General features: G+C 34.6%; 5 protein-coding genes, 2 long non-coding RNA genes and 1 pseudogene across 8 annotated transcripts; 4 read left to right on the top strand and 4 right to left on the bottom strand.

Moving 5' to 3' along the window:
- Nucleotides 1-7882: 7882 nt before the first annotated feature.
- LOC130472040 (uncharacterized) lies at nucleotides 7883-8857 on the bottom strand. Its single transcript, XM_056842452.1, has one exon. The coding sequence runs from the start codon at nucleotides 8855-8857 to the stop codon at nucleotides 7883-7885; it is 975 nt and encodes a 324-aa protein (XP_056698430.1).
- Nucleotides 8858-9404: 547 nt separating this feature from the next.
- LOC110791900 (uncharacterized) lies at nucleotides 9405-12720 on the top strand. Its single transcript, XR_008919903.1, has 2 exons — nucleotides 9405-9617; nucleotides 9806-12720. It is a non-coding gene; the product is annotated as an uncharacterized lncRNA (long non-coding RNA).
- A 17516-nt stretch (nucleotides 12721-30236) lies between these two features.
- On the top strand, nucleotides 30237-33462 carry LOC110791902 (protein MITOFERRINLIKE 1, chloroplastic). The gene has a single exon (XM_021996671.2). It carries the CDS (start codon nucleotides 32071-32073, stop codon nucleotides 33238-33240), a length of 1170 nt encoding a protein of 389 aa, XP_021852363.1. The 5' UTR covers nucleotides 30237-32070; the 3' UTR covers nucleotides 33241-33462.
- Nucleotides 33463-33565: 103 nt separating this feature from the next.
- Nucleotides 33566-38970, bottom strand: LOC110791903 (uncharacterized). The gene is made up of 8 exons (XM_056842451.1): nucleotides 38794-38970; nucleotides 38371-38444; nucleotides 37483-37572; nucleotides 35558-35992; nucleotides 35189-35407; nucleotides 34984-35108; nucleotides 34605-34802; nucleotides 33566-33988 (listed from the first exon to the last, which is right to left on the bottom strand). The coding sequence occupies exons 1-8, from the start codon at nucleotides 38968-38970 to the stop codon at nucleotides 33978-33980; spliced, it is 1329 nt and encodes a 442-aa protein (XP_056698429.1). The 3' UTR covers nucleotides 33566-33977.
- On the top strand, nucleotides 36656-37477 carry LOC110791904 (probable NAD(P)H dehydrogenase subunit CRR3, chloroplastic). The gene is made up of 2 exons (XM_021996673.2): nucleotides 36656-36939; nucleotides 37123-37477. The coding sequence occupies exons 1-2, from the start codon at nucleotides 36728-36730 to the stop codon at nucleotides 37385-37387; spliced, it is 477 nt and encodes a 158-aa protein (XP_021852365.1). The 5' UTR covers nucleotides 36656-36727; the 3' UTR covers nucleotides 37388-37477.
- A 45-nt stretch (nucleotides 38971-39015) lies between the features above and the next one.
- Nucleotides 39016-44501, top strand: LOC110784935 (uncharacterized; annotated as a pseudogene).
- Nucleotides 44502-54607: 10106 nt separating this feature from the next.
- LOC110791895 (L-type lectin-domain containing receptor kinase S.6) lies at nucleotides 54608-57310 on the bottom strand. The gene has a single exon (XM_021996665.2). It carries the CDS (start codon nucleotides 56743-56745, stop codon nucleotides 54760-54762), a length of 1986 nt encoding a protein of 661 aa, XP_021852357.1. The 5' UTR covers nucleotides 56746-57310; the 3' UTR covers nucleotides 54608-54759.
- A 12907-nt stretch (nucleotides 57311-70217) lies between these two features.
- Nucleotides 70218-71918, bottom strand: LOC130459179 (uncharacterized). Of its 2 annotated transcripts, XR_008918380.1 has the most exons (3): nucleotides 71654-71899; nucleotides 71020-71150; nucleotides 70218-70604 (listed from the first exon to the last, which is right to left on the bottom strand). It is a non-coding gene; the product is annotated as an uncharacterized lncRNA (long non-coding RNA). The 2 variants fall into 2 exon arrangements; XR_008918379.1 differs by having other exon boundaries at nucleotides 70218-71150; nucleotides 71654-71918.
- Nucleotides 71919-72089: the final 171 nt, after the last annotated feature.

The raw sequence follows: 72089 nt of genomic DNA, 5'->3' as shown, positions 1-72089 counted from the left end.
AGGCATCCAGGAGCTGGAATATACGTTTTGATGAAGCAGTCAGTGACTTTGGTTTCATCAAGAACGCAGACGAATCTTGTGTATACAAGAAGGTCAGTGGGAGAAAAATTGCTTTCCTAGTATTATATGTTGACGACATATTACTTATCGGAAATGACATTCCTATGTTGAACTCTGTCAAGATTTGGCTTGGGAAATGTTTTTCGATGAAGGATCTAGGAGAAGCACAGTACATATTGGGCATCAAGATTTACAAAGATAGATCTAAAAAGATGATTGGACTTAGTCAAAGCACTTATATCAATAAAGTACTTGATAGGTTCAAGATGGCAGACTCCAAGCGAGGCTACCTACCCAAGTCTCATGGAATGACTCTAAGCAAGACTCAGTGCCCAAAAACACTTGATGAGCGTAGACGAATGAATGGGATTCCGTATGCATCATTGATTGGTTCAATAATGTATGCTATGATATGTACACGCCCGGATGTTGCGTACGCACTCAGTGCTACGAGCAGATACCAGTCAGACCCAGGAGAGGCACATTGGACTGCTGCCAAGAATATTCTGAAGTACCTGAAAAGGCACAAAGATGACTTCCTGGTCTATGGTGGAGATGATGAATTAATTGTTAAAGGATATACGGACGCAAGTTTCCAAACCGACAAAGATGATTTCAGATCACAGTCTGGGTTTGTCTTCTGCCTCAACGGAGGTGCAGTAAGCTGGAAAAGTGCTAAGCAAAGCAACATTGCGGATTCTACAACTGAAGCGGATTACATTGCTGCACATGGAGCAGCAACGGAAGCTATATGGCTAAGGAAGTTCATAGGTGAACTTGGTGTAGTCCCCTCCATTAAAGGACCAATAGCCCTTTATTGTGATAATAACGGAGCTATTGCACAGGCAAAGGAGCCTAGACACCACCAAAGAGTCAAGCATGTACTTCGTAGATTTCACCTTCTACGAGAGTTTGTTGAAAGAAAAGAAGTCGAGATAAGCAAGATTGGAACTGATGACAACATATCAGATCCATTGACTAAACCTCTGCCGCAGGCGAAGCACAACTCGCACACTGCAGCTATGGGAATCAAGCATATTGGAGAATGGCTTTGATGTCCTTATTTAATGTTTTAAAGTTTTAGAGTTTAATTCTTTGTAAAACATTATTGGTTAATCATTCACAATAAATGAATAGAATTCATTTTCCATTTATTTTGTGGTTTATTAAATGATGAGTCCCTTCAATTTGACGATATATTCAAGATAGACTGTCAGGACCAGTCCTGTGACTAAGAAATGTCTATCAAGTGAACTTGAATGTCAAAGGTTGAAAATGGTCCCTGGTCGGAGTTTTCTATAAAATTGGACGCATAGAAAACGTTAGACGACTGGAATGCAAGATGACTAATAGTTCTGTTTCTTGAACTATGTAGACATGGCAATGTCATAATCATTTGCATAGATACTTACTTTGGGAAGACTAGTATCGGACAGACCTATGAAACTTTACTGTAAGATATGAAAATCTGTCATAAGTAAATTCATTAAAATTATTAGACACTAAATCCTCAATACCTGAGTGATTTGAGATTACTTGTTTGAGAACTGGTTGCTTTGACGTTGACCAACCGTCGCACCGTAAAAGGAGGCTATAAAGGCAACGCTCAGGTAATCACCTATCAAACGAAGTCTAATCTCAAGATCACAAGATTAGGATTGTCCTCCCATAAATCGGGATGAGATGCTTAAACGTTGTACAAGGCCACTCGGAGAGCTAGAAACTGTGAAATGCATGGCCGTGCTCGGATGAATCATAAGCTATGATTATCTGTTTATTTGATCAGTTGAACTCTGAAACCGAGAAACACCTCTGGACATAATAAGGATGACAACTCTTACCTTATGTTCAAGAGCAAGCATCAAGCGACAAAGGAATTAGGTAATGCACACTTGTCCCTAAGGACAAGTGGGAGACTGAAGGAAATAATGCCCTTGGTCCAAGTATGCATATAATATTAAGTCTAATAAATGCGGTTCAGTATTAATTAACAAGTTAATAATTCAGTGAGATCAAGTGAGCTGAATGCCTAGCTAGAGGCCGCTTCAGTTCAAGTGGAATTAATGATATTAATCCACAGCTTACTCTTGACTGAACCCGTAGGGTCACAAATAGTACGTAAACGGATCAAGTATTTAATGGCATTAAATACTCCATCTATGGATATTCGGAATCGACGGATCTTGGTTTCAGTGGGAGCTGAGATCGTCACAAGCAAGAAATGAATACTCCGGAAACGATGATATTGCCGGAAACGGAAATATGGATCGTATCGGAAATATAAATATTATCCAAGTCGTAGATGTTGCCGGAAACGGAAACATGGTACGTATCGGAAAATATTATTGGAAATGGAAATATTACCGGAATCGGAAATATTGCCGGAAACGGAAATATTGTCAGAATCGGAAATATTACCGGAATCGGAAAATAATTCCGGAAACGGAAATATTAAATATTTGTTCGAAACGGAAATTAATTCCGGAATCAGAAATATTAAATATTGTTCGTATCGGAAATGAATTCCGGAACCGGGAATTTAATCGGAAGCGCATCGTACGAATTAGCATCGGACGAGGCTTGCTAGACGAAGGCCCAACACGAAGCCAGGCCCGCGCCCAGCAAGCTGAGCGCCCAACATGGAGCTGCCACAGCCTCGCCAGGCCCAGCGCAAGGCCAGGCCCAGCAAGGCCTTTGGCGCGCGCAAGCTGAGCGTGCTATTGGGCTGCGAGCAGCGACTACTCGTGTGGGCCGCAAGGCCTGCACGGGTGTTGCGATGCTCGTGGCCATACGATGCTCATGTTCGTAACGAATCCTAATCCTATCGGAATTCGTGTATTGATTAAATCCTAATCCTAATAGATTAAATTTATTATTTAGAATTCAAGTTGGATTCTAATTAATAAATCCAAATCCTAGTAGGATTATAATTCCTTTTCCATACCTCTATAAATAGGTGCCTAGGGTCATAATTTATAGACACAATTGAAGTATTCAAAGGTAAGATTTTCAAGAAAAATCAGCCACTCTCTTGCCCCTATTTAGCCGAAATCTATACTACCTTAAGGGCGATTCTAGTTGGTCAAGCTTAAGGCGGATGTGCTGTGGACTATCTACGGAGGGACGACACTTGGAGTCCTAAAGACTTGTTCTTGTTCGGTTCGGGCGCAGCTAGGGAGGGCACGCAACAAAGTGTATGCATCTGAATTATGCTAAATGATTATGTGTGAATAATATGTTTCCTGGCTTTATGGTTTTTCCTCATGATTTATGTTTTGTCATATGTATGATAACCTAACACCTAGTGGGCGAGCGATTGGGTTTGGGATAGGTGTACTACTAGCGAAAGTGCCGAGTGGACAACATTCGAAGCGTATGCACCCCCCGGGTGGCTATGGGTATCCTTATTCCCAACTCCCGAGATGAAACATGCCAAGGGAGCCAAGATTCGTTATGCGGTTCTGTCAGTTCACATTAATATGCTGATTTTCAGGTCGTCCCAACTTGATAGGGAAATAAACGCGGGGTAGGATCGTTTCTCCCTTCAGTTATTTTGATTACCTACGAGCACGAGTATTTCATTAACATCCCCATCGGAGTCGCCACTGTGAGGGGGTCGAAAAAGCACGAGGCTAATGCGTGACCTCGTTCCTCGTGGGCGTGACGTTGTCAGATCAAGTGTAATTGGATTTCCTGTGAGTTTACACCCAATCGACTAGTAATATAGGAGTCGCCATTCAGTTTTTAACGACAATGAGAAAAACTGACAAAACCCGGTTATCGTGACATAAAGGGAGTGCAATTATGTTCGACCGCGACGGCCATAGGTTCCCTTGTGATCCCTGGTGTGGGGATCGCTCAACGTACACCCGCAGGGCAGAGGTTGAGAGTTCGGGGGACTGTAGCTACCGAGAGGAGTGCTCATCGATAATACTCCAGAGGCAGGTTATCCTTACTAGCTCAGCATAAATAATTGAAGGGACATACGTTAAACTATTAAACTATTCTGAATTGATTTTAGCAATATGCAACACATAACACTAAATCGATCGTGATTATCTTATTTAGATTGATTTAAGGTACCTAGCATGATAATTCAATTGTCCAAGGTATTATCTTATTAGGCGTGATAGATCAATTAAGTTAATAGTTTGACAATTTTATAAAAGGGTGATGAAAACGATTAAATCATATGAGGGACACATTACAACGCACCCTTGAGAGGTGCGTTGTGGTTCTCAGAAAACTAACCACTTGGCTTTGCTATTTCTCCTTTTATTTAACGAATCTCGGGTTTCTAAGCAATGTTCAAGTATTTAGGCTTAATTCATCAAGCTACAAGGGGCAGGACGCGTTCTGTTCGACTTTTGGGTCGATTGCGACAGAACGCCGGATCAATTTCGCAGCGTGAGGCTTAGGCTTAAGGCTAGAGTCAATACTCAGGTTATGGAATTGTGTGTTGTTTTCACGTCGGTTTTAGGCTGTATTTATAGGAAAAGAGTGTGTGGAAAGATAGATTTTAAGATACGAATCCAAAAAGAATCCGGAAATAAAACGGCCCCAGGCATTTTCAGCGCCCAGGGCTGGGCGCCGAAGATTTCGGTGCCCAGATCCAGGCGTTGAAAATGGGATCAGGGCCGAGTTCTTTGTCAGATTTGGACTCTTAGAACACGGAGCTTTTGAGATTTATCCGAGTCTTTTAGTGCGTATTAACTTATGACGGAATGCGTCTGGGCCCGTTACGAACTCTAGGTTGGTTAGGAATTTAATTAATACGTAACTCTTATTTTTTAATTATACCAGGAATGCAAATTCTATCTCTTTTAGGATTTATGTTGGAGTGCAACACCTAATTCTGACAGGTTTCTATCTTTTATGATTTTGCCACTTTTAACAATTACCTTTTACGGCGGTTACTATTCTTAGCAGGTTTCTATAAATAGCAGTTTTGGCTGAAATGAAAGGGTGATTGAGATTCGTTATTTTATAGGAGATGCGTTGCCAAGTGGAGATTTATGTTCTCATCATCGAACCTTCCCTTTCGGGAATGGGGACAAAAGTAGGCGTCTACAACTTCACAATAATGCATAGATTTAACCAATAATATCTTGAGTTTGAGGTACAATACAAATTAGCTATTAGTATGCATTAATTCAAATGAGGTATCAGTCTAATGGTAAAGACGGAGGGAATGTGCACGATAACTTTCAGGTTTATTTCTCCTCCTCCAATTGTAATTTGTATTGCCTTTGTGCTCATCACACACTCAAAAGAAAAATTATTAATTCCGTTGCTCGATATTCTTATTTACTGTTTTAAATATTACTACCTATTAATTTAATGTAACTTTTACCAGTTATGCACAAGATATCTCCAATACTGTAAGTTTGTAACTTTTCAACACTCCCTATAATAATGCTTAGTATAACCTTACTTTCTTACAAGAATTCACATTTTCCTTACTACTAGCCCGTTCATTGAACGGGCCATAAAACTAGTTTGACAAAAAAATCATCCCCACCAATGACTAAAAAGAAAAATTCACCACTCTTCTATTGCATTATTCTAAAACAAACATCATGAGTGACATGTGTCACCTCCCACTGAAAATTTTTCCCGCCAAAGTTTTCTTATTTTTTATTCACTTAACTCAATCTTATGACACTATACAAACTATACTAGACAAGGGGTAAGTAAAGGCAACTCTTGGGGATCAAGCGTTTTTCATACTAGCAAGCCACGTGTAGCTACTAGCACACTTCACTTTAAACAACAATCAATGGTTGAGTTGTTTGCACAACTTGTCACTAATTGCACAAACGGAGTAATCAATATAAAGGGTATGACTAGATAAGAGGGAGTCCACCTAGTATAGCTATAGCAAGTCAAGGTCTATGGAGCATTGCGCACTAATACAAATCATTCATATTCGATGGTTACGGTGTGGTTCAAGAACTAGCGATGTGTTTCTGATTTCATACATAGGTTCCCGATGCTTACAGTGACAACTAAATAAATAGAAATGAGACTCAACACCCACTATAATCACTCTCCTATGGTCAACACGAAGAACGAGCGCTTTTTCGTGCCAGGTGAGCGTTTCCAGTGTCAACAACTCTGTGCTCAATGTCTATCTAGGAGAACAACTATAGCACATGCTCGAATCACAACTTTTTCTTAGGGGTTGGAACAAGGAAACAAAACAAGAAAGACCAACCTAAGTCCATCTAGCATGCTTATACACCCATCTCAAGCAATGACATAATCCTACAACAACTAGAAAAATCCAACAAACACCAAAGTTAATACAAAGGAGAGAGCTAGAAAGAGAACTCATGTAATAATTCTACTAGGGGTCACTCGACCCCTAGGCCTAAGAGAACTACTCACACATAGTATAACTTAAACCTAGTACATCCAAGCAAACCATACATGAAAACAATTAACGAGCCAGGTTTCGGATCCATTTGATTTGGGTTGGAATGGATTGGGTTGCTGCAAAATAGTTTGATATCGGGTTTTGAATTATAACTTGGTCAATATTTTCCAGTAGGATCGAGTTGAATATAATCGGATTGGGTTTAAGGTTCCATCTCACGGATTATTAACGGTTCGGATTCTAAACGATCGAACTAACCTAACGGGTTCAGCTGTTCAAGTTAAGAATTGACATCTCTCATAGTATAGGATGAGAATTGATTTTTATATCTAACATGAAATTATGGGTGATGCGTGAAAAATAATTAAAAAAATCTACGTATTTTTCTATATTTATTTTCTAAATTAATTTAACTTTGCAATTAAAGTTAAAATATGTAAATCATGCATCGCATGGGTCCTACACTAGTTTTACCTTAAAAAAATGGATAAAGTAATACAAGTGTGTAAAAAGGTAGGTGGATGTAAAAAGAAAATAAATAAAGAAAGAGAGAGAGAGAAATTGAGTGGAAAGTTGTAAATGTTATGGGGTAGAAAGGATAAGACATTAAATTTTAATGTCCAAAAATAGTACTCTGTATTAAGTATAATGTAAGATCATGTACATTGTGGCTTTTGGAGTGACACTCCAAGTTGCCACTACAACAAAGTAGGGCTATATCAACACCACCTTAGCAACAATTTTATTAATGTTGCTATAAGTATGCTTATAGCTACTGTTTTCACTTTGTAAATAAAGTTGGATTTTAACTTTAGAAAAGCGTTGCTGTAAAATGTATAGCAACATTTTTTAAATTATTCAATTGAATAAAGGATTTAGCAACACTTTAATGTATAGTAGTACTAATTAAATTGATATAAAATAAATAAAAAAAGAACTAATGTCGCTTACTGAAACTAAAAATAAATTAAAGGAAATGTTCATGGAAACGGGTTTGAGACATTTCCAATAAAATAAAGGGTACTTTGGCAGTTTTAACCTTTTTTTAACGCAACGAAGGAATTATTATATTAAGCTAAAACATAAGATAGTAATCCAAACTTTACAAAAGGTACGAGCAAGACCACAAAAACTTGCAGCTCGTACAGATTAAACCAAAAGCTACTGTAACATCTATTCCTTAACCCAAAAACTGATCCCCCCCTAAATACACTAAGCCCAATATTATATTCATCTAGATAAGGAAAGGGGATACTTAAATTACCGAAACTACTCTTTGTCGCTTGAGAGTTGGCCTTTCTTTGCATCTGAAGCTGTCTTTGCACTCACCAAATGAGTAGTCACTTTGGTAGGTATAGTTCCAAACATAATTTCTGTTGTGACCGTTGTGGAGGGCTGTTCTTCTGGTGGGGGTGGAATCTCCAAGTTGATTACTTGTTCCCGTCATTGAGATGCTGAAGAAGACTCCCCCATCTGCTTTAAACTATCCTTGGCCTGCTTAAGCTGAGTCTGATACACTACATCCGTGAATGGTGGTGGATCAAGGAACACTTTATGTCCCAATGCCATTGAAATTGCATACTGCCCCATACAATGAGCTAGCTTGTTGAATAATCTTGGAAGATGGGTGATCGAGAAAGAACTGAATCTTGTCATCAGGCAAGCTACGTCTTTGATAACCGGTGCCAATTCATGATGATAATAATCTTCCATTGATGTCAACAATTTTATCAACAGCTCCGCATCCGTTTCCACTTCAAGTTTTTGCACTCCATACTCGACTGCCATTTGAAGGCCTTCCCTCAACGCATAAAGTTCTGCTGCAAGTGGTGTAATGGCATTGTATTTACTCGCAAAACCAATATACCAATTTCCTGTCTCGCTTCGAAACACACCACCACCACCTGCTTCATCTTTCTCTTTCCAGCTACCATCTATGTTCAATTTTAAAAAGCCTGGTGCTGGTGGTTTCCACGCTGGAGCCTTCTGCAACCAGTTTCCTGCTCCCTTTCCCTGCATCATTAAAATATTTTCCCTATAATCTACATAAAAAGCATTATAGACAGAAAAAGGTTTGATCATTTTCAACTCAAACACTGCTCTATTTCGTGCCTTCCAAATATGCCACACAGCCACAATGAAAACCATTCTCCAACTCCTGCTTAAACTAAGATTATAAGCCATCCATTGTTGCCAATTCAAATTAAAGAAAGAATTCAAGCAAACTTCTTTGGCTACTGTAATACGTTGGAAAATGAAATTCCAAAGAATGCTTGAATCACCACAATCACGAAATAAGTGTAGATGAGTTTCAGGAATATAGGAGCAACGACTACAATATCTAGAAATTGACTCCATGTACATCGATAAAGTATTTGCAACTGGCAAAATTTCATGAACACAATTCCATAATAACATTCTATATTTAAAAGGGGCCGTGATTTTCCAAAGGGCTTTCCATGAAACGAAGTTGTAATTCCCAGAAACTTCAAAAAAGGAATTGCAGATAAGAGAATAAGCAGATTTTATAGAAAAATTACCATCATCTAACTTGGACCAAGTAAAGAAATCGTTGCAGTGAGACACTTTGGCCAATGGAGTTGCTAAAATATCAGATTGAATAGACTCTGGTATAATGTGAGCCACTCTCTGGAAATTCCACTGTCCTTGTTTTATTATATCCCTAACAAACAAATGACCCACCGACTCCGGAATATCCTTTTTAATTAACTTATACAATGGTTTGTCACCGACCCAATGATGATACCATAGCGAAGTGGACTCCCCATTTCCGATTCCTATCTTTATCCCTTTTTCCAAAAGGTCCCGTCCTTTTAAAATGTCCCTCCAAACTGGGGAGTTAGAAGGTTTGGCAATGAAATCGAAAAAGGACCCATTTTTTACATATTTATCTTTAAAAATGCGTACCCATAGTTTTTCCGGTGAGGTTAGCAATTTCCAGCCCAATTTTGCCATAAAGGCAATATTCCATTCCTTTAACTTCTTTATTCCCAGACCCCCCAATCCCATTACATATTTGGCTCGTATTTCTTGGAATGGCAGTTTTAACCTAGGTTTAAAATACATTCAAAAAACAAACCTAGGTTTACAAAACTCATATCGACTTCGAATATTCATCGTCTTCTTCGTCTACTTGCCGTTCTTCGGCGGAACTTTGGTAAACCTCCTCCTCCTTTCTAATTTCTCCATCATCTATTTGCTGGAATTTTGAAAATTGAGCACTTTCTATATTCATCTATTTTCTATAATCGAGCTTCGAATTCGTTTGATTGAAACTATCGTTGATTTGGTTTAGCGGGTTAACAATTAATTGATATATTAAATTGAATGGGAACCTTCATCCAGGTCCAAAAAACTGATATTGATATCTTCGATTGTTCATCGTCTGTTCGTCAACTTGTCGTACTTCAGCGGAACTTTGGTAAGACTCCTCTCCTTTGTTATTTATTAATTTTAATTTCATCATCTTATATTTGTTGGAATTTCAAAATTCGGGCACCTTCTATTCATCTATTTTCTTATAATTGAGTTTCAGATTTGTTTGGTTAGAATTATAGGTGATTTGGTTTAGCCGCTTAACAACTAATTGATATATTGAATTGAATGGGCACCTTCATCTATTAAATGTAGTTGAGTTTTAAGGTCGGTGGAGAACAATAATGGTAGAAGTCGGTTGAAGGGGTAGTCGACTGTGGGGGGGGGGGGGGGGAGCGTAGGTGGAGGCTAGTAGTGGTGGAAGACGGTTGAAGGGTGTTTGGTTGGTGGTGTAATGGAGGGGGCAGAGGAGGTAGGGGTCAGCAACTGTGTACTTCAAAATAAGAGTTATACTTTTATTGTAATTTAAAGGCTCTTTTCCTTTTGAGGTCATTGGAGGCTTATATTATACAATGATATTTCGTTCTCTACAGTTTTGTTACTTCATCAAAACAATGTTTCACAAGAAATAACTTCATATAAGATCAAGGCTGCTGGTATGGAATAATACATTCTTCAATTGATATATGATATATCAACTCTAAATATTCCTATTTAGTGCATTTGCATGCCACTCTTTATCCTCGGTTATTTATCTAAGACAGTAACGAGGGATAACTATTAAGATCAATGAATTGCCAATTGGTTACGAGGTTGCATCACAAATATAACTCTGGTCATAGCCTAAAAAGTTGAAGTAATGATGTAAGCTTCACCAACCAGTTGGGTAAGGAGAGAGGATAGATCAGCAGCTCAGATCATTTGCAGGTTCTAACAATCACTTAAGAGAGGCTATTTTTGAATTACCTGCTATTACTTTAAGGGAGTCACAAGTTACTAGAAGTATCTTACAACTGATTGTGCTCAAACAATAACTGCGACTATTTATTGCTAGAACATTTATTATCTTTTCAAGAGTGAATCCCTTTACAACTATGTCCCTAACCTAGGGAGAAACCTAAAGGATAAACCCTCCATTACCATATGATTTACAACCAATCTGCTGAAGTTTATAATATAAGCATGTGTTCAATGTAAGCATAAGCTTCTTGCATGTTTTCTTAAATCCACTAGATTGTTTTTTCAAGTTGCTCATTTGTCTTTGCCACTTTTCAGAAACATAGTTTATCAAAGATGTGTAACAGACAAATTGAAGACGTAAATACACGACTAGTAGGAAAAGAAACCCAAATTACTGCTCATTGCTCTGCTGACAGACTTTAGTGTTGGCTCCAACTTTTTCTTATATAAGGTCAGAAGCAGTTTCAGTTTGCAAAGTGTGGGAAACACAGGTGTTTTCTGGTTGTCAGGTAGTGTGGTTGCAACTCGGTTTCTTTCTGGTGTTTTATTCTGGTCTGGTGTTTTTTTGTTGGTGTGTCTTATGGTGTATTCTAGTTTGTTATGTGTTTTTTCTTTTCTTATTTGTTCAGGTGTTTTTGGCCTCTGTCTTTAAGAATCTAGGCAGTTTCTTTGACTGGTGTTTCTGGTTTGCAGGAGTGCCTCAGATCTGGTTGGTTAATGTGTGGTTTGCTTTTGGTCTGGCGTGTTTTGTCGTTGGTTTGCATTGTTCTTTCATTTCTGGTGTGCAGGAGTGTCTCAGCTTTGGTGTGTAGGGTGGTTTATTATTACTGAAAGTGTTTAGTCTCTTTATGAGGGTCTGCATTTATTTTCTATTTTTTCCTCTAACCTTGCAACTTATGCAGTTATGCTTATCACTTGCCCAAATGAACAAATGATTGGTACGGTTAGTGTATGTGTATTCTTTAGCTTCCTTTGACTTGCCAAGATTATTTTATTACATGATTGAAATTGTTTAATGAGAGATCTACACATAAACTATAGTATCACGGTGTTGGCAAATGCTTCCAGAAGAATATTAGGGATTATATTATTTCCTGGTAAGTGGATGTTTACGTGTCTTTTAAGATAAAATATTTGAACTTAATTGTGTTGTAGAAATTAATATTTAATTTATAGAGAGACTCGAATGATCTCTATTTATATATCGATGAGAGTAATCATAATTACATATACAATCTATCAATAATTTTTTTACAAAGTGTTTGAATATTTCTTCATTTTATAAATTACCCTAGCTTGACTGCAAAAATGATTGCAACAGTTTTGGTGTCTACGTTTTCAAGTGATGCATAAATAATTGTTGGACACCAATCTCGGTCATGGTTACATATAGGTATGCTTTATAAAGCTTCTTTACTTATTTTGTTATATGTAGATTTAGAATTACGATGTTTGATGCTTATGAAATTGTGGTGTTTGATGATTTTGAACTTTTGGTGTTTGATTATTGTGGAATTTCGGTGTTTGATGATTGTGAAGTTATGAATGAATTAGGCAGTAACTCCATAAAAGAGAATACCTTGAATTTCGAAGACAATTCTAGAGAAGGAGAAGTTTTTGGAGAGACATGGAATGAGCTACAACTTCAATGTTCTGGGATATTTTTTGTTCAAAATGATTCCGCTTGTTTATATATAGCGGAAACAGGAATCGGTAAACGGGAATAAAAAAACCTAAAACTGAGTTCATTTTGGCCTGTTCTGCTGAGTTGTTTGTTCTGGTTGTCAGTCTGCAATAGTAGTTCTATTTCCGCAAGCGTGGCCTCTGGTTACTGGTGTGTTCAAGCAGTATTGCATACTTTTTTTTGACTTAGTGGTTTTCAGCTGTTGGTTTGCAGGATTGTAGCAAGTTTTTGTTCAGATAGGGAGGGGAGGTTATTTACTATGTGACTTGTACTGCTTTCAAATATTAAAGATTACCTATTACTTCCTTGTTCTAGTGTCTATCATGTTAGATTATGATACATATGAACAACATAAATCATGCGGAAAAACCTTAATGCCAGAAATCATAATAATTGCACATAATCATATAATTAGTCTAGGATGCATACACTTTGCAGATTGCCCTCCCTAGCTGCGCCCGAACCGAACAAGAACAAGTCCTTAGGACTCCAAGTGTCGTCCCTCCGTAGAAAGTCCACAGCACGTCCGGATCCGCCTTAAGATTGACCAACTAGAATCGCCCTTAAGGTACTATTATTTTCGGCTAAATAGAAAAGAGTTTTGACTGATTTTTCTGCTTAAAAATCCTAGCTTTGAATACTTGAAATCTCGTGTATAAATTTGTGACCCTAGGCACATATTTATAGAGTATGGAAAAGGATTTAGAATCCTATTAGAATACCAATTAGTTTAATCAGAATCCCTTTAGGACTCTATTAAATAAATTCTATCTACTAGGATTAGGATTTAATCATAGAACGAATTCCAATAGCTTTAAGATTCGTATCGCACACAACCGCACACGAGCACGAGCACCGCACAACCCGCGCAAGCCTCGCGGCCCACGCGAGCTGCACATCTTGCAGCCCTTTTGCTCGCAGCCCACATAGCTCGCGCGCGCGCCATGCCTTGATGGGCCTGGCCTTGCGCTGGGCCTAGGGAGGCTTTGGCGTGTGTGTTGGTGCGCATGGCTTGCTGGGCGCGGGCCTGGCTTCGTGCTGGGCCTTCGTCTAGCAAGTCTCGTCCGATGCTAATTCGTACGATGCGCTTCCGATTAAATTCCCGAATCCGGAATTCATTTCCGATACGAACAATATTTAACATTTTCGATTCCGGAATTAATTTCCGTTTCGAACAAATATTTAATATTTCCGTTTCCGGAATTATTATCCGATTCCGATAATATTTCTGATTCTGACAATATTTCCGTTTCCGGCAATATTTCCGATTCCGGCAATATTTCCATTTCCGATAATATTTTCCGATACGTACAATGTTTCCGTTTCCGGCAACATTTACGACTTGGATAATATTTATATTTTCGATACGATCCATATTTCCGTTTCCGGCAATATCATCGTTTCCGGAGTATTTATTTACTTGCCTTTGACGATCTCAGCTCCCACTGAAACCAAGATCCGTCGATTCCGAGTATCCATAGATGGAGTATTTAATGCCATTAAATACTTGATCCATTTACGTACTATTTGTGTGACCCTACGGGTTCAGTCAAGAGTAAGCTGTGGATTAATATCATTAATTCCACTTGAACTGAAGCGGCCTCTAGCTAGGCATTCAACTCACTTGATCTCACTGAATTATTAACTTGTTAATTAATAATGAACCGCATTTATTAGACTTAATATTAAATGCATACTTGGACCAAGAGCATTATTTCCTTCAGTCTCCCACTTGTCCTTAGGGACAAATGTGCATTTCCTAATTCCTTTGTCGCTCGATGCTTGCTTTTGAACATAATGAAAGAGTTGTCATCCTTATTATGTCCAGAGGTGTTTCTCGGTTTCAGAGTTCAACTGATCAAATAAACAGATAATCATAGCTTATGATTCATCTGAGCACGGCCATGCATATTACAGTGTCTAGCTCTCCGAGTGGCCTTGTACTACTTTTAGCATCTCATCCCGATTTATGGGAGGACAATCCCAATCTTGCGATCTTGAGATTAGACTTTGTTTGATAGGTTATTACCTGAGCGTTGCCTTTATAGCCCCTTTTACGGTGCGACGGTTGACAACATCAAAGTAAGCAGTTCTCAAACAAGTAATCTCACATCACTCAGGTATTGAGGATTAGTGTCTAATAATTTTAATGAAATTTACTCATGACAGATTTTCATCTCTTACAGTAAAGTTTCATAGGTCTGTCCGATACTAGTCTTCCCAAAGTAAGTATCTATGCAAATGATTACGACATTGCCATGTCCACATAGTTCAAGAAATAGTCATCTTGCATTCTAGTCGTCTAACGTTTTCTATGCGTCCATCTTTATAGAAAATTCCAACGAGGGGCCTTTTTCAACTTTTGACATTCAAGTTCACTTGATAGACATTTCTTAGTCACAGGACTGGTCCTGACAGTCTATCTTGAATATATCGTCTAATTTGAAGGGACTCATCATTTAATACTAAACCAAGATTAAATGGAATATGAAAATAAATTTCATATATGATAAATGTTCAACCCCAATGTTTTACAACCATGGGCCTCAAACCCATCTTTAAAACAGTTCATGGAATTCAAAGCTATGCTTGATTTCCAGTGCTATAACGCGAGTGTTGCTTCTCACTTGTTGCATAGGTTTAGTTATTATGCTTTGTCAATCTTAATATCCTTTTCATCGAATGTTCTTCGAGATATAATGATAAGATATTTTGAGTATGTTTATTTTGTGATCTAGTCTTTCTTGCTACATTAGTGGTTCTACGCATTTTGCAATGAAGGACCATTAAGTCAACACACATGTGATCTTCCCAAGTTCAATGAAAAACTCATTAATATAAAAAACTCTGTTTTATTGCTTCTTAGGCAATAAGTACTTTTACTTCAACTATTTATGTTGCTAGTGATGCTTTGTTTGGATTTACTTATCCAAGCAGTTCACAGATATGTGGAAGACTTTCCAGCTGTATCTAATTAGAACATAGAAATTAATATTTAATTTCCCACGCAACAACTCATGGTCTCCGATCCATGTTGCCATTTCAAAACATGATGATCTATAGCTCGTCCTTGCCATTGGTTAACTCCAAAGGGATCTAGCTTGATCCTTTACCAGTGTTTATGCGTGTAGCATCAATATTTAGCATATCTTTATTTCCTTGAATCAAGAACTATTCCTATGTACCTTTTCAAGTACCATAAGTATTCTTGATCTCAATCTAGTTGATCTTCACTTAGATCAATAGAGATTGGTATATGTTCGTCATGCCTAAAGTCATACGATACGTTTTTGGCGATCCTCATATTATATTATACATGATAAATTCTTTTGCAGAATAATTCCCAATTGAATTCTATTCATGTAACTTTAGCTCATTCTAGTTTCAGTAGATACTAAATCCAGCTAAATTCTTTGACATATAATATAGGTTAAGAATCTCACTTAGATCTTTTGATGTTTAACTTAGTAAATGCTTATACATAGTTCAAACATTCATTACTTAGATTTATTCATATGGATCGAATATCTCCAATGGAGTCTTTCGTGTTTGATTTAGTAAATGCCATTACTTAATCCAAAACAATATCATAAGATCTTTGTAAATAGATATTAATACCCAGTATGTACTAAGTTTCGCCTTGGTCCATCATTGATGAATAACTTCAAATCTAAGTTATTAGCATTTGAATGTTATTTCACAATAGAGAGATATGTGTGTGATACACATAGGACCAATTAAGTTTTTATGTACTCCCACTAAACTTCTTATACATCTATAAGAATCATGTACATTTTATGAAACTAAAATACTTATTAGCTTCACTAAAATACAGTTTTAATTCCCAATTTGCTTGCTTAAATCTGTACTTAGATCTCATAAGCTAGCTTTCCTTTTCAAGTATTTATTTGGATACACAAATCTTATGACATACCATGTACATAGTTTCTTCCAACATTTGATTGAGGAATTCGTTTTTGTCATCCAATTGCCATATGTACCAATATGCAATCATTGCTTGAATTATAGACTTAAGCATTACGATTATGCATGAGGTTTCAACACAATCCACGCCGTGAATTTCTTGTAACCTTTAGCAACTAATCTAGCTTTGTGTGTGAACACAATTCCATGTTTGATGGTTTTTATCCTTAAAACCAATTTCCAACCAATAGGTGTTAACCCATTCTTGCAAATCAACAAAATTTCAATTTTGTCATCAAAACATTATGTCCTTTAACCATCTAAAACATTTGAGTCTATATATGGCCTTTAACCATTTTAGGGAATCTAGGTTTCGTCATAGCTTTCTTACAAGTCACAAACTTATTAATCTACATGATAATAGTTTGACTGCAAGTTGTAGGTTTCTTCACTATCTAATAGAAGAATCGCATAGCTTCAGTGACCTGAACTCCATGATTCTTCACTATCTAATAGAAGAATCTCATAGTTTCAGTGACTTGAACTCTATGCCTACTTGGGTATAGAACATCGATCAAACAATAGAATATCAACAGCCACTTGAAAGTCCTTTGAATATTCTGTTCTCCTTGAAGCACTTGTAAAGTCTTATAAGAGATGTCTATTCTTTAAAAGCCACTTCTAAAGTCCTTAAAGAATACGTGTTCGGATTTTCTAAAGAACTTCGAAAAGCCTCCGGAATGTCCGTTTTATGTTTGTTGTTCGCCTCGAAGACTTTCATGGTCTATTTTCTCCCACTTGTCATTTTGGAAACGAATCTCCAAAAGGACATCATTTCGAGCAACCAAACATTATGTTCTCAAAAATTCGTGGTAGAAACAATACCCTTGTGTCTCATTTGAATAAATCACAATGAAACATATATCTACACTTGGGCCTTAGTTTGTTGAATAACAAACACTAAGCTCCCACCGAGTTTAGCAACTCTTTAGATATATAATTATGAAAATATATTCTAAAATTACTTTTCAATAGCTTTGACGAATTTGGTTTAGTTTGGTGGTAGTTGAGCATTTTGTTTTAGAAATTATAGGAAAAGTCTATGATTCATCATTGATCGAATCAAGTACTAATTGACTTCGATCATTCCAACATAGATATTTCATATCTTATGGAGCTCGAACGTGAAATTACAACGCACAATTATTGATGATCATATTTGGTCTTAAAGTAATCATCGTCATGATCTAACCTAGATCTTTATGATTTCTTTCCAAGTGGATTTTATACTTCTGAATCTTTGAACTAGCCAAACATATTCAAATTTATATCACTCAAATCCAGGTGAAATAATAAAGTCATAAAATCTTTATTTAGCTTTGAAATCTATTGTCTAGGCTTTCTAACAATAGTTCATATCTTTTGTTACTTTCAACAAGTAAGACTAGTTTGTCTTGAATTGATCTAGAAATTAATTAACTTCCTAAAGTCCATCGAAATAGAGCTTATGAATGTTAACTTGTTGATATGGTCTAAGCAACAATGCCAAAGATTAGTGGAACTCAAATCAAGGGGTTGATTTGAAGCTAGTAAAATTTTTATTGTTAAAGAGTTGTTTGTTTTTAATCAAGCATTTTGAACTCTACCAGCATAAGAGAGAAACTTTGTAGACCTTAGGCGGCGAAAGAGCTGCTCGAAAGCTTTACGAACAAGCGAAAAGGCCCTTAACTGGGCCGATCCCCGTGTGCTGGAGGGACGACCAGAAAGTGTGTTACTTTCTTTACTCTTGATGACGAACAACAAGGAGGTGAGATGCAAAATGAAGATGTAGGAGATTTGGTTCCCAATGCTGGGCTACCCCCGAAGTTGAAAATGCCCGACATGGACTCAAACCGTAAATGACCATTTCATTCAAATAAACAAACAAACAAGCATTGTTTTCGTTCTTCTGAATGTGAGTCTTTCTGTATTTGAAGCAGAAATTTAGGTATGCTGATTACGGAACAAAATAGCCATTAAGTTCCATCCTTTGAAAGGACTTAAAACAAACTAGATGACCCTACAACTATGTAGCATTGCCATGCTTCATTTCCCACTTGTAGGTCATTAGTGTATCCTACCTTCCATTGTTTGAGTTATTACCGAAGTAAGAACCTCAAGCGGTATATGATACCAAGGAAGTTTGATTGCTAGGTCACTGCTCTTTAAACATAAACTTATAGGTAGAAACGGAATTGTAAATTCCTTTCATTTGTTCCTTTGTTTTCCTATTTCTTGTACCCTTTCTAATAGCCTTAAGAATGGAATTCTCTAGTGTTGACTTTTATACTTTGTTTAGACTTGTCCAATGTCACTCCAACAAAGTTCTTACCATTTATGTTGAATATTCTGTTTCAACTAGATGATCTTACCAGAAGCTTCTAAAGTTCTCTAAGCATCGATCTATTCGAATGTCTAGGGACCAGACTCATTCGAGAATTAAATGGAAAAAAGATTTTAGGTTGTTATTGGTAAAGCTGAGCGTTTAAAATTAATGCTTTATGATCTCAAAACTACATTGTATTTTGAATTCACAAGCACCAATCGGTTCGCCATTCGACTTTGATACGCAAAAACCACCATAAAAGTCGCTAAAAGAAACGTATATTTTAAATTACTCATTTTCTCTCATTTCCGTGAATCGTTCTTGGATTCACTACCAATCGAGGAAATTTACTGTTACCTTTCTAAAAGGATTTACTGCAGTGCAAGATATTTAATTATAAACAGTAATTAAAACATACATTGAAGCATGCAAAGTCTAAACATTTATCATGAGTAATAACTTGAAAATTAAAGCAATCATGCAATTTAAACAAGTCATTGGCATTTTATTGAAATTTATTGTTCCGGCAGGTGTGAATAAAATGATTCCAAGACCCTAAAATCATTGAAGAATTAAGCACATTATGTATTTTGACTCAATTTTAAAATATTTTAGGTAAGCAAAAGCCTTTTGCTAATAGTCTAGAAACTATACTTGGTTGATAGGTACGTCTTAGAACTTATTAGGTAACCTATCAATTTTGCCACGACATAAAAGGACTCCTTACTTATATCGTTGAGTTTCACCAAAACTAACATGTACTCACAATTATTTGTGTACCTTACCCCTTTAGGATCAATAAGTAATACCTCGCTGAGCGTAAAACTAGTACTAGATTGATGTAAAGGTTATCCAAGTAAGTGTTATTTTGGCATGTCACCTTTTAACTCAATTTTTAAACTTTGGAACTTAAGGCTCTTACTATGTTGGTTAGATTTTAAGTGAACTAAAATCCTTAATCATGCAACATAATCAAGCCATAATCTCATGCATAATTAAGACATATTTAAAGCAATAAATAATTTAAAACATGCATAAGATAAATGTGATCTAGTATGGCCCGACTTCATCTTGAAGCTTCAACTTCAAAGTCCGTCTTGAAAATGGATTGGAAACTCCGTCTTGAATTTCACCATGGGAGGCGCCATTTTCTTCAAATAGGATAAGCTATAATTAAACTAATTACAACTATTTGATGGTACACAGACCATATTTGAATTGAAAAACAAACTTTGGTGCATTAGACCAATTACATTCAAATTAATGGTACGCATACCATATTTTCTATCCTATTTGGGCCATACTAGTCACTTCATAACCTGCAAAACAGTACATATACAATATATACTATTCACCCATTCATTATCATGAATGGCCCCACATAGCTGGTTAGTAAAACACGTTGTAATGCACCACATAAATATTTGCAGCAATTAATCAAGGGCACCAATAATCTACCAATTATTCAGTCCTTATTAATTCTAATCAAGTTGTTTTAACCTTAAAGAATTTGTAGACCTAATCAAGAGTTTATGACTAAAAATTCTCTCACTTAAACCAATAACTTTATATGCTTTACTAATTTTAAACATAAAAATGTATTTCTAGTCTAACCGGAAACATACAAGTTTAATTAAAATTTAAAGCTCATATAAAATTATAATCGAATCCATTAATTTATTTTCAGTTGAATTAAACGAATTTAAATTAATTCAAGGTTTAATTTTAGTAAAATAATTAGTATAAATTAAAATTTATAATAATTATAATAATCAAAATTAAATCCCGAGAAAACAATTTAAATTATTAATTTTAAAATTAATTAAAATTATTTCCGAACTGAAAATTCAAAATTAAAAAAAAAACGTATCAATCGTCGCAAGACGAGGCACTTGGGCTTGCGCCCAAGCCCCATCGAGCCACGAGGCAGCTACACCCCGGTCGATCGATCGTTGCACAAGGCACACACAGCCATACGCCACACGCAGCCACACGCCACACGCACACGCAACCATCGCGTGCCACGCTGCGCGCAGCCTCTGTGTTGTGTCGCGTCTGCTGCTGCTTTCCCTCGCGAGCCATCGCTCGCTGCGCGAGCCATCGCTCGCTGGCGCGAGGTAGTGCGCGCTGTGGCGCAGCACGCTTACTGCCCACACGCGACTGCTCGCAGTGCCTTGCCTCTTGCCCACGCCCATCGCATAGCACACACGGCCAACACCAGTGCCTCGTGTGCGCCCCATGCTATGTTGCTCGCTGCATTCGTACCGCACGGGCGACGAGCTCCCTTACTCGTCGTCGCGTGCCCGCACTATACAACACCCCTTTAGGGTAACACGTACCGTCCATTGCTTTGTGCGTGCAACATTTATGAGCGTTTTTTATAAAAATTTTAAATTTTTAATTCAAAATTAATGACAAATTAATAAATTATATTAATTTCATAATTTTAGGGCGAAAAATCGAAAATTTATTAATCAATTAATTTCCGATTAACATGGATTCAAATCTAGGTCTTAAAAATTTAAAATTTATCACAAATTAACAATTTTTATGGTGGTTTTTAATCATGGATACCTAATTAAATCATTAATTAATTATGAAAATCAAATCAATTCTAAATTATTCGAATTTCAACAAATTAATCATAATTACAAATGAGGTTTTATAATTAACAAGTCTAGGCATTCAAATTTGTTAAACATATGCAGTAGGTCAATCAAAAATTCAAGATTTATCAACAAGAATCGCAAATATTCAATTTAACATCTTAAATTTACAAACTTTTGCGTTCGAAAAACTAAAACCTACGAAAAGTCATAGTTAGGCTTCGAATTTGGGAATTCCGGGTTCGGCCGAAAATTAGTATTTTTTGTCAAAATTTTAGAATGCCTTTTACATGCGGAATTGACACAAAAATCACTCGATTTGGATGAGTAACGAATAAACTGCCGAAAAACTGCGTACATATAATTAAATAAGCGCAATTTGCAATTAATTAACAATTACGAAAATTAATCACCCCTTTTAATTCTTTGCAAATTTGTAAAATTTAACCATGTTTAAGCAATTATAGATCATGCAATTAATAAGGGGCTCGTGATACCACTGTTAGGTTATGATACATATGAACAACATAAATCATGCGGAAAAACCTTGATGCCAGGAATCATAATAATTGCACATAATCATATAATTAGTCTAGGATGCATACACTTTGCAGCGTGCCCTCCCTAGCTGGGCCCGAACAAGAATAAGTCTTTAGGACTCCAAATGTCGTCCCTCCGTAGAAAGTCCACAGCACGTCCGGATCCGCCTTAAGATTGACCAACTAGAATCGCCCTTAAGGTACTATTATTTTCGGCTAAATAGGGAAAGAGTTTTGACTGATTTTTCTGCTTAAAAATCCTAGCTTTGAATACTTGAAATCTCGTGTATAAATTTTTGACCTTAGGCACATATTTATAGAGTATGGAAAAGGATTTAGAATCCTATTAGAATACCAATTAGTTTAATTAGAATCCCTTTAGGACTCTATTAAATAAATTCTATCTACTAGGATTAGGATTTAATCATAGAACGAATTCCAATAGCTTTAGGATTCGTATCGCACACAACCGCATACGAGCACGAGCACCGCACAGCCCGCGCAAGCCTCGCGGCCCACGCGAGCTGCACAGCTCGCAGCCCTTTTGCTCGCTGCCCACATAGCTCGCGCGCGCGCCATGCCTTGATGGGCCTGGCCTTGCGCTGGGCCTGGCGAGGCTTTGGCGTGTGTGTTGGTGCGCATGGCTTGCTGGGCGCGGGCCTGGCTTCGTGCTGGGCCTTCGTCTAGCAAGTCTCGTCCGATGCTAATTCGTACGATGCGCTTCCGATTAAATTCCCGAATCCGGTATTCATTTCCGATACAAACAATATTTAACATTTCCGATTCCGGAATTAATTTCCGTTTCGAACAAATATTTAATATTTCCGTTTCCGGAATTATTTTCCGATTTCGATAATATTTCCGATTCTGACAATATTTCTGTTTCCGGCAATATTTCCGATTCCGGCAATATTTCCATTTTCGATAATATTTTCCGATACGTACAATGTTTCCGTTTCCGGCAACATCTACGACTTAAATAATATTTATATTTCCGATACGATCCATATTTCTGTTTCCGGCAATATCATCGTTTCCGGAGTATTTATTTACTTTCCTTTGACGATCTCAGCTCCCACTGAAACCAAGATCCGTCGATTCCGAATATCCATAGATGGAGTATTTAATGCCATTAAATACTTGATCCGTTTTCCTACTATTTGTGTGACCCTACGGGTCCAGTCAAGAGTAAGCTGTGGATTAATATCATTAATTCCACTTGAACTGAAGCGGCCTCTAGCTAGGCATTCAGCTCACTTGATCTCACTGAATTATTAACTTGTTAATTAATACTGAACCGCATTTATTAGAATTAATATTAAATGCATACTTGGACCAAGGGCATTATTTCCTTCATATCAAGCAAGCTCTTACTTGGGATGTGGGAAGGGATGTATTTAGCCATGCTTCTGCAATTGCAAGTATGAGAGTTATGAAGTAGAACCTGGTTTCTTCCCTTCTCGTGCAGTTGTGTTGTTCATTTCTATTTCTCCCTGTTTCTCTTTTTCTTTATCCTTGAGATCATGTGTTATTTTCTAGTACTACTTCACTTTGATGTCATTCAATGATCGTATTATTTCTTTTTAGTTACATGCATTAATATATTGACTATCATTTTTCTGTTTACAGGATGGTAGGAAGGGCATAGATTAAAGTTCTTTTGGACTGAGTTTGGACGAATAAATTAAATACTTGATAGGTTCTAGATTGCTTGAACTATTAGTTATTTTTGGAGATTCATTAGTTTTCTTAATTGATGTACTTATACACCATTATTGTTATTAGAATGATTGTTATGGATATTTTATTTTAATAATAAGTAAAAATTAATTCGAAATAAATGTTTTCTTTTTGAAATAGTTGGATATTTCGTTTAATATTTTTCATTTTAATGAGCTACTAAATAAATGTGTATGAAATTGTTCCTATAAGCTTGCATTAAAGTGCCGAAATAGATGAATCTAGACGTTGCTACAAAGTCACCTAAAAGTGTCTCAGTAGTTGTATCAAGAAATGTTTCTATAGACTCACATAAAAGTGCCGCAATAGTGTAGCAAAGAAACGTTATAGGCTCACGTAAAAGTGCCGCAATAGTTGTAGCAAGAAATGTTGCTATAGACTATAAAAGTGTTATAATAAACGTTGTCACAGACTGTTGATAGTGTTGCTATAGATAATAAAAACGTTAGCCTAAACATTATAAGTGTTGCTTCAAATCCTAAAAAATTGTTACTAAAAATTAATTATTGTCGCCTTAGATATAGTAAAACTGTTGGCAAAAGTTTAAAACCGTTGCATAAGAAAAGTGTTGCTAATGATATCTATGGCAACAGTTTTATAAAGTTGTTGCCTAAAGCATCATAACTGTTGCCATAGAGTTATAGCAGTGCCACCTATTGGCAACGCCATATAACTGTTGCTATAGGTCTATGCCAACATTTAATGGATATGTGCCAGCACATTTAGGTCGTTGCTATAGCCCTATTTTGTAGTAGTGTGCTCTCCAACAAGAACTATCTCTTGGCCAACATTAAGCTCTTGAGTTATTCTTGAGGGGCTCTTGAGTAACTTTTCATGAAAAGGTACTTCAAGGTAGCTCTTATGTAATACCCCATATTTTTAAGTAATTAAAAATATACTTAATTATCTATAACCCTTACAATGTGGGAGCAATCCCTTATGAACAGTAACATGCACCAACTTTATTTTATTTTTTATTTTTTATTTTTTATTTTTATTTTTATTCTTATTCTTATTGTTTATTTTTTATTCTTATGAACAGTAACAATCACTTATGAATAATTAAATTGTAACCATTAATTCAATTCTTGAGAAAAATAATATGCCGTTAACAGTCAAGTTCAGTAATAAGATGAATTTGAAACGACATGAGTTTGGGGGGTGGTTATGGATTCATCATATATACCAATATCAAATTTATGTGCGGGTAGATTTTCTTTGCTTTCTTCCATTGCAACATTCTTTATCTTTTTTTATTTATTTTTTCCCAGACAATTGATCGAAAGATGATGTATTTTAGGTCTACAAATATGTGATTTCTTCTTCAACTACTACACCACCAGTAAGCATAATTTCAATTTATTTTGTTTTTGATATAACTAGTATAGTACCCGTGCGATGCACGGTTTATAATCTACATATTAATTTGAATGAAAACTAAACTTTGGGTATTGACAATTATCATCAATAATAGAGCTTATAGGTATTTTTCTAATTATTAATGATGGTTATATATATTATGGCCTCGTAACTCGTTTGATGTCTTGTTTTTTTTTTTTTTAAGTAAAACCACTAATGGTACGTATAATAAAATTATATCACCCTTGTTCATCATCCGTATCAAAAAATAAAGTCATTTAAATCCACCATTTACTTCGATAATCATATCCTGATCGGTATCCACCTAATATTTGACCCTCACCATCTACCCGTGTACTCGATCACTAAACACCCACACACGCAATCTACTTTATTTAGTAGACATTATATACTTTGAGGCAGGGCGGGTGTGGAGGATCGGTCCCTCCATAAACGTACATGTCTATCATTTTCACATCCCCGCCATCCACGATAGGTATGGTACTCATAATCATCTCAAACTCAATCTTAATTTCAATCTCAATCCCACCTTCGCAGGGTACCCGTAAAAACTTTTCTCCGCTCCATCACCCACCCGACAATCCACACCCACCTAAAGTTCAACTGTAGGTCTGGTGATTATTTTTTTCTCTTGGTATGAGAGTTGAATTTTAAATAAAGTGTCTAGTAACTCAGGTGATTTAGTAAATAAACAAAATTATAATATGTGGGTTAGTATAAAAAAAATATTGATAAAAAGGATAAGAAGGGCGTCAGGTCGAATCCAAAATTATCATTGCTCCAATACACATGGCGGATAACCCCACCACCAGCGCCAGATACATTTTTTATCCCAATAACCCACATAGTTGACCCCATCCATGTCCACTTGGGGGTTGATGACGGGGGTCAACCATGTTGGGGTCGATGTTGAGGGTCAAAACTTTCCTCCATCACCGCGCCAGATAACTAAGTTACATATATATATAAAACAGTTTATTATTGCAAACATAGTATATCACTTGTGCGATTCACAGTTTAAAAAAATCTAATATCAATTTATGCACTTATTTAAAATCAATCTACTATTATTTTTACGGGAAAATCAATCTACTCACTAATGTGAAAATGTTTACATTATTAGATTAATAAACTACAAATATGAATATGGACTCTAAAATTCTATTTAACACTCTTATTTCCTTCTTTTTTGAATGTCCAACAACAAAGAAATACAATTAGATCGAGAGTGTCACTTGTTAGCTCCACATCGATGCACGATATATATAATTTTAATAGCAGTCCATATACTCCCTACTAAATAAAATCAATCTACTTTACTAAGGTGTCGTTTGGTTCACATAGGAAGTAAAATTTCCCATGAAATGCAAATTCATGGGAAATAAATTCCTTAATTAAATTCATGGGAACTTCATAGAGTTGTTTGGTTAATAATGTAGGAAGTAACTTCCCATGGGAATTTCTACTTACCTAGGGGGGACTAGGTAAGCAAATTCCCCAATTTTGTGGGAAGTTGAAATTCCTAGGAAGTTCCACTTCCCCCATTCTATCAAAATAGTGTCAACCAAACAACTCACACACTTTGCAATTCATAGGAATTTTAACTTCCCATGTTTTTGTATGTCAACCAAACAATTCCTAAGTATTAATGAACATGAATATATGAATATATTAATAAAATTATAAATATAGATTTTGAACTTTTCTTTAACATTCCAATTTTCTTCTTTTTTGAATGTCTACAACAAAGCAATACAACTTTCCCCTACGCTATTTAATTAATTGAATTATTTTTCAAAATAGGAGATTCAAATATTCTTAAAGACATGAGTAAGTCATATCCTAACCCATTCTATGTCACTTTTTATATACTAATTGATGTTATACAACAAAAAATTGTAAATCCAATAATTTCATATATTTTTGTTTAACTTGCAACATACTCCCGCGATACACAACTTACGAAGGAGGGTAAAGAAAAAAAATACAAATATAAACATATAGCTTAAAATATGAATCACATAATGTACTCTCCTTACATATGTTTAATTTTTAATCAAATTGTTCATAAACATATATTATACAGAGTATCCTTTTTAAATTAGGGATTTGTTTCTTTGACATACGGAGTAATATATATTGAACTGGATCTTGTCATATTGAGTTATATTGTTTATATACTCTATTTTTATGTGGTGTAACAAAAAAACCATACAAAAATATATTTCAGCTATCCATAAAATAATAGTAGCTATAATATTTCAGCATTAATATATGTACACATTTTGTCATTTTTTTTATATAGATAAGAGAATATACACGTCTTATATAATATTATATAAGAGACAATTTTTTTGGAACAAATGCAATATTTTATGTCAAAGGTTGTTGGAATTTATTTTCTGCAAGTTTGTTGCAATTTATACAGGTACTTTATTTTCTGAAACTTTGTTGCAATTCAGATATGTACTCGTTATTATATACTCCCTAGTCTCTATCAGTAATATTTTAATTTTTATGCAAGTCTATAAAATATGTCTTTCTTTAAATTAAAATCCTAACTTACAATATATTCGTACAATATACGATGTATTGCATTCCATAATATTTTATATAGAAATGATGGTTGCAATAATGTGGCTCCACATTAGTTAGTATGTAAATTAATAATAAAGTCAAAGATATTTTATGAGTGTATATGCTATAATTTTATTCTCTATAATTATGATTTTGACATTATATTTTACATACTACATATATGATAGAGATGCTTTTTTTTTTTTTTACTTCATCCGTTCCTTAAATATTATACCATGTTGACTTCACGCTTCCCAATACACGGCCTTGACACGTTATTTCTCAAATTATGCATAAGTAAAAATTATAAAAAATTAATATTAAGAAAGTATATATTGATACAAATCTAATAATATCCTAAATGATTACATATTTTTTTTTACGTATATGTTACAAAATATATGCAAAGACAATATATGCGTATATGTAATTTAATTTTTTTTATTATAAGTAATAAAATTCCCAAAACAATATGCGTATATGTAATTTAAATTTTTGCTCCTTAATTAAGATTTTGATATTATTTTCTTTAACTAATTTTATTTTATTTTGAGATTAGGCATTATGTTATATGGATTTTTTTAAAATATAAAATTTTTAATTAAAAGAGAGGCGAATCAATAAGTGACATTTGTCATCACCACATTGATTTTCTCTCATATATAAATAAGAGATAGAATATTACATAATATATACATTTAATTATGGTGCAATAGTTAACGTAAAGATCATTCGGGAGCTGAAGTAGGAATACGAAGTATGTCTAATTCAATTAAAAGTATATATTGATTTAAGAAAAATGTAAATTGCGTTAGATAATATGTTGGTCCTTGTAAATAAATAAACATACTTCATTTGTTTAAAAAATAATTGATACAGTCACATGTCATAATAAAAAGAGTATTTTTGTTATTCCGTAATAATTATTCATTTTTTTATTTAATCGAGTAACATATAAAGTAGTCAGACTTTAAGTTTTAGGAAAAACAGTAGACATAGAATATATTAATATTTGGTAAATAAGAGATAGAATATTTAACATAATATATGAATGTTTAAGAATAAAAATATATTGGTAATTTAATCTTATTCTATATTTGGAACCATAAGATCTTAATATTCTATTGTAGATTATATTTAAATATCATATGAATATTCTATATTAGATTGCTAATTATATTCTAATGTATCTAATAATGTAAATATATTAACAATTTAGTTTTTTTTTTTAAAATAATTGAATTTTTTTTACACAGGGACACTTGTCAGCTCCAGACTGAGCGCCCTGTGTTTTAGTAGAGCATATAGATAGATAGATAGATTGAAAATTTGAGACTGGCTTATGTTTTATTTTCTCCATTTCCTATTGCGGAGTATAATTAGTAATTGAAATCCTCTTGGTATACTATATGAAGACTTGCATTGAATCAATATACTTATGTAGGCGAGGTGTATTTGACAAATAGTAATGATGAGGTGATATGAATCTACTTTCGTTATCACTTATCGGCACTTGGCAGTGCAATTGAAATACCAGGCGAGATACCGAAGAGAGAGTGAGGTCATTTGGTTAATGCAATTGAAATTACTTCAATTTCGCTAAAACCCACAACTTTTTTTTTATTTTTTTATTTATATTCATTACATGTTATTTTTTTATTTATATTCATTACATGTTATTTTTTGTTGGTTTTACTCCCTCCGTCTCTTTTTGTTTTTTACGTTTTCCTTTTTGGGTATTTCAAAATGTTCTTTGCATTTCCTTTTATATTATCACATAAATGACTTAGTATTCTATCAAAATTTGTGTCCAATTATTATTTTAATCAATTAAATTCATTGGGTCATTTAATCTCTCACACTTTTTCATTGGGACATTAAATTTTTCTCATTTCCCAATATCAGAATTTTGATAAAAGTGAAAACATTACAAATAAACGTAATTTATCTTGATTAAATAAAAAAAATTGAGGAATCTCAATGCAAATTAATTAATCGTTAAAACGCGTGAAAAATATCAAACGTAAAAAATAAAAAGAGACGGAGGGAGTAGTATTTTATTTGAATTTTTTGTGAATCGAGAACTTATCTGATAAAGCATAGTCATGTGGGATCTTGCTAGATTCATCTTAATGTGTATTTTCAAAATATTAACTTTTTATAATTTTTGATAAAGATAATGAAAGATATTAATGATAAAATTTGTGCATTGGCATGCGTGAAAGTGACAAATGTTGCGAGTAAAAATGAATGGAGGAAGTATGTTTTTGTAGTTGCTCGTAATTTATCCCCACTCGAATCAGATTTTTTTCTCGATTTATGATTACTTTACTAAAATATCTCTCATTTCTTTCTTTATTATTTTCTCTCTCATTACTTTATTCCAAAAAAAAATCTCTTACACACATTCATTATTCTTACATCTAATCATTACACATATACCCAAACAAATCAAGATTCTAGTTCTCTACTTCTCTTAAACCCCTCCCCGATTCCAACCGGGAAGAATATGCTCTAAAATATACGGAGTATCTATACCTAGTATCTATACCTAGTATTTAAAAAACAAAACCAAAGATAAATCTATAACGACATGTGTCCCATCTTAAAACACTCCTTTGCATTTTTGACACGTGTCCCATCCTAAAACTCTACTTTGCATATTTCAAAAGAATCGCAGCAACCCAAGAAGCTTTCATTACGTTCCATCTTCACCATCCTTATTCTCATTCAATTCCACTTCATCTTCCCCTTCATTAATTAATCATCATTCAATTCCACAATCAGTTTCAAGCTATGTCTCCCATGTAATCCTTCAAATTCCCATGTAATCCTTCAATTTTATTAATCTTGAACGCTTCAATTTCACCTTCAATTGGAATTGAAAATTCAAATATCTTGGTTTTGCATTAAATACAAAACCCCCTCAAATAAACCTCGAATTAGGATTAATCTTCTACTTCACCATAATTCGATCTCACCATCTTCTCTCCATCTTTAATAGCATCCATTTACAAATTAATTTCCTTCAAAACCATCAATTAATAATTGCTTAAATCATGTCAGTTACTCTTTATTTGCACAAATGATCATTGATATTCTATCTCTCATCTCTTAAGCCAAACCTAACTCTATTTAACAACACACTAGATTCGGTAATAGTCTTGCTACGGTCGTGATCCAGAGATAGGCATGGTTCGTTTTTTTATCTTTTGTTTATCAATTTTCGGATTAGAATTGATATATTTCTTTTTTAACAGGTTTTGTTTCAAGTTTAAGGATTAAATTGATGTATTATTGTAATTTTTAATTTATTGTTTTCGAATATCAATTTGTGATATTGTTCGTTTTTTTGTTCCTGTTTTATCAATTTCCAGGATTAGAGTTGATGTATTTCTTTTTAACAGGTTTTGTTTACAGTTTTAGGATTAAATTGATGTATTATTGCATTTTTTAATTTATTGTTTTCTAATAATGATTTTGTGATTAGAATAATATTTGCTAATAATTTAGCTAACCATCGGAAATTTGTACTTCGTTTCTTGCATAATTGGGAAAATAAAGTACATATATGTACATCAAATTGGGTGTTTAAGCTTTAGAGGAACTGAATTGAGATTGTCGCAAGATAAATTTGATATAGGGGTTGGGAGCAATAAAAGACAAGCAACCCTCCTAAAGATGCAACTTGAGATACTTGCAAACTTGCCATCATAACTTATTCGATTAAGAAACTTTTTGCACTTGGGCATAATATACAAAGCTTTGCTACATTTTGATCAAGTTTCAGGATACAATGGTATGAATTTCTCGCGTCGTCAATTCACCTGTAATGTTAGCAGTTTGATCATATTGTATTCACCATAAGACAATGGTCAAGAATCTTATGATGGTAATCAATACTCCTCAATGTGAGCCTAAAGACCTAAGGATGGGGGGAAATTACTTTCTTTCTATTGTAGTGTTAGGAGTTGAATATGTTGTAGCAAGCTTTTGTAAATGGGACAAACATGTCTCACAACTCACAAGTCACAACTCACCAGTGATGTTAACCCAATTTTTGCATAGTCTATTGGTAATTTGGTATTACTTTTTGCCTGTTTTTTAGAGGTACTTCAACTACAATATTAGTTTTGTTCCAAACCGTACCTGGTATGAGTATTTCAACATGGTGATTGTTAACCTTAATTGGATCTATAAAATATCACACATCAAAGTGAATCAAAGCCCGTTCATCAAACGGGTTCAAAAACTAGTTAACGAATGTAAAAAATAAGTGTAAAGATTATTCTGAGATTGAGTATGTCTGAAATTGAACACAAGCCACTTGTAATTTTGTGAGTGATTGAGCAAAGCTCGCACCAAAATACGGAGTAACGATCAACACATCCAAGCAAAGGGATTGTACCGTTTGTGCGATTCAGCGGGCATATGAGCCCGGTATCCAAACACGTCGTATCCATTTCTCTTTCTCGCAATCACTCTAAAAACCAGAACCTCGACTTCCAATCCAACCCACCATGAAAGCTCGAACTTCTTCTTCATCCATGTCACTCTCACAGTTACCACCATTATCACCCCTCAATTCAACCTCCGATCTCGATTTCCCCACCTTTTTCTCCCACTTAAACGCTGTCCTCATCTCCCCTAAATCCCCCAAATCCGCCATTAACAACAACAACAATGTCTTTCTCCCCCATTTCCTCTCAACCTCCCTTTCTATGGTACCCAAATCTCAAACTCCCGCAGTACCCACTTCAAATTCTACCATCAAAGACCTCTCAATCTTTGAACGCGCCTTCATCGGCGCGGGCGCGGGAGGATCTGCAGGCGCTTTCACCTACGTCTGCCTTTACCCGCTCGAAACCATCAAGACGAAGCTTCAGACAAAAGGGGCGAGCCAAATTTATGCGAATACCCTGGACGCCATTGTTAAGACCTTCCAATCGAAAGGTATACTCGGGTTTTATAGTGGGGTTTCAGCTGCATTTGTTGGTTCCACTTTTTCATCGGCTGTTTATTTTGCTACTTGTGAATTTGGAAAATCGTTTTTGTCGAAATTTGAGGATTTCCCGCCTGTATTAATTCCACCTACTGCTGGTTTAATGGGGAATATTGTGTCTTCTGCTATAATGGTGCCGAAAGAATTGATTACTCAAAGGATGCAGGCTGGTGCAAAAGGGCGGTCGTGGGAGGTGGTTGTTGAGATTTTGGAGAGAGATGGGGTTTTGGGGTTGTATGCTGGATACTCAGCTACATTGTTGAGAAATTTGCCGTCTGGGGTTTTGAGTTACGCCTCGTTTGAGTGGCTTAAAGCTGCGGTTTTGAGGAAGACGGAGAAGGGGAAAATGACACCGTTGGAGAGTGTATGTTGTGGGGCGTTGGCCGGGGTGATTTCAGCTTCGTTGACGACTCCGTTGGATGTTGTCAAGACTAGGTTGATGACTCAGGTTCATGGCGAGGCTGTGAATAAGCTTGCTGCTGCAACGTTTGGTGGGGTTAATGCTACTGTTAAGCAGATTTTGATGGAGGAGGGTTGGGTTGGTTTTACTAGGGGTATGGGACCTAGAGTTGTTCATAGTGCTTGCTTTTCTGCTATTGGTTATTTTGCATTTGAGACTGCTAGGCTTGCGATTATGGAACAGTATCTTAACCGTAAAGATCAGCAATCCAAGGAGATGATGGCTTGATGCGAAGCAGTTCATATGTGAGCTGATGGTGTTTGCTGAATCTCTTCCTGCCATTTTTGTATGTAGATGTACTTACTGAGTATGTTTTTTGTTGAGTTAAATTTTGTTTCAATTTCATTGTATTCACTACTCACTAGGTGCTCTTAGTCAGCTCAATCCAGTTCTTAACAAACAACTTTTAAGAGGAGATATATATAAAATAAATTCAGGTGATTCATGCTCTTTTCAGTTGTGAATGTTGCTAGCATAGATGACTCTGTCAAGAATGAGCTTTTCCACGTTTGAAATGATGAATATAACTGTAGTTTCATGAAGGTTGGCATGGTTGTTTTAATAGAAGAAAGCTTATTAGGTTTGCTAGTTACTGATATTTACAAAAGGCACCAATCTGGCCTTTAAAATACTATCAGCCCAATTCACAATATGAAAGTCCCCTGCCCTCCCTAAAGTAAAAGAAATGAAACAAACATCGAGTTAACCTAACAAATTTGCTCAACAATAATTGACATCAGGTGCAAATAATTAGAGATATCCCTTGTTGATTTTTTTTGGTTGTAGCTTCTTCTATTTGAGTTTACAGCAGCATATGATGCAGCACTTTGGCTTCCATGGTATGACTCTTCTATTCCTTTTGCACACCAGATAGCATGCACTATCCCAGCTAAAACAGAGCATGCAGGGCTTAGCTTTTAGCATAATGCCTTTCTTGTTAGCACAAAATCATTGCATCGCATTTGTCAATTATCTCCTGCAGACGAAATTTGCAAGCGATCACATAGTCACATCCCTCAAATGTTAATGGCAAAGTGTTCTGGATGTAATTGTGAATCTTGGAAGTTTCAACAAGTTACCAGTCCATTTTAGACATGTCATTCCTGCCTCCCTCCCCTGACCCTGATTAATTAGCAAATTGATACTAAATATTTATCTTTTGTTCCCTTGGTATTTTCCAGCAAGCTTGTGATTTCTTCTTTATAGAAAATAATGCTTGTGATACAAGTTTTTGTTTGGGAACTTGTGACATGACTGTGATATAACTTATGGATGTTCAGCTGATAGATGCTTTAACTTCACTTGGGTCAAATTTATTTAAATGCTGGCTCTTCCACAGAGATTTTAACCTAAGGGTCAGAAGTGAGGGGATAAATGGGAGAATGGAACACTGAGGTTAAGACTGCAGCTTCTATTCCCAGTGAAAGACATATACAACAAAGAAAAAGGACAAGGTTTTTCTTTAAATTCCTTCTTTTCTCAGACATGCCTCAAACATCTTTATGTGAAATTTTGTCAATGGAAACTAAAATTTGTTTCTTCATAACATTTTAATTATTAGTGGCGGAGAATGCATGCATCAAATTACTCACCAGTGTTTGGAGGAGAAAAACGAAACTTCTTCGTGTGCAACTCGGTTTCCTTAGCACACATTTCAGTTGACAAAATTGAAGGTGAAGTATGGTTCATGCTTCCATGTAGGTTGTAAACGCAGTCATCACTCTGGTTTTGAGTCAATGTTTTCTTCTTTCTTCTAATTATGCCCCACAGATAATATTTCCGTTTCAATCCTGCATATGAGCATCACATTTGTTCCCCATGTTCCCACTTACCGTGAGAAAATTCCTCTTGTACGTAGTATAATTTTATCTATATTGAACTTGAAACAAATAGCATGATGAGAATGAATTAACTGCTGATAAACAAACATGATATTCCGTGTTCACTAAAGTCTCAAATGATTTAACTTACTCCAGTTGTTTGGTGGCAGTTCACAAGATGAAAAGATCAGGAGCTCAACATTATTGATCCTTGAAATCATGGCGAATTCATGGTCAATAATGTCTTCCACTAGGCAGTCATACACTCTTTCAGCTCTGTAAGATAAAATATAGCTTTACTAGAACAGAGATTTCGTGGAACTTATTTGATTTACATATGTTGTTGAAAAGAATACCTGTGATCCGGGAAAAAGTACACTGCGATGTTATGAACTGTTGGCATCATTTTCTTGAACTTCATAGGCCAGATATTAACTTTAGAAACCATCTCTAAGCTAAGGATCACAGGCAAAGAACTTGCCACCTCTGAAGCTTCTATGCATGCTTCATTTGATACGTGCGCCATCATTACAGGGACAGTACAAGAGTTTTTTCCATATATCTGAAAACTCCCCCTGTGATAGGCACCATTTGAAAAGATAGGAACTCGTTAGTGAAATAGTTGTTTTACTTTTCATGTGAAGTTCTAAACTATTCTCTGTTTTCCTATGTTTATTTTGTTTAAAATAGCTGAAGCAGAACACAAGAGGAAGGGGAACATTTACGTCCAGACAGGAGTAGGTAGCGGCTCTATAGTGCTACAAAAATCATCTTCGATGCTAGAGGATGTTTCAGGAGAGTCAGATTTAGATTCCTTAACTCTTGTCACTTCAGAGTCTTCGTTGGGTAAATGCAGGTCTCCAATAACATTAGTTGTTTTCGGGCTATTACTTGTTTGAGTCGTTTCCATACCTCTGCAGGATGATTCTAACACATGAATGGATGGGCCAGCATCACCATTTCTCAACCTCTCAGATATCAACGGACAAATTATCTTCTCTGCATCATTCTGAAGCTCCATGAAAGGTTCAATTGTTTCCTTATCTGAATCTGAAACACTGTTTGTGGAATCTGACAGTTCAATGACCCTTGGTTCACAAAACTCACAACTCCATTCAACTTCACCATCATCTGTGTCTGCCAACTTATTTAAGCAATAACTGAAAAACAGGAAAAATATTCCGGACAAAGTTAGTCACATTGTTATTTTTTCCACTGCTATACTCTATACCTTTGATTTTACAATGGGAACTTTCTGTAAGCATTTGCACATTTGCAGTGGATCTACATTTGTCACTGATAAGAGCTGATAAAGTCCCAAGATATGATATTTGTTATCTTGCCAGTTGACATTTTACTTTATGAAACATATTGTATATCCTTTTATTTTCATCCGATCATACTGTTATTATCCTTACAAAAATATAACTCTATTTTTTACCTTCTAACTAGATAATACATATACATGAAAGCTCAAGTACGCGTGACTTGTAACAAAAGCTTAACAAAAGCTTAATCATCTTTCTCTGATCTACTGTTATCTTATAAACAAGGATAAGATCAAGACTTCCCTAGAGCTTTAGAACCAAAGGATTTCATCGAAAGTACTTTTCATAAAAAATAAAATTCGATTCCTAGTGTTTTCTTCCAAAGCATAGACTAAATGTAATTTTGATTGTAATCTCTCCAAATAATCTCCTTGACTTCCATATCATCTCACAAATATCGCATAAAAAATAATTTCAGCAAAATCCCCTAATAAATTGGAGGAAAAAGACAAATACAAGAGTCCAATACAGAAATACGAAGTATCATTTTATCCCCAAAAGCAGCCACATATTCACATATAGGCATATAGCCACTCTATCCTCAAATTCTCCACTAAATACCACAGAATGGTTTTATCAGGCTGTTTTTCCATAACCAAACCTGTCATCACTCTTGCTTCTCTCTCCAACAACTCTTCTAACCCCACAACACCCCGGAAACGTTCAAAGATTACTCCTCCAAAACCAAACCACATTCCGCAAATTCAGCCCTCTGTCGCGGAGATTGAAAGAGCCATTGGTGCTGGCATTTACCGCGATTATGATCCTGCCAGTATCAGGCAAGCACCCCCATACCTCATTTATCCCTTTCAGCCTCTTATTATTTTGGAATAATGAATAAGTTTTTGGTTATCCCAAGAAAATTAGAACTTGAGGTTATTCAAATTCAATTTTTGTAACTGTTTTAAGTATCTGTTAATACTCATCTTTGTTATAACTTGATATATGCAATGCAAATGCAGTGAGCCAAAGGAGAAGAATAGCGTGTTTGATGCGGTACTGTCAAATTCAATAGGAAAGAAAGAGGGGAAAACAGAAAAGGCACTCCGCGAAACTGGAGAGTGGTTAAATGGACAGACTGAGAAAGTTGCTCAATCTTCAGGAAAGAAAATTCTAGAGGTTATGTTGTTTTGGATTGCACCAGCTTGGTTCCTCTTGCTTTTGGTTGCTACTGGTGCTGTTAAGTTACCTTTTCCCTCTTCTATCCTTGATGACTTAATCATGTAAATATTAATCACATTTTCTTTACCATCATTTTTATACAGAATGTAAATTTGTGTTTATTGTCATGGAATTTAAACTTGGGAGGCTTAGAAATTTACGTGTGCTCGGAGATAGTTCGGCATCTGCAACACAGAACTAATAATTCAGAGACGCCTCTGCTTCCACATGTCTGGCACACTCTCATTTTTCTGCAACCACATCAGCAAAGATTTCTTTAAACATGGAATTATAGATGAGTAACAATTGAGTAGATCAAATCTCCAAAATATCTTGTCAGAAGTGGAAAAACTAGTATATCTAACCATTAGACTTTGAAACACCATTTCCAACAAAATTGTCCAAGTGGAACACTTTAATTTGTCAAATTAGCCAGGCTAACCGAGCTGGGTGTTCGACCAACAAACCCCTGCTATGTAGCCGATAGCTAGGTTGGGCCGGGTGAGGAAACTTTCTGTTTGATGAAAACTACTAACCAAAAGGGTCCTTAGGAAACTGGAATTTGCAAGATTGCAAATTTGCTAGCTAGCAATCTCATTCAATTAGTTACGGACTAGTTCACTTTCAATTAACTCACTGAACCAATCTACATTTATCGGCTTATTTTATTTCCTACTTGAACTTTTGGGACAACGAACGGTTACGGATTAACAGTTTCATAGGGTTTCTTTACCTGCTCCAATCTGGATAATTTACGAATCCTATTTCCTGCTTGAAATGGCGACTTCAAGTAACAAAACCACAAATTAAAGCCATCACAAATCAATTATCAGGATTCAGGATGAGTTAGATTACTCTTACATTAGGACTTGGCCTAGCTTTTCCTCAATTAACATTATAAAAAAAAATGATTGGTAAAATTAAAAAATAAGAATTCATCATCCTCGATGATGAGTTAAATTGACCCTCTCAAAGTTTAACCTGGTTTATTTTCCTTACATATATACAAGTATAAAAAAATAAAAAAGGAAGAAAGAGAAGAAACTGACCTTATTAAAAGAACAGGTAATGAGTTGATTTGCTGCTTCAGGAGATATGAAAGAGTCAAAGACACATCCCAAACCTTTAAAATGCATGAACTCAAAACACTATGCTTAACAATAGTGTATTGAGTCACATTTGGGTGAAATTCACTATTCATAAGGAAAGTTTTTATTTTCCTTCCCTTTGAAGGCTCTATTAGCCTTGCTCAATCAACCAAGGTTCGATTCTTGGTTCTTGCATATTTCCAAATTTTTTTGCTATCCCTTTTCTCCTTTCCTTTCTTTCTTCTGATCCACCTCCTGGATCATTTTCAATTTCTAACCTAAGCTCCACTCTCCTCTCACCTCCGCCCCCTCTCCTCAAATCAAACTCCACAACGAGCCACCAAATTCCGATCTTCCCACCACCATTCATGTGCCGTTCGTTACAGACTCAACCAGGTGGTGGCGGTGCTGTGTTCGAGCTGAATCTTTTCTTCGACGGCGGATTTTTTTCCGGTCGGAACACCAGGACGCAACTCTTCCTTCTCTCTCCAACTCCTTCACACACAACAAGACTTGTTCATCGAAAAACCCTAATTCCTCCGAGTTCATCTCCATCAACATCAATGCGATCCTGAATTTTCAGCAAATTCTCTCTCCTCCTCTGCCATGGCTGCCTTATGCAGGCTCATTCCCTTCCGCCTCCGTGTTTTCTCTCGGACTTACAGTACTTTTACCTTTGAAGGTTTTTTTTTCAGTTTCTCCTGAAATTCAACTTTTCTTGTATCGAATTTGGTTATGATGTGAGTATTTTGATTTTTTGATGAAATGAGTTCAATTTTCAGGAATTGGAGGGAGTTTGCGGCATTTCAGTGACCAGAAAGTGCTGAAGATCGAGGACGAGGTGATCGAGGATGAGGTCAAGAAAATTCGGCGTGAATTAGATGCTGCCAAGGAGAGTTTCCTTAGAATTCCACATGCGCTTAAGTCTATGCCTAAGATGAATCCTGAGGGTATGGTACTACCTCCATTTCAGATTAATTGATCACGTAACTAACTTTTCAGAATTTTAGTTTGTATCGTTTGCGACTGAAAATATATGCATTTTGTTCATTTGAGGGGGGAGTATGTGCTTAACATAGTTGGGGTGATTATAGTGCTTAGCTTCCCCACCTATCCCCATGTTAGGATAAAGTTTGTCATACGTGCAAGGAAATTAAGAAAATTTGGGGAATGCATCCTACATGTGTGGGCAGAATATCAGTTAGAGACTGCCTTGGGCAAGAAGTTGGTGAAATCCATTGAATATGAGAGCAAGTTGGTTGGACTTAGGAATTATAAATTAGGGAGGCAGTTATATCTTGTAAGAGAATGGCTTGTTGATTATTCTATTTTTTCATTTTCTCTCTCTCTCTCTACCTAAGTCGCATCATTCAAAGGGGACAAACTATGGGCTTTACTGTTTGATCATTACTTAGTTATTGCATGATGAATACTTGTACTAGGAAGTAGGAATGTAAAATTATTGATCCTTAGAAGGATATATAGTGTTATCCCTCTCATTCTGAACATTTATGCAACTCATGCGAGGGATTCTCATGAATCTGGTGGTGAATTTTCAGCTGGATATGGTAGGTTTTAATGTCTCTGTGTTGCTAGAGTTTATGAGTTACTGAAGCCTACACTCCCTTTAAATTAAAATTTGTCATCAAGCTGTGCAGGAAAAGTTGTCAATATCAGGCGTTGTGCATTCTTTGAGTTATGGTGGACTGATGCTATGAGTCCATTGGAGTTCTATTTCGATCTATATCTATTGCTTGCACTATCTCGCCCATGATTCTCGGCTACTGAACTTATAATCTGTTACTCCGTATAATCTTGTTATGGAATTTGATTTCATTTCTTTGTGATCTGAACAATCAAATTAGCTTCTGTAGAAAAATTATGTAATGTTTGTATACTGTAACTTGTTTGCTTATCCTTATTTTTTTTTTCCAGTGTGAAAGACGTGCATGCTTTGAGTTATGCTGAACTGATCGTGGGGATGTTCGCTTTCGACCTGTGCCTTTGTCTCGACTACCAAACTTAGTCTGTTATAAGGTGTAAAGATAATGGTGGTTAGTTTGGTACAAAGTTTGAGGTAAACTCTGTAACTCTGTTTCACTTGTTCTGGTAAAAGGGTTGAAAGAAAGTTGTGGGTTATTTTGGTGTGGTACTTTACTTTAGAACTGTCATTGTGGGTTTTTATATAGACAGATTCTATATTGATGGAGAAGACAGAGGTGTTGGTAGGATATTACAATTTCCTGTAAGGTGAGAGTGATGATAAATTGTTGATAAGGAATGCTTGGTTGCTGTAGTTTCAACTTGATATTGTGTTTGTTGATTTAGTCAATATATTAGCTGCCAGGTTCAGGAATTCAATTACCTTGTTTCTGGTGGCCTTGTTTTTTTTGTGTGGTTTTTGTGATTCCAAAAATGACACCTTTTTCTTGTTATGGCACGAGTATGGATAAGTCGACTCGGTACTAATTATTGGTGTACCTTTGTTTCAAAACCGCTGATGGTCGTGGGGAGGGAGGATAAGCCGAACACTTGGTTTGTGGATTGGTAATTTCGTGCACACATGTGACAATCTAAGTTGATACATGTCCCTCAGTGCGTGATTGGTTCGTCAAAACACTGTGCTAGGTGCCTCACCCCTCAAGGGTACTGTGTAGACTCTTAGGCCCTGTTTTGTTTTCCCTGGACTGAATGTTACTAAACTGCAACAAAAAAAAGGGCCTTATTGCTGTAATGTTTTGCACTGATGCATACAGACTGTGGTTAGGTGCAAGCAGGCAACTTTGATCTGATGCCTTGTTACTCGACGAGGCAACTTTGATCTGATGCCTTGTACTGGCAACATTTTTTTTCACTTTCTCTCTTTTTGTCTCCTTTTCTCTTTCTTCCGTCGATTTATTCCTCATATTGACCTGGTTGCTTCTCTTCTTCTTTATCTCCCCGTTTTCAATTTCTGTTCTCTCATATTGACCTGGTTTATGTTCTTGCCCCTTCATGCTTGCTCCCCATTTTAACCTCTCTTTTCTCCCCTTCCTGCTTAATCTGATAAAAAATGGAAGAGACGGAAGACAAGGATGTTTTACAGACACATCTCGCCTAGAACCAGATCTCCAAGGTAAGGGCTTACCTACTTTTCTCGATCTCCTATTATATCGGTTCTCATTTTTTTAACTACTAGGGTTATAAAGATTTATGAAGTTTAGGTTTTTTTGGTTTACATGGATGATAATTTTATTTTTGAATTCGTTCTTTTTCCCGTCAATTTTCAGATCCAATTCTCGATTCTTGAAGTCTACTGTGTTTGATTTTGTTTTGGATTTTATGAAATTTAAACAATTAGAAATCATTGTACGGAGAATGCTATGATTGAGTTTAGGAAGATTGAAGGAGAATGCTGCTACAATTAAGAATGAGTGCTAATGTGGCCTTATCTGCCCAATGGAAATCAAATGTTTCTGGCGATGAACACACCTGGGTCACTTTAAGAGCAAGGTCAATTTTCTCACTTGCCTGTGGATGAATATTCGGCTATTATTGATTAATTTTTCGATATCATAATTGAATATGTTGTGGATCGAGTATTGATTTGGGGAACTTGGTGTAGTATGCATACATGATTGTATGCTTTTAATTGATATTTTTTATTCCCTTAATGTTTGAAGGACTTGAAGAATTAGTCCATCATATCGGAATGAGACATATATAATCATGATAGGAGCTATTATACAAGCTTTTTGTCTCTTTTTATGCTGATGAACTAGGGGTTAAAAAAATTCAAGAAGGAAACTAACATTTTCAAATTTCATGGTTCTCTTTGTGGCTTATCAATCCTTGTTCAGACAGTTTTTTTGTTTTCCTACCTAGGTTAAAGTATTAAAGAACATTTTAGATCATGTCACTTCATAGAGAATGTTTCTGGTGTCCCGGAAATCTTCTTTCACAGTCTCACGAAAGAGCAGTACACTCCAGGCTTCCTTTTCCTGCCGAGTTATGATTTCAGTGATGTATTTTTCTGAAAGTTATGTGTGTTTAGTTGTCTATTGACTTTACAATGATCTAAACTTGAAGCTTCCCTAGATCTAGATATCTAAATAAGCTCGTCTTTAGTTTGGAACGTAAATGACTAGACTATATATATAAGAGAAGCTTGCATATGTAATTAAGATGTGATATTTGCTGATGAGTACATAGAATGCGAGCTCTTGATTCTCGTCATTGATTTGGTCCTTCACAAGCCTCAAGCTTACAGGCACTTGCTCTTCAACGTGCTCCACCGCAATAATTCAGATTTTGACACCTAATTGTTCAAAGCATCCTTATTTTTTTTTGGCAATTCAAAGCATCCTTCTTTTTCCTCTTTGTTGATGCTTACAAGTTATGGATTTTGAATGAGACCTCAAAAGTGTTGTCGGTTTTGACATTGGGATTGAAATCTTTGGGATGTTCCCTTATAGGGAATTTGGTGTTCTTTTTGTGTTTTCAAGGAGATTTTATACTTTTATAGAGGGTTTTTCTGGGTTCAAAGATGTGTTGCTCACCGTGGTTGTTTCAAGTTACTTGAAGATTTATATGCTGTCCATGTTGATCTGGGAATTCCCTGCTTCAATGGTTCATATCATTGATTTGTTTGTTATGTCATCTAATCTGGTAGCTCTACGGGTGATCTCTGAATCCTCTTTTACTAAATGTGTCGGGTTGTGCCTGGGTGCCCATGCCATGAAGTTCTTTGTAAACTGGATGCTAAAATAGTGACGATGTTGCTGTTGAATTCTGGGTCATTCAATCATTCATTTACAGGATTCCATACTTCTATTCTCGGTTATCAGATATAGTGAGTTGGATGCTTTAAGATCTATTCGCGGTTATTGAACATGTTTAGAGAGAACACTCATTTTTTATTTTGACTGAATGAATTATCTGGTTCCCTTGATCTAGAATAAAATGTGTTTATTATGTTGCACTTTGAGCACAATTTTTTTAGTAGCAGGTTGGTAACATCTAACATGGATTCCCAGAAGAATCCAGCTGAAACTAAATCATCTGCTACTGCACCAACTCCAGCAATTGCTTCATGTCGGAGGAAGAAGAAAGATGATGCGACTTTCCTAGAGGATTTAAAGGGCCATATTGATGAGTTTATCGATGCTTCCATGGATGAACATAAGTTATGCTTCACAAAAACCATTCAAAAGGTATGTTTTTTTTTATTTCTATTAACCGCATTTAGTGATATGATGTTTTAAATATTTTGTACTTAATTAATGCTCAAAACTCTTGTGTGAAGGGCAGATGTTTTCAATATCGAAGGTAGTGGCACAACGGAATTCTGAGCAGCAGGAAGTAGAGAGTGTTCTTTTTACCCCTGTTTAGCGTTAGTTTTGACTTTTGAACACCGTTATAAGTTAATAACGTATATTTATGATATTCTATCATCTAGGATAACTACGTAATAAACTTGTGACTTATATTCACTTACAGAAATGTTTACTTCTTTGCAAATATGCTTCCTTTGTATCCTGTGCTTTAAAAATCTGTCTAATTCTGAGGATATTCTAATTTGTTGTTGGTATCTTTTGTTTGAGGAACTCTTGGCAACATCTACTAAGGTTGTTATCACTTGGGCACAAAGTGTGGCTTCAGAAGGTACGCTATGAAATCCGAAAGAGCCTTATTTTATCTGCATTTGAATGTTATAACTTATGAAGTTCAATTTGGAAATGGACTCAGACCACCCGCGAACCACAGGAATCAACTGTAGACCGTCGCATTTGAGGAACAACTTGAAATAGTACACTACTTATAGCACTATGACAGGAGTTGTCATGATGTAGGATAAGAGCTCCAAGGATATGGTCCCCCAAAGTAATAGGATTGTTACATTGTAGTCAGCTCATGAGATAGCAGCTGATTGTAAATGGTTATATGAGGGTGTTACGGATGCAACAAAAAAGATGGTTTAATGTTGCGCTTAAATAGTTATTTATGTAGATGGATTCAACCATAAACATTTCCCGTAGTTATTGATGAATCATGTAATTCTTGTTTAATTAGTATAGTTTTTTGGCTAAGTTCCTTCCTTGGTTATTTTTCCCTAATTATTTTGATTATTTACTAATTTAATTTTACCAATTAATTTCAATATCTTGGGGGACCGCGCGCGTTAGCGCGCGGTCCAACAACTAGTGAGAATAGACGTAGGAAGAGAAATGATAAAGAAAAGTGATTATACTGTAATTTTTATAATCATTTCTAATAAAAATAATAGAGAAATGGAAAAGGGAACTATACAAAAGTAGAAAAAAAGTTTAACATCAAAGGTCATGAACTGTGAACCTCTCCCACTCCAAGCAAATGACCATTTGCTATTTGCTATTTGCTGGTCAATCGAAATATTAAATCTACATTAAATGTACAACTACCCCCGTTGTATATTAAAAAGAAATACACTTTGACCGACACATAGTTTTAGGAGAGTGAATAGAATTTATTAAAATGAGATGAAAGTAAGGTAATGGGTGAATTATTTATTATAGTAAAAAGATGATGTAAGTGTAGGGACCACAAGAAAAAGAAAAATATTAATATAACTAGATTTAATTTATGTTTGTTGTATTATTTAAATTTTCACCCTTTTCTCCATTCATACACTTTCATGGTTTCGGCCGATGCAAAAGTGTACGTAGTAATTAAATTTGACTCCGTATATGATTTTATCTTTACAAAAAATGATAAAAAAGAGTATTATCAAATTATATCTTTTAAATGTTCACTTAATCTTATCTTTTCAAAATTCATACTCCCTCCCTAATTATGTGAGGGATACATTTGTCTTTTCCGACCGTATTTATTTAAGAGATACACTTATCATTTTTAGTAAGTTATCAACTCCACCATCTAATTAAATAATCTATATAATACGAAGTATATCCTATGTCCCACCATCTATTAAACAAATAATTTCTGAACTACACCCTACCCCCCACCCTCTAAAATGACATGGTCCCCACTTGTTTACTTATTAAAATATCTACTCAACCCCACTTGTTTTATTACTTTATTTCATTCAATTCTTTTTTTTTAATACCCGTGTCTCGCCAAATGTATCATTAAATAAATACGGAGGGAGTATTACCTTATCCTAAACCTATTTACTTTATTTTATAATTGCTAAATTTTAATATTTAAATAGAATTAGTGACTGGACAATCCTACATGGACGCTCCTAATGCTCACCAAAAAACTCTCATAATATATATATATATATATATATATATATATAAATATATATATAATATATATATAAATATATAAATTTTTAAAATACAGATGGAGTATTAATTTATTTTTTGTTTAATAAACTCATTCATTTTTATATGTAAATATTTCAAAATTCATATAGTTTCACTTTATTTACGTCTTTTTTTAATGCAGAAATAGGAAATATATTATAAGGAGGCGATTAAAGCCTCAATAATCGTTTTCAAACACAAGCAGCAAAAGCAACCCATAGCTACCCTCAAAAACCCGTAAAAGAAGCTATGGCTGATAGGAATAATTAGCCTTAAGAGTTTAACATTATACAAAGCAAAATAGGAGAAGTTAGTCCTGTTAGCATTATGTTCAATGTACTTGATCCTTCCACTTGGAAATATCACCGAAGTTAGGCATCCACCTGAGGCCGTAGCTCCTTCGTATAATCTTCACGATCGAACATTTGGTGGTGGTTGGAAGTGATAGGTCTTGGCTATCAACATTCTTCGCCCAATATCTGCCAGCCATGAGCAATTTTGTTCGCATCCCTTTTCACATGAAGAATCATCACATACCAGTTTCTCTTGAGCAAGGTTACAACATCATTGATCAAAGGAGCTAACTGATGATCTTGATATCCTGCTGGATTTTGAAGCATGTACTTCAAAGTACTTGCATCAATTTCCAGTTCTAGATGAGTAATCTTTCTTTCCCAGGCAATAATTAAGCAAGCCCTCTTTGATTGTAGTCAGCTCAGCAAAAGCAGGACCAAGCTAGGCTCTTGAAATGGATAGAATAACCAATATGCCAAAGCCCTTTCTCGCACCGTAGAACCCCTCCTCCTCCAGCATGATCAATTATAATCCACGTGCCATCAGTGTTTAGCTTGTAGTAAGATTTATATGGAGGAGCCCAAACTCTTGCAGACTGAGAAGAGCTAGATCATGAATCAGAGTCCACATACTAAACAATATTTTTAGAGAATGTGTAATCTGCCTATAATTTATTGTAAAAGCTTGCACTGCTTCCCATCTTGAGATTGAATACAATATTGTTTCTATAAGACTATATGTGCCATATTGTAATAGAAAATATAATTTCCCAGCAATAGACCCTTTTAAATTATAAGTAACTCAATCGTGCCAGTTAAGATTATAAAAAGAATTAAAGTCTAGATAAAAACCTGGAGCATGAAGCTGGAAAATCATTGACCAAAATCCTCAAGTACTATGGCAATCTCTAAACAGATGTAGATTGTCTTCACTATTAGTGTTGCAACGAATACAAACAGGATCAAATTTAGGGAATTTAAGAGAGAGGGTTTGAGCAACAGGCAAATTAAAATAGAGTGGCAAATATTCCAAAGTAGCATTTTATACTTATAGGGCACTGGAATCTTCCAAAGTTTCTCCCAGCTAACTTTAATTAAACAAGGGCTACTCTTCTATGCTTTCTCTCTCTAGCTTCTCCTCTACCTTCTCTCTTGATCTAAGCTAGATTACTGGAGATTTTGCATCTCGCCTTCGGCGAAGAGGCCTCTAGGGGTCTTCTTAGTTTCAAGGAGTGGTTTTCTCCTCAAATTTTCTTTGTGTTTTTTGCTTTCTTGTTTTTGCAGGTGCTAGTCTTTTGCATTCCCAGGTTCAACTTACTGCCTTTATGATGGAACTACAACAGCCTTCAGTAACAACTAACATAGGTTCAAATAATGATCGGGGATCTATGGATGTAACTATGGAAGATCATGAAGAACAACAACCTCCAATTGCATCCATCCCTCTACCCGTGTCTTTTAAAGATGCGGTGGAAGGAAATTCCCAGTGGTTTGATGAATCTAAGAGAATCCAAATCACATCTCTCGAATGGGAAGATCAAGATGTTGATCCACCTGATGTCTCAAAAGTTGTTCAGTTTCACTAGTGCAAAATAAAATTTATATATGTAAATGTTGAATCACACTTGATTATGGAGCGAGTTTGGGTTTTAGATTGGTCTGACGACAAAGTTAAACATAGATGATTGACTAATGTTGACTAACAAAAACAGATATTTAGTGGATTATAAGGATAATATGTAACCACCTTGGTGATGGGCGAGTATGAATTGATAGAATTTAAGAACACTCACCCAATCCTAATTATGTATGTCACTTTTAATTTTTTTTTTAATATTATAACTAATAAAATCAATTTTGAAACTCCGTAATAAACTTAAGTCAATATATTTAAAAAAAATTTGAAAGGAAAATTGGATTATTTGTCGAATATAGGGATGTCAAATTGTTAGTGGGGCGGGTTTTTTGGGAGATCTCCTTGTGCATCTGCCCCAAGTGGGCGGAGATGGACAAAAGTTTATTGGGTAATGGGGTCAAAAAATGTATTTGTCGCGGGTGAAGGGGCAATGATGAATTTCAGATTGTACCCGTATGAGCAGCTAATCTTTCATCTAACTTACATATTATAATGTTTTGTTTATTTACTCAGTAACTCTAATCAGACAGGCGGACTCAAAGTCATCTCTAGCTCAATAAAGTACCAGGTCTAGATAACTGTTAAGTAATCGGGTAACCATGTTGACGAGTGATTGTGCGAGTATTAAGTGAGCATTAATAACGAAGTGAAAGGCGGGTGAGATAATTTTATGCTTGACACAAGTGATTAATGAAAATGAAAATAATTTTATCTATGTACCTTTATTTGTTTTAATTATTTTAAAAAGCAAGACACCGAATGAGCAATAACAAATTTATCCATTATTAATTTTTTTTATTTGAAGAGTATCTATAAACTCTATATTGATCATAATTGTCTACCAGATTTCATAATAATTTATATTTAGATTATAAATCGTGCATCGCACGGGTACTATACTAGTACTCTATATACTAAAAGACACACCAAGAATGACACATGTCATCTCCTAGTGTGTTTTTAGATTTTCTTTTAAAATAAAATTTTAATTAAAGAATCTTTTAAAATATCTATTTTTCTATTTTTCTTATTTTCTTATTTTTTTTTTCAAATTACGATTTCATGTGTATTATGGAAATAATCTAATATAATATATTAATACTAATTTGGAAAATATATGTCAGGAATGGAAAAATCACAATTATGATATTATTATTTTTATAATATACGTAATAAGTTGCTACTCCGTAATAGCAAGATAGTATTTTGATTTTCACAAACCTTTTTCAAACAAAATTAATTATACTCTTAGCCTACATGCAATAGTTTTTTTAAAATAAGGTGTTATTATATGTCCATACCCGAACAAGCATTTATTATTATTATTTTCTTCCACTTTATGTAGCGGGTACCGGTATGGTTACAGTTATGGATATCATTCAATTTTAAAAGAAAGTTATCCGATAAAGGTATGATAAGTTTTTTTTTTTTTGCACAACTAAAGTATTTTTGTCGAAACCCTAAACACCTAAGATTGCCCTAATCACTTTATAATTTGAATAAATAATAGTTTTATCTAATTTTCCAACAACCCGTGATAAAATTTGATATGATTTGGTTTTATTAAAAAATTATTTTAAATAAATTAGTCAGAAAAAAAAAAATTAGTCTCATCCGTACGTTGCACGGGACCGAACCAAGTAAGACTATAATCATAGCATTGGGGTTTAAACAGCTACCCACCTATCGTAGGTGGATACCTAGTAAGACTAATGATAAGACGTCTGATTTGAAATACAAAGACTATAATTATGGGACGGATGAAATTTTAAATATTAGTGGAATGATGACATGACATATAATAAAAGTGTTTAAGATAAGATCCCCTTGATCTTGCTCTAAGGTCTCCAAATCAAACATGTTCTTCTAAGCTAGAAATTAATGCCGTATCCCCGGATTAGAGCCTTTCTGACGGTAATTCAACAGTTGCTAATAAAAGAGTTTCTGAAGTGAGCTTTTAGTGCAAATTCTTATTTATAAGGGGTGTACAATAAATATTGTACATCAGAGTAAAAGTTAACTCAAAATGTTTAAAAGTTAAGCTTATATATGCAAAAGTTATCTATTTTTTAGTGATTTTTTTTTTTAAATTTTAGTAAAACTTATTTCTTCAAAATGACTAATAATGTATAAAATAAATCATTTAACCCTTTAAAATGTTTATCTATCAATTTTTTTATCACTAATATAAAAGTTAATCAAAACTAGATTAAAGTTACAAAAAAATGGGCAAAAGTTATCTGGGTGTACACAAGACCTTTTGATTATTTTTTAGAAGTTGTTATTTTGCAGAATTAGGGCTCAACATATTTCTCTTGAACTAATAATCACTAAATCACGAGTTTACAAAGAGTACATAGATATGGATTACTTTAGAAATTCCTGCATCGGAATTCGGAAGTTTGAAGCAAGTTAACAAGTAAACAAAATTAATTCAAGAACTCTAAGAAATTTGGGTAACTTTCAGAGCCTTAATCAATCCTTAACGAGTCTTTGTGATTTATCTTTACAGGAACATAGAATCATGTTCAAACTTCAAAGACAGCTACTTCAGGTTGTGCTTGAAAACGTTTATTGTCAATTAAATAGTCGTTCCTGAAGAAAAGAGGACGCGTAATGGTAGACTTCAGTTCAACTTCTCTTATAAATTTCTACTCCAGCCTTTTGTTACAGTAATAGAAGTGAGTTTGTCAACTGCAAACAAAAGTTCTAGCTAGTAGGGATAGGGAAGATTTAGAATTGGAACTATAAAACTGAAACATGAAAGTGCAGTCTGTAACAATCCTTCTAATGTACATGATTCATTCAGCATGCAAACGACAAGTAAACACAATTTAAGACTATAATAAACTTACTGAATTCATGGATTGAGAAGTCAAACTCGTGTATGCTAAATTTAAGGTCTCTGAATCAAACAAGAACAAGAAGAAGTATGCTAGAAGTTAAACGCCGTGTCCCCTGATTTGTAAACTTCAGAGCTTTTCTTAGTGTAATTCAAGTTTCAATTTAACAGTTTCTAACAAAATGTTTCTGAAGTGAAAGTTTTTAGTGGAACTTTTAAGACTAACTTTAGATTGTTCCAATCTACAACTTTATGGTGACCACAATTGAGTATCATTTTTATTTCTAGAATCAGGAATGAGGACTCAAAAAAAACATTTCTTTCTTAAATCAGGAGTTTCAGATGCCATTCGAAAACCTGCCTCTATAAATTTCTTATGCTAAGGCTGCATATACCTAGGACTAGGAAGTCCTGCATCAGAAGTTTGGAGCGAGTTACTATTAGAAAAAACTAGTATGATACCCGTGCGATGCACGATTTATAATCTATACATAAATTTATATGAAATATGGTAGACAATTATCATCAAAATAGAGCTTAATTATAGCTAACCTCCAAATTATAATTAATGATGGATAAATTTGTTATTTCCCATTCGGTGTCATATTTATTAAAACAGTTAAAACAAATAAGAGTACATAAATAAATTTATTTTTTTTCTCATTCACATGTTGTGTCAAGAATAAACTTAATGATCTCAACCACCATTCACTTCGATAGTAATACCCAGTTAATACTCGCACAGTCCCCCATTAACTTCATTACCCGACCACTTAAAACCTAATTACACCATTTAATGTATTCAGTTAGAGATGACTTTGAGGCGAGGCGAGGCCTGCACACTTTACCCGCCTAAAATTCTCATCTCTATCCCCTCCATCCACGATAGTAACGATACCCACCACTCTCAATCCTCGTCTCGAGAGGTACAAAGTAAAATGTATCCCTGCTTCATGACTCCCCCTTCGGTGTATCCAGTATCCCAGCCTAAAATAACCCACCCGTAGACTCAGTTTTTTTTTGGGTAAGATATTTTTGAATTTTAATACTTATTCTAGAGTTTTTGACAATACATTTGTCTGATTAGAGTAATTGAGTAATAAATAAAACATTATAATATGTAAGTTAGTAGTAACTTTTTTTACATATTCATAATCAATTAGATGAAGCATTAGCAATGCATGCATGTCCAATCTAAAATGTTTGAGACAACCTTGTAAAATATAAAAATCAAGAGTTCAAGTTTGTTATTCATATATGTATTCATTATATGACACTAATTCTTAGAAAGATGATAGTATTATAATAATATAATTTATAGTACATGTTCAACTATTATAATATTTTCTATATCGATTATCAGAAAATGCATGCAAAGATTCATTTCATTACAAATAATAAATGAACAAAGGTAAACATACGTATATACATATCCGCATCCAGTATATGACATAATTTCTAAACAAAAATTGATATTGCATCTAGTAGTTTACAATTAGTTATCATTTATGTTATAATAAGCTAGAGAGACAAATCATATAGCGACATTTGTCATCTCCACATCAATTTAACTTTCTTTTGGTATAGTACAGAATATATAGATATAGATACATATATAGTTTGCCATCTCCGCAAACTATAGTACAGAGTATAAACATTTGTAGGTAGAATAAGTAAATAAGTAAATAAGTGCTTAGTAGTATAATCGATTATTATGAGTCATTCTTAATCATATGAGTAATCATCTAATACTTAAACATCTCCACAAATTTATTGGTCATAAGTATATAAATATTTCGTAGTATAATCGATAAGTAATTAGAATGTACGATGTAGGTAAAATAAATATGAAGTATATTAATTATTTTATCATACGATAGTTATTTATATTATAAGAGAGGCACTTCAGAGAACATCATTTTGTCAGCTCCACGTCGATTTGCCTCTACTTTGGTATAGTACTGTGTATATAGATGGTGTTAAAAATTGACCAAAATATAATTCAATGGTTTAGCCTAAAATATTTGGTGGAGCTTTTTTAAGTAGAGAGGACCATGTGTTAGTTGCATATTGATTTTCTTGTATACTACTTTTCCATGTTTTTGGATTAACCAATTTTATTTTCACGGTTGTTAATAAGTAACAATTGTTAATATCTTAAACTATCAAATAAGTAAAAATTATTTTAAAAAAATTACAACATTGTGCAAGTATTTATACTAATCCAAAAAAATATTACTGGAAAATCCGTACATGACTATGTTCATCATATAGTATTAATAATCACCAAAAGAATAGAAAAAGTAGAGCGATGTGTGAATATAATAGATAGTACAAAAATCAAAGAGTTTTATCTACAATTTGAGGAATTAAGTAGTAGAGTAGTATAGTAGTAGATACATTAAATTACGCAATATATGTTTAAGGAAGTTACATGTTTAAAAAAAAAAAAAAAAGAAGTAAACTATTACTAACAATGGCATGGATAATATCGAATGTAGTTGCTACATATACTACTTATAAAATCGTATAACCAATGGCGGTTATAATTATCGAATTTAATTGTTAAAATATTATAGAGTACTATAGTAAAAAAAATTATCTCTTAATCACATATACTTGATTGATTTTCAAATTTATTTGTATTATAATTATCCAATATCAGTAGACTACTTTTAAATTTTTATAAGAATCCTACTATGTATTCCGTAAAAAAATATTTTTATAAGAATCCTACTTTTAAATATAATCTTATATTGGTCATATTTTTTACCAAATTATAGAAAATATAATTTACAAAATAATTCCCATGTGTAGAATGATTTTTTTTTTTTTGAGGAAAATAGAATAAAATATTTTTATGAGGTGCAAGTTAACAAAATAACTATAGAATCAAATACTTTTTTTTAGTCTTTTTGTATATCTATAAGAGATAAATTAAAGAGATGCATTTGTCAGCTTCACATTGATTTCCTCTCTTTTAGTATAGTATATAGATTAATAGATAAAATGGCAGTATTATGTAAATATTTAGACAAAGTCGACAAAATGCTACAGAATACATAACTACGTTCAACATACAATATGAATAACTAATCCAAAAAAAGATGGAAAAAAGTAGAGCGATGTGTGAATATAAAAACTAATGTAAAAAATTAAAGAGTTGCATCTAAAAAATTGAGGAATTAAGTAGTAGACAGATTAGATTACGCAAGTTTTTCTCTTGTTTAAGGAAGTTACATACTTTTTTTTAAAGTAGTAAAATATTACTATCATATCAACGGCGGTGATAATCATCGAATTTAGTTGCTAAATATATTACGTCTAAAATATAAAATAATACAATCATTGGCGGCTATAATTATCGAATTTAGTTGTTAAAATATTATAGAGTACTACAATAACATTTTTTTATACACTCTTATTTATATTGTATTGATTTTCTAATTATATGTATTCTAATATATTATGTAAGTACAGATCGGTTGATTACTGCAATTTATTTTTTATAAACATCCTAATACGTACTCCATATAATAGACTATTTTTTTTTATAAAAAGATATATAATCATATTGGTTATATTTGTTAACAAAATATAGAAAAGATTTTACAAAATATTCCCCATGTATTGAGTGGCATCTTTTTTTTAGGAAAATAGAATCAAGTACTTTTTAAGGTGAAAGTTAACAAATAATTTTTTTGTTTAATTTATTTTATATCTAAAAGAGAGGCGAATCAATGAGTGACATTTGTCATCACCACATTGATTTCCTCTCTTTTAGTATATTATATAGATTGCATAAGCTACTACTTAGCAGCAACCAGCAGTCATCATTTCACAGCCAACATATAGAAAGTAAACAAAATTGATTCGAAGCAATCTGGTTAACTTGGGATTCACCTTTGGGATTCAACTTTCAGCACCAAATGTTATATTTGCAGGAACGTAGGTTCATGTTTCAAAGACAGTTACTTGACATTTTGGTTGAAAATGTGTATTATCAAATGATTAGCTGTTGAAGATGCAAAGAGGACGCGTGGTGGTATACTGCAGTCCAACTTATCTTGTAAAATTACCAGCTTTTTTTACAGTAATACAAGTGTATTTCCCAACTTGAAACAAAAGTGCGAAGATATGAAGACTAGAATTGAGTCATTTATTTATTCCCTATTTCCTTGACATATACCAAGTACGAACACTAGAATTGACTGAGAAACTTGTAAAATATTGACAATTTGACACAATTAAGATATAACAAACCACTGAATTCATGGCTTGAGACCTTAATCAATGCTCACTGAAATGAGTTTTAGGAGTAGCCCAGGGACAGTCCTCCAACTCCAAGTCATCACCTGCAGCATTTCTGAGCTTCAAATCTGGCCTCTTAGCTGGTAAATCAGGCACCTGTAGGTCCCCTCTTAGCATCATAGCTGCTTTTTTAATGGTAGGTCTTTTCTTCTTATCAGAGTGCACACACCACAAACCAACCTTTAGCATCCTTTCCATGTCTTCCTTACTATACATCCCCATCATCCTCCAATCAATGGCCTCAATCACTTTTCCTTCTTCCCATAGATTCCACACCCAATCAATCAGAAACCCTCCTTTCTCCTCCACTGGTCTCCTTCCTGAAACCACCTCTAAAACTACCACCCCAAAACTGTAAACATCTGACTTTATTGTAGGAATACCTGAGTAAACATACTCCGGGGCTAAGTACCCCATTGTTCCTGCTGGAATTGTTGGTTTTCTCGTTCTAGAATCTCGATCATATACCTTAACCAATCCGAAATCACCAAGTTTAGGGTTAAAGTCTGAATCAAGCATCACATTACAAGTCTTAACATCCCTATGAATGATCTGTCTACTGCATTCTTCATGCAAATATGTGAGGCCAGAAGCTATACCCAACACAATGTTCAGCCTTTGCTCACAAGTTAGTACACGAAAAGCATCTGAATCTCTATGCAGATTCCGATCAAGGTTACCATTAGGCAGAAACTCATATACTAGGATAAGTTCATTCTTTTCACAGCACCACCCCAACAGTTGAACCAGGTTTTTATGCTTCAATTTTCGAGCCATACCAGTACATTCATTGGTAAATGGTTTTATTAGGTTATTACCATTGCCAACATCATTCAATCTTTTTACAGCCACAACTTGTCCATGGAAAAGAATTCCTCTATAAACTGTTGAAGATGCTCCTTGACCTATGATCTTACTCTTGCTAAAACCATTAGTAGCCGATTCGATCTCTGACAGATGTAATTTTATTGGCCCTGTCTTCAATTCAATCCTCCTGCTTTTTTCTCTCTTTGATTCCACATCTTTCCTAGACATCCAGATCAAATAAAACATTACAACAATAGCAAAAAGACTCAATGCAGATATAACTACAGTCAATGCAATATCTACTGTCTTATCATCTTTCTTGCTGTCGCCATCAGAACCTTCTCCCGGAATGCAGTTCATACAATCTCCTCCCTCTAAATCTTTATCAACAGTCGAATAATCAAACTCGAAAGTCTTGAACTCCCATCCATCAATAACATGCAGTGCAGAGCCATCTCTATTAGAAGCAGAAAAACCCACGTACATTGACTCCTTCATATACTTAGAAAGATCAATCTGAGCAGAAACTACAGGGTTTAAGGGCTTGTTTGGGAAATAACTTACCCAAACCCTGACAATTTTCACTGATTTTCTGTACTCAATCCAAGCATTAATCTTCTTTCCGCTACTCAAATCAACTTCACCCAATAACCCATCATCCGAAACCAAAGAAATGTAAGAATTCACATCAATACCCACATGATTATCATTAACATCCCCAGTTAAAGGATCGAATTTCGTATCGAATTCGACCGCGAAAAACGATTCTTGAGAGTTCAAGCTGAATTCAGGCATACCCAGATGAGTAAATCTCGAACTAAACAACCCCAAGTCAGAGGTGATCAAGAATGCGATACCATCACCAGGATTTGAGGGAGAAGAAGGCGTAATACTGAAGGAAAAGTGGGAAGTAAAAGAAACAGAGGAATTGGTCTCGGGATCAAGAAATTGAAGTGGGTAAAAGTAGAAAGCTCTGCCTGAAGAAGAAGGATTCTGCTGGGTTAAGCTTATGGAAGAGAGGTTTGTTTCGGGGTGGATGATTAAGTGCGCATCACCGAAGAAGGTGATATTCGTGGCGGGGATGAAGGGGAGAGAGAACGTGTAAGGGAGGTTGAAGATGAAGATTAAGGTGAAGATCGTGATGAATTCAGGAAACATTGTTGTTTGAAATGATGAAACTTAAATCTGGATTGGATTGAACGATTGAATCGTGATTTCTCTGTATTTTTTTTTTTTTTTTTTGTGTGAAGGTGGTGAATTTAGTGAAGTATTGGATTCTGGTTTGAACAGAGGAATGTGGAGAAGAGATAAAGGGAGGGGGAAAGCCGGAAAGGTATTAGGGAGGGAAAACAGACAACGGTTTTTTTTTTTGTTTTTTTGTGATTTTTTTTTTGTTTTTTTCATCAACTTTATGACTTTTTTAATTATTTACTCCCTCCGTTCCGAAATACTCGACCCGATTTGACCGGCACAGAGTTTAAGGGACTTGAATTGACTTATTTAATTTAATAGGTAGTAGTTGATAGTGGGGTATTATTTTAATGTAGTTAGTGGGAGGTAGGTTAAGAGGTGGGGTTGGGTGAGAGTAGGGGTTGAATTTTTAATTATTTTTTATATGGAGTAGGGGGTAGGTGGGTTAATAGGGGTGGAGTGAGAAATAATATAATATTGTTAGAATATTTCCATTTTAAGAAACATCGGCCCGATAAGGAAAACAGGTCAAGTATTCCGGGACGGAGGGAGTAATGAAATGCGTTAAACTATTTGCCCTTTCTCCAATATGTTCGTCGACTAGTACGCCATCCTTCCCTTAATACTCGTCTCTTTTCCTTATAAAATCATTTTCTAATACACGTGTGGTTTCTATAAATGACATATTTTATTAATGTTATATTATTTCTTTCACTTATTATAGACCCACCTATATTCTTACTTCTTTAAAAAGAACATTAAAAAATTCAACTCACCCCACACCCACCTCTTTTTTTTTTTTTTTTGACGGGCACACCCACCTCTTTATTTTACACACTAACCTTAAAAAAATATTCAACTATCAACTACTGTCTAATAAGTTAATAAGTCAATTAAATTGCCTAAAATACTGTACCGATCAAAATGGGACGAGTATTAAGGGATGGAGAGAGTATCAGATTGGCTTGGATCTAAGAGGTTATTTCAAAATCAAGTATGAGTACTAAATATCAAATTGATGAAATTTTGATCTTGCAATAAGTCAAAGTTTCTTTATTTCGTTTTTACTTTAGCGTTGCGTTTATTTGAACATTTTACATAAATATTTTGCTACTAAATAATATACGAAGTATATATATATATATATTTTTGGTGAAAGCTACTTGAATAATCTAATATATATATATATATATATATATAGGAGGCATATTTGTTGAAATATTAGAGCGCCACCTAGTATTACTAATGGTTTCGGCCAAAGAAAAATAAGATTTCTAATTTATTTTTGAATTAAAAAAATTGAGTGCCACATAGATAATTAATTAGGTGTCATGTAGATATTAAAATTAATTAATTAATTATTAATATATATACAATTTCATCCAAAATTCAACGCTCTAATAATTAAAAATTAAATCTAAAATAAAATTCATCCAAAATTAAATACAAATCTAAAATAAAATTCAATCCAAAATCAAACATTAATCCAATATTAGAGCGCCATGTAGGAAATCTAATGGTTTCGGCCAATGAAAAATAAGATTTCAAAATTATTTTTGAATTAAAAAGTCGAATGCCACGTAGATAAATAATTAGGTGTCACGTAGATATTTTTATTAATTAATAATTAAAAAATTGAGTGCCACGTAGATAATTAATTAGGTGTCACGTAGATATTAAAATTAATTAATTAATTAATTATTAATATATATACAATTCCATCCAAAATCCAACGCTCAATAATTAAAAATTAAATATAAAATAAAATTCATCCAAAATTAAATACTAATCTAAAATAAAATTCAATCCAAAATCAAACATTAATCCAATATTAGAGCGCCATGTAGGAAATCTAATGGTTTCGGCCAATGAAAAATAAGATTTCAAAATTATTTTTGAATTAAAAAGTTGAATGCCACGTTGTAGACACCTAATTTGTGTCTCCCCTTTGGGATGATGACGAAACCATTATCCTTGTTAGGCGATTGGAGTAACTCCAGGCGGAAATCCCAATTCCTAAGAACACCTCCAAAATCCAAGATCCAAAATCCAATCCCCGAGACCGTTCCCCTCCCGGAACTCGGTACAAAATACAACTTCCAAAATCCAATTTCAAAATCCAAGTTCAATCTCAATTAGTGGACCATCCCATTGGCCTTACTAGGCCTTTTCCACTCAAAATCATATAAGGCAAGTCAAATTCGGGCGCCGACCCACAAAACCGAGCATGCCGGGCCCCGCCCCGTAAAACCGGAATTCAAAAACCCGAGAAAGGTTTGTTTTTAGACGCAAATTCAAGACTTAACCTCCAAGAAAACACTACGTGCCAAACATCGTACTATTCGTACGAAGGTACACCCATACAAGACAAATCAAGGACGACATCTTTCCGTCCTTTTTGGCGGCATTCAGCCCACGTCAGCAGCGCCCAGCGCTGGCCTGGCGCCAGGCGCTGGCGTGTGCTGGCGTTTTGCACCATTTCCCTCCTATAAATACCCCTCATTTCCTTCGAAAAAAGGGAGAGCACAACACATATAACGTCGTAATTTCGACATTACTCCTCACAATACAAACTTCAAAACTCTTCAAAACACATACAAAAAGTCCTAAATTCAAGAGCAATTGGGAGCTCGAGCCTAAGCTTAACTAGGTAAATCCGAATCCCATTTCAATTAATCATGCTATTTTGATTTCAAATGATTAGCAAGTTGGTGTTTTTTTGTCATAAAAAACACCACTTGCAACAATCATACATGCTTTTTCAAAAATACAAACTTTTTCAAAATACAAAATACAAACTTTCAAGATTCAAGGATGTTCAAAGTTGCTTGCATTCATCTCTTTGAACTAGAATCACCTTCAATCATGGAGTAATCAAAGATGACACCTTTTAGCATTTAAAGGTTCAATCTTTTGAGATTCAAAACTCCATTTTTCAATATACAAGTTCAAGTCTTCAAATTTCAACATACAAGTTCAAGTTTTCAAATTTCAATCATTTCAAGTTCAAAGTTTCAATCTTTTTCAAGTTCAAACCTTTCAATATTCAAGCTTTCAATTTCAAGTTCAATGTGCAAAATCTAGGACATTTGGGTTGAGCAACCTCTCCCAAGTTGAGATTTTTGGCTTTGAATTCGTGTCAGGCGCACTTATTTTTAAGGAGCCGCTTGGCGTTCGAATCTCATGTGCCCAAGTACAAATTTCAATATCGCAATTTCAATATCGCACTTTCAATATCGCACTTTCAATACCGCAATTTCAATATCGCAATTTCAATATCGCAATTTCAATATCGCAATTTCAATATCGCAATTTCAATTTCGCACTTTCAATTCCGCACCTTTACTTGCCTAGTCCATTTCTAGGCAATGTGGACCTACTCCCTAGTCCTTTTCTAGGGGGTCTTGTATTTACTAATTCCGTACTTTATTTAGTATTGTGATGTTGCTTTATGTGCTTTATCGCTTTCATCACCAACATGCTAAATACAACAAAATACAAAGGTTACATCACACTTAACGAAGATATTTTTGGACAAACCGGCCTTAGGTTCCTTAAATCAATCTTTAAAGCAAAGTGACCACCGTACAATTAGAAATTCTATTTTGTTCTAATTTGCGAACCCACATAGTCTAATCTTAGGGTTTATTTTCGAAACAATGTTGTGCCAACGTACTTGAATATTTCTAAAGCTCGCCGAATAAGCATTTTCGTTCCCAAGCCCGGATCTCACCCATCCATTTCAAGGATTCAAGGCCTTATCCAAAAATAGAGTCATTGTGCGGTCTTCCCAAACGAGACCTAAAATAAGTTTGGTGGCGACTCCTTCGAGGTGCAAAAACAATTCAACGGTTCTCTAAACGAACCGCCGCGTGCCAAACCCCCCAATGTAGGAAACGGGAAAAAGATAAAAAAAAAACCCCCTACACACGTAGATAAATAATTAGGTGTCACGTAGATATTTTTATTAATTAATAATTAATATTTCTTATATACAATTTCGTCCAAAATCAAACACTATAATAATTAAAAAATAAATCTAAAATGAAATTCAATCCAAAAAAAATATAAAAAACCAATCTAATCTAATATACTTCCTCCGTTCCGGAAATATCGCACCATTTATTTTTTACACTATTCACACTACGACTTTGATCATTTTTTGTGATTCGTACATAAGGAAATTTTAGTCATGTGGGATCATGTTAGATTCATATCGATACATATTTTCTAAATATTAATTTTTTATAATTTTCCCTTGCACACGATTTGAGTTATTAAGAGTCAAAGTAAGAGCTAGATGAGTAAAAGTCAACCATGGTGCGATATTTCCGGAACGGAGGAAGTATAAAATATAGCAGTTGATATATATAGGAGTTTTATTTTAACGTAACAAATTAATAGAACCCGTGCATCGCACGGGCTAAAATCTAGTATTAACAATAGTATGCTTTTAATATAAATTGGATGCTTTTAATAATATATTTATGATTCTCTCTCCTTTCTAGGGTTTATTTTCTTGGCCATTATAGGCCCGAAATAGTCCAATTTCTTCTGAAATTAGAATATTTCCGACCCTTTCTCTCATTTAATTTAGTTATTGTCTCTAAAATTCAATAAATTTTCACCATATGCATGGGCGGAGTTCGTCCTTGTTCGTTAGTCTCCTTATGGTGGAGTTATTTTTATTATATTTGGTATGTCGTTCACTCGTATTGGATTTATGTAGAATTAGTTCGTTGGTAAAGTTTTATGCAAAATCGCAACAAATATCAATTTTTCGAGTACATCCAGATGAATCAAATAGAAATCATCATCGCGGCTACAACAAATCGTTAGACCCTATCTTAGAAAAGGCTGCATGTTCTAGCGTTATATGGGAAACGTTCTACAGTGCAAGATCTATTATACGACCGTAGTTTTAATGAAGGAAACATTTATTTGATTCAATTTGTCATGTATTTGTGAGATGTATATTTCTCTTGTAAATGTCGTATGACTCTTAATTAATGAATTAATTTCCTTTTTAAAATAAAAATATTAGCAATACGATGCAAATGTTCTTAATAAACTTAAGAATTATCCTTTTCAACAAAATTAGTGCCAAGATCAAAAACATTCCTTCAATTTGATATTGATAATTTAAAAAATAAACACTCAAATGATTATGAAATTGGACAAAATTGGTCTAAATTGGAAAACCTTGTGTCTGATATCCGTAATTTGATTAAAAATAAACGAGAACACATGCTCGTAACATACCAATTTAGCTAATACGAAGTACAAGTATATTACCTTCAAAAAGAATGTACAAGTATACCATTTTGGACTCATTGCTCATGTTTTCGACTGGGACTGAATTTTAACCCAATCGCCATCATTACTACTACCACCCCTATGTATAATTGTAAAAGATGTACACGGAAACTTATCATAAAGAGATTTGGAGTTATGACTAGCCAGATACCAAATTTGTGTCTCCCTTAAAAGTCCGATTACGATATCATTTGGTCTACTTTTAGTTGGGCAACTCCGAGAGAAAGCATCAAAATTGCTACTAATTCCAATTCCAATGATAAAGATAAAGTTCTAAGTACTAATTCCAAACTTAATTCAAAGTGGTCACAAATTTCTAATCATAAATGTTATAAACTTGCATGCTAACCCACCTAAACTTAGTGTCATGCTAGGATTATCACGAAGTGGTTCTTGCTTCGAAATTGCGTACACTCTAGTGAATTCGAATTCCTTGTGTTCCATATCCAAATCTCTATTTGATGTTCCGAAATCCAACTCTTTATCCGAGTCATCATGGTCTTTCAAACGGGCCTAAAATGTTTGGTATCCACTCCTTCAAAGATTCAATTTCAAAGTCGTAGGGAATTCCTAATTATTTTAAGTCTTCAAAATGTCAAAGTGTGATTCATCATAATTCAAAATGCCCCTATAGGACGAGATTGCAAAAATCAAGTCATTTTGTGCACAGTGATTTTTCCCATTTTGGTTAATTTTGTGCATTTAACTTGTATAAACAACTTGTCCAATTAATTTAAATCACATTTTCCGAAAAGCTATTAAACATCGTTAAATAATTAATTTTATACGGAATGCATATTAATGATTAGAAAATACTATTTATTAAAATGAAAAATTTTATCACCTAAAATTAGATAACTTTTACATATATAAGGATAACTTTTAAACGTTTTGAGTTTTACTCCAGTATATAATATTTATTGTACAACATTTGTAAATACTGCCTCCGGATTTTAAAAAGAGATACACTTTGACCGGTGCGTAGTTTTAGGAGAGTGAGTTGAATCTATTAAAATAAGATGAAAGTGAGGTAGTGGTTGAATCATTTATTATAGTAAAAAGATGATGTAGTAAGTGTGAAGATCACAAGAAAGAGAGAAGTATTAAGATAATTGGAAATGAAAACCATAAAATGTAAAAAAAGAAAAGTGTAAAGATTGTCAAAAAATACGTCTGTTTAAGAGAAGTTTATCTCTTTTTAAATTACGAAGGGAATAAGAATTTGTGTAAAGATTTTCCATTACAATTATGAAGGGAATAAGCCACTGCTTCCAGTTCTCATCTCTAATACTCAAGCCATCTTTGTCCCGGGACGACAAATAACGGACAACATTGTCATAGTTCAAGAGGTTATCCACACCATGAGAAAAAAAGCAAGGTACGAAGGGGTTTATGGCCATAAAAGTTGATTTTGAAAAGCTTATGATCGCTTAAGATGGTCGTTTATTCGTGTTACCCTCCTTCAAATGAATCTACCCCTTCTCTTGGTTAATGTGATTATGGAGTGCGTTACAGCGGCTTCTTTGCAAGTCCTATGGAATGGCGAGCTAGCAGACTCGCGAGCAGACTCACAGTTTCAAGCCGAGTAGAGGTGTGCGACAAGGGACCCCTTATCTCCGTATTTGTTTGTTATGTGTATGGAGAGACTTTGTCAGACAATTCAAGAGGAGATAGTTGGGGAGGGATGGAAACCTATTCGAGCTAGCAGAGATGGGCCTTTGTTATCTAATCTTTTTTTCACAGATGATATTATATTATTTGCGGAAGAAAGTGTGGAACAGGCTTTGGTAATCAATGATTGCCTCAATAGGTTTTGTATTGCCTCAGGATAAAAGGTAAGCCTACCTAAATCCCGTACTTATTTTTCAAAAAATATGAGTGCTGAAATGCAATGTGAGATCAGTATAGCACACTAGGCATGGAAAAGACAGAGGACTTGGCATGTACCTTGGCATGCCGACACTTACGAGTAGAGTTACGAAGGCTACATTCAACCACCTTTGTGAGAAAATAGGCAGAAGACTAACGGCTGGAAGTCGAGGTACTTGTCCTTAGCAGGACGCATTACACTCGCAAAGTCTTTGGTTTCTACAATGTCTTATTATTCAATGCAAACGGCCAAAATCCCAAAGTCGGTCTGTGATTCAATAGACAAAAAAACCAGACGTTTAATATGAGGGGGGGAGATGAAGAGAGAAGGAGTATTCATCTTATTGTTTGGGACACACTACAAAAATCTCTGAAATAAGGTGGTTTGGGTGTTCGTTCAGCTAGGCAAGCAAATGCAACCTTCTAACCAAATTAGGATGGAGAGTTTTAACAGAACCTAACGCTCTTTGGTCTCGGGTTTTAAGACACAAATATTGTAAAGGTCGGTGTGACGTTGATATGTTTCAACCCAAATGTGGCATGTCTAATACGTGGGCTGGGATCACCGAAAATGCTAGGTTTCTCTATGAGGGTATGCAAGTAGCAGTTGGCAATGGTGCTACGACACTTTTTTGGGAACATAAATGGGCCTCCTTAGAACCTCTAAGTAACTCTGTCACTCAGCAAATCCCTCAACAGATAGCAGGTGCAACAGTTGAATAGATGTGGGAAAATGAACAAGGTTGGAGGTGCGATGTCTTTGCCCATTTGCTACCCCAAGAGATGCTGAAATTAATCCAATCACATGAGTTGAAGACAAATTCAGAAGCCGGGGACCCGGTGTACTGGAGGAAAGGAGATAAAGGAAAATTTTCGATCAAATCATCACTATGTATCATGCGTAATGAAACAGATTTGGTAGATGGTGCTTGCTGGAGTACAATATGGGATGCTCATGTACAACAACGTATTCGAGCCTTGTTATGGTTGACCTGTCACGATCGTCTACTGGGTAATCTTAATCGGTTTAGAAGAAATTTGACAGTAGACCCAATATGCTACATATGTGATGCGGTGGAAGAATCTACTATGCATATACTTCGTGACTGTCCAATGGCTAGAATGGTATGGCGAAAAGTGGGAGGGCCAGCCCTCTCCCCCAACTTCTTCCATGGGTAGCTAAGCTATTGGCTACAAGAAAATCTGACTCATGAAGATGAACCGGGTCAGCCAATTTGGTCCACTTACTTTGGTATTACGTTATGGTGAATTTGGCGATGGCGTAATTGTGCTATTTTTGGGCGCAATAATGAAATCCCAGTTGATGTGGCAACCTTCCTAATGATCAGGTACAATGAAACAAGAAGGAGTATAGATGATGTGGATGCACCCATTAATTCTTCAAGAAAAATTGAAGCAAACATTACATGGCAAGCACCACAAGAAGGCTGGTACTCCTTGAACACTGATGGAGCAGCGAAGGGGTCACTGGGACCGGCAGGAGGGGGAGCAATAATACGTGATCACATGGGTGTGTTAGTTTCGGCACTCACTGCCAACTTTGGACACTGCTCAGCTATAAAGGCCGAGTTCATGGCACTATCTAAAGGCCTTGCAATAGCTAAAGAGCTAGATATTACTCGCTTAGTGGTTCAGGTTGACAATTTAGCTTATGTCCAGATTTTACAAAATGAAGAGGCGGGTAGAGGTGAATGTGCTCATCTAATTAATATTTGTCAGGACATTCTAAGAAGCCCGGGATGGATTGTGAAGGTTATACATGTGTTCCATGAAGGAAATCGAGCGGCAAATTGGCTAGCAAACCGAGGTGTGACGCAAGAAGATCGCATCAACGTTCTAGAAAATATTCCTTTAGAGTTAGTACGTATCTTAGATGAGGACGTTAGAGGGGTGGCTTTCCCGCGCCTAGTTCCTCCGTAGCTTTTTTTGTTGCTGTTTGTAATTGAGCTTTCCTTTACTTTGTGTTTTTGTTAACTCTTTGAAGCCTGGCTTAGTCATCTGAATAAAAAAAAAACAATTTCTTCAGTCAAACTTCGAAAACTTTGACCATGTATTCTCATTTTTTTTTGGGGTAAAAAACAGGGACAAATTAAATTTAAACACCCAATAGAGTTATATTGTGTCTTGTTAGATTTATTTTAATATATATTGTTTACGCATATAGAATTAGAAATATCTATACTATATATTAAAAGGCGTCTATAAGAAAGCATACATGACACGTGGCGCTCTGCTCATGGGTCATTCGCTCCATGTGATTTTCATATACATTTTAAAAAAAATTGTCAAACATTTTATGCTAAGGTTTGAACCCTTAACCTTGAGTTTAAACAATAGAACTTTTACCACTAAGCTATTACACATTTCATGTCATCATTGCAAAAAAAAAAAAGAATATAAGTAAATGTGAATGTTGTTAATGTAGTAACCCGGGGCATCGCCCGGGCCCAAAAACTAGTTTACATATGTAAATCGTGTGTTGAAAATCATAAACACAAAATCTTGTTTACAATGGGTGTACATTAAATTATTGTACACCAAGCCCAAATAACAAATTTGGTTGGACTCACACGTGTGAGTATGAAAGAACGCTTTTCTTTTTTTCGCGCTTCTCTAGTCATTTTCTGTTCATTCATCCTTTCTCTCTCCTCTCCTCTCCCTCTCCTCCTCTCCAGCTTGGTGATTGTTCTTCGATTTTCTGTGATTTTTGCAGCGAATTTCTCTGCGATTTTTGCGTACTATTTTCTCTGCGATTGTTGTTAATTGATTCCACTCCATAATCAGGGTTAGTTTTCTACTTTTGTGTGTGTTTTCCTGAATGTTGATTCCACTCATTGTTGATTAATGTTTTTTATTATTCCACATATTTTGTTTTAAGGCTGGATTAATGAATTCGTATAATAGATTGGGGAGAAAGGATTGGATTCAATCGCATGATTCTACTGTTTAATAAGATTTCACAATAATTAATGGAAGATGCTTTTGTTCGTTCAAACCCTAAATACATGTACTGAACTACTGCTCGCTCTTCTTATCAAACTAATGACTAATCCATCCATCCTTGTTTCATTGTCTAAGTCTCTTATTATGAATTATGCATTATCAATTATGAAGAAGCATTATATATTGGGTTTCTCTTGTTTTGAGTTTTGATGTTGCATACTTAGTACTCGGCAAACTTATTCAGAGCTAAATACTTTGCTATCTACATTCTTTGTGGTTCGTAGGGAGTTAGATGATGAGCTGCAAGATTCACTTTATGAATTCTTGGAAGAAAGGCAAATAGATGATTTACTTTACCCAACCTTTAGTACATAAAAGTCTTATATCATTGAAGAATTATTGATATAAATAATACCGCATAAAAGTTAAAAATATCAATGTAAAAGTTAGCTGAATAGAAAATTACTAGAAAGTTAGCTTAAATGGCAGAGCAATGTGCAATTACGTACATGATGTGGGTTCAAATCCCGCAAAGCCTACATGCTTGGAAGTTGCAAACTAAGTTATGAGGTTTCACTTAAGTGAAAAGATAGGAATATCAACAAAAAATTAAGAATATCAATATAATTTCATGTGTTAAAGTTGTGGTTTTGTAGATTAAAGTAATGGAAATTGTTCTAAAAGTTAAGATAGTCTTCCGTCGTCTCAAGCCTAACTTTTACTTTTAATAACTTAACTTTAACGACTAAAAGTCTGACTTTTATATTTCTATCTTTTTTCAGCTAATGTGAGTCATCCAATATTTTTATTATACACATTGTAGTTTTTTGTGTTAAAGTTGTAATTCTATAGGTTAAAGTTTCTAAAAGTTAAGACAGTCTTCCGTCATCTCAAACCTAGCTTTTACTTTTAATAACTTAACTTTAACTACTAAAAGTCTGACTTTTATATTTCTCCCTTTCATCAACTAATGTGTGTCATGCAATCTATTTTATTCCACACCTTGAAGTTTTATGTGTTAAAGTTGTAGTTTTGCAGGTTAAAGTAATAGAAATTGTTCTAAAAGTTAAGACAGTCTTCCGTCGTCTCCAGCCTAACTTTTACTTTTAATAACTTAACTTTAACGACTAAAAGTCGGACTCTTTTATATTTCTACCTTTCTTCAGATAATGTGAGTCATCTAATATTTTTATTGCACATTGTAGTTTTCTGTGTTAAAGTTGTAGTTCTGTAGGTTAAAGTTATGAAAATTGTTCTAAAAGTTAACACAGTCTTCTGTCATCTCAAACCTAACTTTTACTTTTAATAACTTAACTTTAACTACTAAAAGTCTGACTTTTATATTTCTCCATTTCTTCAGCTAATGTGAGTCATGCAATCTGTTTTATTTCACACCTTGTAATTTTATGTGTTAAAGTTGTGGTTCTGTAGGTTAATGTTATGGAAATTGTTCTAAAAGTTAAGACAGTATTCAGTGGTCTCAAACCTAACTTTTACTTTTATTAACTTAACTTTAACTGCTTAAAGTCTGACTTTTATATTTTTACCTTTCTTCAGCTAATGTGAGTCATGCATTATTTTTATTTTCACACATTATAGTTTTATGTGTTAAAGTTGTAGTTATGTAGTTTAAAGTTGTGGAAATTGTTCTAAAAGTTAAGACACTCTTCCGTCATCTCAAACCTAACTTTTACTTTTAATAACTTAACTTTAACTGCTAAATGTCTGACTTTTATATTTTTACCTTTTTACAGCTAATGTGAGTCGTGCATTCTTTTATTTTACACATTGTACTTTTTGTGTTAAAGTTGTGGTTCTGTAGGTTAAAGTTATGGAAATTGTTCTAAAAGTTAAGACAATCTTCCGTCGTCTCAAACCTAACTTTTACTTTTGTTAACTTAACTTTAACTGATAAAAGTCTGACTTTTATGTTTCTACCTTTCTTGAGCTAATGTGAGTCATGCAATCTGTTTTATTCCACACCTTGTAATTTTATGTGTTAAAGTCGTGGTTATGTAGGTTAAAGTTATGGAAATTGTTCTAAAAGTTAACACAGTCTTCCGTCGTCTCAAGCCTATCTTTTACTTTTACTAACTTAACTTTTACTGCTAAAAGTCTACTTTTATATTTTTACCTTTCTTCAGATAATGTGAGTCGTGCATTCTTTTTATTTCACACATTGTATTTTTCTGTGTTAAAGTTGTGGTTCTATAGGTTAAAGTTATGGAAATTGTTTTAAAAATTAAGGCAGTCTTCCGTCATCTCAAACCTAACTTTTATTTTTATTAACTTAACTTTAACTGCTAAAAGTATGACTTTAATATTTCTACCTTTCTTCCGCTAATGTGAGTCCGTCAATCTTTTTATTGTACACATTGTAGTTTTATGTGTATTTAGTTGTAGTTCTGTATGTTAAAGTTATGAAAATTGTTCTAAAAGTTAAGGCAGTCTTCCGTCATCTCAAACCTAACTTTTACTTTTATTAACTTAACTTTAACTGCTAAAAGTCTGACTTTTATATTTTTACCTTTCTTCAGCTAATGTGAGTCGTGTATTCTTTTTATTTCACACATTGTACTTTTCTGTGTTAGAGTTGTAGTTTTATAGGTTAAAGTTATGGAAATTGTTCTAAAAGTTAAGGCAGTCTTCCGTCATCTCAAACCTAACTTTTATTTTTAATAACTTAACTTTAACTGTTAAAAGTCTGACTTTTATATTTTTACTTTTCTTCGGCTAATGTGAGTCGCATTATTTTTATTTTCACACATTGTACTTTTATGTGTTAAAGTTGTAATTTTATAGGTTAAAGTTATGGAAATCGTTAAAAGTTAAGAAAAGTTTTGTACCAGTCTACCCAATATGCAAATGTTTGAACACTAAGGCTATTAGCTCAAATGGTAGAGCAATGTGCATTTATGTACATGGTATGGGTTCAAGTCCCATATAGCCTACATACTATTGGGTTGTGTTTTGATATACTGTGAAACGACTATCAATATAATTAAATTCATCCCTAAATTGGTAACTTTTACCTAACTTTTACTACATGAAGCCTAACTTTTAATGCAAAAAGAATAACTTTAAGTTCCATATAGTCTACATGTTGTGTGTTGTTTCGATATACTGAGAAATTACTATATAAAGACACCCCAAATTGGTAAAAGTTATCCAAAACGCCGATTTATTTTTCAAAAATAAAACCAATAGCCTATATAGGATTTGAATCTACATCTCCGCACAAGTTGTACGGTGCTCGACCAGTTGAGCTAATAGGCTTGCAAAAATATATGTAATTTTTAAACACAGAAGATGCGTATTATTAATAATAATCAGGGCCTAAGCACAATGTCACGATTACAGCAAAATAGACCTATACACCAAAATATTATATCCCAAAACCCATCAACTAATAAGTAAAATCTTGCCCCCATCTGCTTCCAAAAAACACAAAAGAAAACAAAATATTGCTCCAACATCCATGCTGTTGGTTTGATCCATCTTCTGTCAATACTTCCTTCTCGAATTTCTGTTGCTCCTAGCCTCCTATCACCTGCCTCCAATGCTGAATTTGTACTCACAGTGACTATATTGGTTATGGTGGCTGGGATTGAGCCAAAAAGTATCCGAGTTAAGCTTATCGACATTCATCAATTTTAGGATTTTCTTAGGTATAACCTCTGCTTTAACAGAGAAAAAATCAGCATTTGAATAGCAAGCTTTAATTAGAATCTCAAGTACCATAGTAAATAAATCTACAAGAAATATGTTGCACTAATCTCTGACCCTAAGAGCTCTGGAATAGAAAATGAAGCATTATGAAACTATCATCACCATAGGTTACGTTACTTAGTACATAACATGGCAATAGCATTGAATTTGGCAATTATGATGTTTTATATTTAGCCTGGTAGTTGTTGATACTATGATGAGTTATGACAACTCTCTATAATCATCAACTAAGATTGAATAAGTGAATCAAACAAGAATTCCTTCTTAATAGGATTACTTTATTTGATCCAAAGTAAGTCAATCATATCAACTGCGTAGAACGAATGCCATTATATGCAAAAACAGGAGAATAAGAGAACATACTCTCAAGGCCAGGTTGGTTTACAGCAGCAACAAACTTGCGGTGCAGCTCCACGGACCAAACAACACGAGGTTTCTTATGAGCTAAACAAAAAAAAGCTGGCTAAAGTTTGGGAACGTATACTCTGCATCTCCTGCTCCATATAAACAACTGCACATCTTCACATCTCAAACTATTGTCTGTATATGACTAACTTTAACTACAAAAAGGGTAACTTTTAAGCAAACCAGTACCTAGATGCATTGATTTAATAACAAAAACTACCAATCCAATTTCCATCAGATCCAACAACATTATATTACAACTTAACCATCAAAACATAACAAGCAGCATTAATAAATAAATTCAATCCATAGAGCAACAATAATATTACATCTGCCAATTGAGATAAAATCAAGCTCAATTATTGAGTATTAAATTGACTAATTAAGAATGGCAAGAACAAAAGAGAAGCATCCAGACAACAACTACTTAGAAAATCAATTAAAATCAAATCAACCAGGTGTACGAATAGATCAACGAACTTTTCACTCTCAATCTATCCAAACAATAACTAAATCCGAGGATTTTGAATTTATACCTATGTTCTTTAATCTATTAAAAAAAAAACTAAATTCAAAGATTTTGAATACAAACCTATCTGCGAATTGGAGTGAGGATCAATCGCGTGAGGGAAATTCAAGCTCGAATTTGCAGAATGTTATCGCCTTTTGCATCCGATCGCAAATTTTCTTCAATTCAATTTTCTCTTCTCCAGTCTCATCTCTTTTTGGCAGCCTTCAAACCTTCTTCAATCTTCTTCAAAATCTAGAATGAATTTGCAGAATTTGATCGCGGTTCTCTCCCCTCTGGTTTTTGGGGTTTTTTTTTTTTCTATTTTTCTCTCTCCTCTTTTTATTTTGGCAGGAGTAAGTGAAGGCGACGGTTCGCACGTGTGACAGTTTGGTGTACGTTAATACTGTTGCGCGCAAGGCTGATTGAATCATAAAAAGTCAAATAAAATATTTTTTAGGAATTTCTCTGCAAAAAGCAAATTGTAACGCACATGTACTTCCTCCTTCGGTCCTCTGAT

This window comes from Spinacia oleracea, chromosome 4, assembly GCF_020520425.1.
Source record: "Spinacia oleracea cultivar Varoflay chromosome 4, BTI_SOV_V1, whole genome shotgun sequence".
Classification (NCBI taxonomy): domain Eukaryota; kingdom Viridiplantae; phylum Streptophyta; class Magnoliopsida; order Caryophyllales; family Amaranthaceae; genus Spinacia; species Spinacia oleracea.
Note: the sequence above shows the minus strand (reverse complement) of the source record. Positions and strands in the feature narration are given on the sequence as shown.

Coding starts and splice junctions, on each gene's coding strand:
- LOC130472040 (XM_056842452.1), bottom strand. CDS start 8,857: ATGTTATTATGGAATTGTGTTCATGAAATTTTGCCAGTTGCAAATACT.
- LOC110791902 (XM_021996671.2), top strand. CDS start 32,071: ATGAAAGCTCGAACTTCTTCTTCATCCATGTCACTCTCACAGTTACCA.
- LOC110791904 (XM_021996673.2), top strand. CDS start 36,728: ATGGTTTTATCAGGCTGTTTTTCCATAACCAAACCTGTCATCACTCTT. Junction 36,940..37,122: donor TATGATCCTGCCAGTATCAG/GCAAGCACCCCC, acceptor ATGCAAATGCAG/TGAGCCAAAGGAGAAGAATA.
- LOC110791903 (XM_056842451.1), bottom strand. CDS start 38,970: ATGTTGATGGAGATGAACTCGGAGGAATTAGGGTTTTTCGATGAACAA. Junction 35,993..37,482: donor CGAACTATCTCCGAGCACAC/GTAAATTTCTAA, acceptor CCTGTTTTTCAG/TTATTGCTTAAATAAGTTGG. Junction 35,109..35,188: donor TACTTTTTCCCGGATCACAG/GTATTCTTTTCA, acceptor TTTATCTTACAG/AGCTGAAAGAGTGTATGACT.
- LOC110791895 (XM_021996665.2), bottom strand. CDS start 56,745: ATGTTTCCTGAATTCATCACGATCTTCACCTTAATCTTCATCTTCAAC.